This window comes from Panicum virgatum, chromosome 9K, assembly GCF_016808335.1.
Source record: "Panicum virgatum strain AP13 chromosome 9K, P.virgatum_v5, whole genome shotgun sequence".
NCBI lineage: Eukaryota > Viridiplantae > Streptophyta > Magnoliopsida > Poales > Poaceae > Panicum > Panicum virgatum.
This window is the reverse complement of record NC_053144.1, coordinates 48,060,574-48,129,816: the sequence shown is the minus strand read 5'-3', so window position 1 is coordinate 48,129,816 and position 69,243 is coordinate 48,060,574. Positions and strand designations below refer to the sequence as shown.

Genomic DNA, 69,243 nt, shown 5'->3' with positions numbered 1-69,243 from the left:
TATATATATATATATATATATATATATATATATATATATATATATATCAAGAAATAGTTATCTCCATCATCAATTATACATGCAGATGCAGTACTGGAGCTATATACCAGCTGCTCCGCGCGCCCATTGCCCTGATCTTGATCAGCTCGCGTGTCAGTGCGTCGTTGCTAGTCTCAATTTCTCCCCTTTCTTCTGTGCTTGCCTGTTGGTTCTCTTCACAGTCCAAGATCCAAAGAGCACGCATCCTTCCCTGCCGTCGAGGAGGATGTTGACGACGATGGCGAGGGCAGCTGCTGCAGCAGCGTCGACGCCGTCCTGGTGACTCTGTCACCGCCGCCTTCGCCGTCCTGCGGGCAGTCGAGGTTCACCCCGAACAGGCGGACGCGCTTCGACCTGCTTGTCGCCTCCACCGTGGATGCCGCGACGCTCACAGGCACCGACGTGAGCACCACGGCGGCCGGCACCTGCGGGCGCAGGAAGAGCACGTGCCGGCTGCTGGGCGCCGCCGGAGCGGAGGCGCCGTACCCATACGCGCCGTAGTCCTGCCACGGGCAGATGGGCACGGACGAGAGCGGCATGAAGCGCTGCGCCGACGCCAGCGGCGGCGGCAGGAACGCGAGGTCCTGGCGGCGGCGGCGGAAGTCGATGAAGAGGCGGCCGCGCGCGGGGCCCTGGCCGGCGCCGCGCGAGAAGAGGACGGTGTCCCCGGCGCCGAGGCGCTTCTCCTTGACGAAGCGGCTCCACCCCTTGGTCATCACGTAGCTCTGGCTGCTGTTCCAGTACGAGTACCGGAACCGCCACGCCTTCCCCGCCCGGTCCTCGAAGCTGAGCACCAGCCCCTTGCCGGCGCCCGCCGCGGCCGCGGCCGCCGCCGCCGACGCGTCCAGCGCGGGGAAGTAGCGCTCCGCGTGCTGCTTGGGGATGACCAGGCGGTTGAGCTTCCCCACGTCGCTGGGGGTCACCACCTTCTCGAACATGTGCTCCTTCTCCACCCACGCCGCGCCGCCGCTGCCGCGAGCCCTCTCGGAATCCTCGACCCCGCCGCCGTGCGCGGGCGTGAACTCCATGGTCGGGGCGCTCCCGCGCTCCGGTGCTGCTGTAGCTGCTGTTGACTTTGACTAGTATGCTACTCGGGCAGGGATCTGGAGCCTGGAGGTATGTAGCGGTACTATATGCTGCAACTATTCTTTAACAGGAAGCCAGAAGGGGTTTAGGGTTAGATTATCTCAATATTATATGGGGATACGGCTGATCCGTTGAACTAGCTAGGACAGCAGATGATTGGCTGCTAGAATTGGAGTGCTATTTCGAGAGGATCGGCGAGATCAAAGATAGTGAAGGTTGGGATCTAGCTCGGGAGCACTTGGAGGTTGCTGCTGCTGCCTGCTTGTTGATCTGGTGTACGCGGTTTGCAAGATTTTCAGCAAAGGCACTGTATCTGTATGTGCAGATCAGTAGGCATCATGTGTACATGAGATAGGGAGGGGAAAGGTTGGGAAGAGCAACGACGACACAGGCAGCGCCCCAGCATATGGTTTCTTAAGGAGGAAGATGAGGAGGCATCTAGCATTCTACTACTAGCTAGCTCGATGCCGGTGGGGAGAAGAAGGCGATCGAGAGCGAGAGGGATCGATCGCTCGATGTGGAGAGGGGTGGTGGGGTGGGGCCCGCGGGGGCGACGAATGATAGGGCTTGAGCTCATGTGAGCATGCATGTCGCTCTCAGGAAGCAGCCCACTGGGATCCTCTAGCTAGCGGAGGCGGAAGCTAGCTACTATAGCTCAGCTCCTCCGATCCACGGATGGACGGACGGGAACGAATGTGATCTCGGCCGCAGCCGGTCGTTCAGCAAATCAGCAATTGCGTGTTGACACTTGACGGGCATGATCAATAATGGGGATATGATGCAGCAGGGGCGTGGGGGAAATATCTCTACTCGTGGGGGATCGTCCATCGGCCGGGCCGTCGTGGCAGGATAATGGACAGTAGCTTTTTCTTCTTCTTTATTTTTTTTCAGTTTTTTCGGCGACGCTTTGATCGTACCAGTAGTCGATCGTGAGGTTGCGCAGCTGAGGAGTTCTGCCATGCCCTGCGCCCCCTCCCTGCTGGTGCTGCAAGCAAGGAGAAGCAATGACGAACTGCGGCAGGCTGCTGCTGCTGCACGCCGTGTGTCTAGCTTCCTTCTCTAGCAGCTGATGATGGGCTCCCGGCCGATTTGTAGCAGCTGGCTTGACACAAATGTGCAAAACTGTTGCATATCGGTGGTGTTCACCGGGAGGCGAGGACGACGACGAACGATGTCGCACGCACATGCATACTACGATTGGTTCTGATTGCGGCTGCCGTGCAATTAATGGATAAATAAAGTAACTTACTGTTATGACACATATCGTTCAGATTAAGATCGATGATACTACTACTACATACTGATCACAATGCATGATTAGACGATGATTTTCAATTCTGATGCTGTGGCGCTGTTGTTTATGCCAGTTTCATATTTTGCGACCATCTAGCTTGGTCAGTATACCTGATCGATCGACTATAGGTCTTTCTGGACTTGCGCGCGCGTCTACGTACATGTGCTGAGTACAAAAAAAAAACATGGCAGCCTTGATTAATTCTTCCCATGCATGGATTGAGAATCATAGTTGTATTTTATGGGTACACGCCTACGTATGCACACGAGCGATACTAGATTGAATACAGAGAAAAGGCCATTTGTATTCACCAAGATCGCCAATTTAGAGTACTCACTGTTTGTTTTAACAAGCCGTATTTTATTTGCTTTGTACGTCATGACTAGGATTTGACCAACAATTGATGCGATGATAACATATTCGTGCGCCCTCGCTCCAGTCAGTATCACCTGACGTTTAGGACGAAAGACTAGAAAATAGTTATATTTTTGTCCTAATTTCATGTCAACCAATAGTTACCGGAGGGAGTATTAAATAAGTTATTAGTCAAAGGGTTATCCTAACAAAATGAAACAAAGCCATATAGCCAATGGACCGGAGATGGACCAGAACAGTGTACTACAACTTTAATTAACTTGATTTTCTCCCAACTAGAGTTGAAGTGAGCTCGTCGGAAGACGGCTACACCGCGTTTTGCCAAAAAAAAAAGTTAAAAAAAGGTGGCCTTGGGAGAGATGGAACTTTATGTGAATGTTCCTTGGCCTTCTTTCTAGCAAAAAAAAGGAGGAAAGCAAAAGGTTAGATTCTTTTTTTTTTTTCGGGTAGATTCTTGACCGCCTAATAACCCCAAGTTGCATCATAGAATCACCTATACAGAGGAGGGGATGCATATATATGTATTGGGTCAAATAATACTGCTGAATTGCATGCCCTTCTGGGCACTTGCAAACCAAATGGATCTCTAGATGCATGCACTGAGCCACTGATAGAGAGATCCTCCATACAGCAGCTCGTGCTTCGATCTTCCATTCGGATTGGTCGAGCACTCGAGACACTTTGACCGGTTGCAGAGAGCTGTAGCATAGCAGGTGGAGCATGCATGGGCGCGTGATTTGCACAAGTGGGTCATAGCGGAGGTCCCAGGATTAAAGATGATCCTCGACGACACAGTTCTTTTTTTAATATATACACAAATTAATCATCTGGAACGTGTGGAGATAAGGGCCTTGTTTGGATCGGCAAGAATTCTAGCACGCACACATTCCGAAAAAAAAATCTCGCATGCATGAAGCACTAAATGAAGTCAATTTGCAAAACCTTTTAAGGGATGGGTGTAACTTTTCGTGACGAATCTAATGACGGTAATTAATCGATGATTAGCTACAGTGATGCTACAGTAACCATCATATAATCACGCGGTCAAAGACCTCATTAGATTCTTCAGGGTCACTAGCGCGGGGGTTCTGAAGCTGGTTTTGTAAGCTGACTTTGTTTGACACCGTAATTAGTGGTCAAAATTGTTACTATTTACTAGCGCTACAAAACCAAACAAGGCCAAGATCATGTGGCTTGCATTTTCATAACCCTAATCGGCCTGCCCTGCTTGGCCTCGCGCGCACAGTCCAAGAGCGGCAGATTCCGGGGTGGGGGGACCGGCCCGGCCGGAGTGCGCGTACGAGCATATGATATTATTGGCGCGCACACACACCGGCTGAAAAGCTCTGGTGATGAAATCAATTTGATGCGGACAAAATGTGCAGGTGAAGCCAACAGTGCTTAACTGTATCTCCATGCTATTTTCTGAAGTCCCAAGCTATCTTCAAATGATAAAATCTGAGGCTTCAAGTAAACGTCCTCACTTCAATCATCCGCATAGTCATGGATCCTGTACCGGTAGTCATATCGAACATGAATGAACATGTGTTTCGGCAGCAAGTACAGTCGTGTCTTAATAAGATCTCAAGGAGTAGACCTTTTTTTTGAGCTTCTTGATCGAGGCTGCTGATAGATCGAGGCCCACACATCCATGTGTCTTGTTTTGAGTACAATATGTATATAGATGAATACACTAGGTTATCAGTTCTAGATACCCAGTTCCTGCAATCATAATGCTCAAAGACGCGAACCATGCAGCGATCATTAGCACATACACACATGCAATCTATGGGCCGGTAACGAGAGGAGCAGGGTGAAATAAAGCAAGAGGGGACAGGGAAGACAGACAGCTAAACAAAGATTATTGTTGTGTGGGGGTTGGTTTTCACATGTAAAGCAAGGGGAAAAGGAAAAGGTACAGGAGAAGCATATGTATGTTCCTCTGTTATATTATTAAGGGAGTGTAAAAAGAAGCTACCACGTTCGTCAAGAGGGTCTAAAAATTCCCACATTAATCTAAAAAAGAGAAGGATTTGCACCGTTGGATTTTATGAAGATCTAACGGTTCAAACTAACTCAAGAGTCCATATCAAATATGATTAATAAATAGCTAAATTCGAATTAAAAAATTAAAAATTAAAAAAATTAGGATACGACAGAGTCCATGCTGAATAAGATTAGTAAATAGCTAAATTCGGAATTAAAAATAAAGAAATTAGAACTCAACAAAGAGTCCATGTTGAATACAATTACTAAATAGGTAAATTTGAAATTATTGAATTAAGAAAATTAGAATTAGCACTCGACAAAAAAAAATCATATTAGCCAAATAGCAAAATTAAAATTAAAATGATAAAAATTGGCATTGAATATGACTAATAAATAGATAAATGCAAGAACTAGAAACAAAAAAATTATGGTTGATGTGTAGAGTGATTAAGAAGCATATTAAAAAGGAAAATAGCTGAACAAATAGTATATGTCAAATGCAATAATAAAAACCAAATTTGAATTCTACGTCAAATAAAGTTTAATTTAATGAAGATCTAAATAGTATTAATGTATAGGATTTACACTATTGGATTTAATGAAGATCTATTGGTCTAAATTGGCCAGAAGAGTCCATGTCTAATTTAATAAATATAATATTCTAAACTACTCAAAAGTGTCTGTATCCAATTAAAGTTAAATACAGAGTCCGCATGACATAAAAATCACGTCTCCATCTATGTCTCACATTAACCCTCCTCAAATATTTTAAAAAAATACGACAGTAGCATAAGCGTGACAGCGCGATCATAGTTGTATTGTATCTATATTATAGAAAGAGATAATTGCTTTCAAAAATCTTCAGAACGCCCTGCACTACAGCGCGACCATAGTATTTTCCCGAGATTCCAAATCACAACTTTTTGAGTCTCAAGAACGTCCTGCAGTACATGCAACTGCATGAAGCAAACTGGATTCTACTCAAAACCATTGCCAAACTCAATCAGTCCATTTCTTCTGGAGCAAGTGAGCAATCAAACATCAAGATAGGTATGAAAAAGATAGTGACGATGCACATATTTTAGATATGCAATGTATTGCAAGACCGTCAGCACTTTATGATTGTCAGTGCAGGCCAATAAATACGCAAGCCAATCAATGTTAGAGAAACATCTGCTGAAGAACCAATGCTTTCTCCAAACAAAGATTATCATCATAAATGTTGCATTCCTGAACAACTTCAGTTATACAAACTAATCTGATGGTGGTCAACGAAGATACAAATAAATGTGACTATTTATTAGCCCAATCTAAATAGATGCATGGGGAAAAATCACGGACTTAATCGTGTGAGGAATCAAATAGTATAAATAATTCATAACATTATTATCCACATCTAATATTTTATAAGTACATGAAAAAATGCTAGGCACGGAACACAAATGTGATCTATACCTCTAAAGAAGTATAGAGAAAGGAAATAGAAAAGGATAAAGAAGCAGCAAAGTTGAACGGATAAGGAAAATAGAAAAAGGAGAGTAGAAAAGGAAGGTAGGAAAAACGAGAAAATGAGGGGAAAAGAAAAGGACATAGTGGAATTATTGGTTTAGTCTTTAATGAATATCATTAGTCACTATGGGATAATATAAAATTATAGCCAGGACACGTTGGACATTTGACATCTTTCATATATTCATGAAAAAATAGGAGAACCTGTTCTACCGAACAATTTTCAAAATGGCTCTATATCCATAAGAGAAGCCGCTCTCTGCTCCATCAGAAAAGCCACAACCAGAGTTATTTTAGCCATAGCAAGAGGCCTAGAACCCTGCTTATCTATCCCAAAGTCGATTGCCTACGATACAGAACAAATGATTCAAACAAATGTTGTCGCTGGTCCTCTTCGCTTAGAAAAACAAAAGGCATGAGGCACAATCTAAACTCAGCAACTAAATCGAACTAAACAGGGAACTTCTCCATTAGATGCATCGGACGTGAAACACACTAATTGATTTCAACTATACGGAGGAACAAAATGGAATACAAAGAAATCAGTAGAAATAGCTATAGAAAATGGAAGATAAAAAAGAAGAGTTAGAAACAACAACAAAGTTATATATGGAACTATCCATCACCGGGATGGCAAAACTCCAAAGTAGGCCAATTTATGCAGTCATATGGGCTAAAAACAAATAAAAAATTATACAATGACCAAACTGGGAAAAATAATAATAGATTCGATTGAATAAAAGATTTAAAACATATATGTATTCATATAGCACACACATATATAAATTTTGCATAACATTTATTTACTAAAGTCAGCATGAGGCCCCAACTTATTTTTTAGCATAACTTTTTTTTCTCATCCATGATCATTTTTATTTCGCTCCTATGATGAGTCAGATCTAGATCTGCTAGATGCTACTTAGGTGCTCTAACAACTACACTAGATATATTTTCGCTAAATAATAATCAAAATATTGCAAGATACAAATCGAACTTCAACATCTAAGTTACAGACTGTTAGAAAACATCACTAACACATACATACAAATATATTTCATAACTACTTATAAAAAACTTTGTATAAATACAAACATATACAATATGCATCCATATTCAAGGTGACCCAATATTAAAATTCAATCCTCAAATTTAGATTTTGCAGGTTAAAGTAATAAAATATGTAACTATAATATAGAACAAACCAACATAAAAAATTGATGGTTGGTATGAACTCCTATGCATAGAAAGCTGCAGGTAGTATTCAGCAAGAGCAGATGAGAGGTAAAAAAATTTGCGAACGGGTGCCTAGCCAGATTGGTTTGGTGGCCTGGCCTCACTAGTACTCCTTAGGTCATGGGTTCGACTCTCAGTGAAAGCGAATTTTAGGTTGAGGTGAAAAAATACCCTCGCCTGTCTACAAGCCAAAGCCCATGGAATATATCCCGGCCCGCTCTCACACAAGTAACGGTATGGGTTACCCCACCCCTAGATAAAGGTGGGGCAGAGGTTCGAAGGTTTCTCGACCTACGTGAAGTCTTTTTATTTTTATATTAATGCTCAGATTCTTACATTAATGCTCAGAGACAACATACCCCTTGCAAGTTGAGTTTTTTTAATGTAGATAATTAAAAAACTAAATAAAAAACTAGCTACCCGCGCTATTAGCGCGGGCCACTTGCTAGTTTATTGTAATGGAAGGTCGTTGCTGCATTTTTTTTAATCTCGCCACACAGCACGCAAGCACCTTTTGGACTTCTGCTGTCAGATACTCCGAACAAGAATTCCTTAATTTGCTTTCGCTTCTCGCGTCTCCCACATCAACCATCTTATTATTAGTGTGTATCTGTAGTCTCCTGTATAATATGCAAACAAAAAAAAATCATCCTAGCTACTTAAGAAAAAACATAAAACAAATGCTTGCATCGTATGAGAAGGTCCATTAACTAATTGATTCACATGCACACATTTATCATGAACCATGCACATGATCTTGTCCCTGACTGTGCTACAATCCTTTTTCCTGATATATGCATATCCTAAACATACGCTAGCTTCCAAATCAATTGTGTACTACATATATGTGCCGTACTGATGTGCGGCTCATTCATAGCATCCCAGGTCTGTCAAGAATAAACAGCCGTACATGCATGCGTAATTGTAGTAACGATCTGGAATGCCGAATTGAAGATGGTAATACTAATTAAAGCAGTACTAATCGAGTGAATGAGGGAGCATTCAAGCATATGCTAGGTTTACAATGCGATGCAAGCTTTTTGTACCAATCTAGCAGCTAGCTAGCTAGAGAGCTATATGCTATCTTAGCTACGAGTAGCTTCTTCTGTGTGCATGTCTCTGTTAGCATAAGTACATTGACACACTGTCATCTCTCCATCTCTCCATGATGGAGAGAGAGAAAGAGAGTGAGGAAGGAAGCAGGAGGATCGTCAAGAGGTCCCCGTGATGCGTGCCGTTGGAGGTAGGGCTCGCCATGGATCGGATGGAGAGCGCGCGGCGTACGTACGTGGTGGGGGAAGATCTAGCTGCTTAGGTAGCCATGCCAGCCAGCCACGCACAGCTAGGTTAGCTAGGGCACGCATTGAGTAATGGTCGTTGATCAAAGGTGAGTAGGGGACCCCTTGGTGAAGGCGACAGATCAGTACAGCACTACAGCATGAGAGAGTGAAGAAAGCAATATGGGAGAAGGCGTAGTACTACCAGTGCGATTGCACATGTATTATGGTGCTGTATGTGCATGCGTCCTCCACAGAGGCATCGATCGATAGTACTCCCTTCGTCTGTCAATGCAAGCATACATTGGTATCAGAAAGAATTAACATCCAGACTATTAATTTTTTATAAAGTATATATACTGTGAATTTGCACTAATAAGTAATAAATCATCTGTGTAGGCGACAAATCAACACGCACTATCATCTAAAATTAAACCACGTTGTCGAATGTAACTTTTACACAATTAATAATATGTGTGTGTGGGCGCGCACGCCCGGGGCATCCTTTGCTCTAGCTAGCCATCTATATAACCTATACAAATGCACCTCATTAAAAGTCATTAACTCTATTTCTTTCAATATGCAAGCTATCCACGTCATATAAGAATTCACTACATCAGACGCCACGTCACCATCCACTAAGATCTATTTATTTCTTACATTGATTTTCTGTGACTAATAGCATCCATGCATGCAACTTATTAGTATTTGCGAGTACCAGGCTACAAAATTTTACACGGAGGATCAATCATTTAAGAGCCGTTCTCAACAAAAATGAACATGTTTTCATATATAATGTCATTAGCAAAAGTATATTGCCATACAATCATTTTAGTATTTTTATTTTTAAATTTCAACTTAAAATTTTGTTTAAAAAATTTCTGCAGCAACGCGTGGGGTATCACATAGTTTTCTATATATTTGTGCTCTAAGCAATGTGGTTGAATGAGTTCGGGACCCCAAAATATGTATGTACATATGACTTCCACTCTCAAAACCTGACTTCCGGAGTACCCAATCTTGAACTGAATTGAAGCTTACTCGGCCGTGGCAGGGGGGAGGGGGGTCTATTTATCACTTTAAGTAATTTCCCCAAATCCTATTGCATAAGCCCATTGTTCATCTTCTCCACCCCACCCCGCATCCTCCACCCCCGCCCCTTTGTCCGCCACCCTGGCCGATGGCTCTTGTCGCCGCGTCGTCCGCCCACCAACCACTGCCGGCGCCCGCCCTCCCCTAACCTCTCTGTCGCCACGCCCCCGCCCGGGACCTAGCTCGGCCCCCACCGCCCACCACCCCGGCCGGCGGCGCTCCGCCGCGCTGCCTCGCCGCCCGCCCACACACCACCGCCCACTGCCAGTCGATTCCTCCCTGCCTTCCTCCCCCCCTCCACCTTCTCTTCTAGGTCCGGTCGCCATGGAGCCGCCCCACCCCAGCAACCTCGGATCCTAAGGCCAGCGCCATCCTCCACCACCCCGGCTGACGGGCCGGCGGCCACTCCTCCCGCCCCCAACCACCCCTTGCCGGCCACCCCTGCCTCTCCCCCCTCTCCTAGCTCACCGGCTGCTGCCCCTCCTCCCCTGGCTCGCCGGGGAAGATAAACAGTGCCGCGCCGGCCTTGTGCGACGAGACGACGGCCATCCGCGCGCGACATATAGATTTCCCGGGCAAGAAGTGCCTACATACTGTAGTATTTTGAGACAGGCTTTTTCCCGTCCCCGATCCCAAAGTTGAATTCAACAATTCTCGATACAGTACACCTCGGTAGCGGTGGTTAGCCTTTTCGATCGAAGTACCGATCGAGAATCAGTCAGTCGATGCGGCCTTGATCTCTCCTTGTGTGGTCAGCTGTAGCGCCTGGCGGTTGCAGCAGCTTTGTACCCGCTGGAGGGATCATGGATGGTCAGCCGCAGACACGCACGCAGCTGGCTCGATCAACGGAAAGAAATAAAATCCCAATGCAAGAACGTCGCAGCGCCTGCACCGTCGCCCACTCCGCCCTGCTGCTCACGCGCGCCTCCTCCCGCAGCCGGCCGGCCGGTTGGCACGATACACCTTGCACCTCCGCCGGCACCGGCGGAGACACACCAGCAGCTAGCTCGGGCCGCCGTGTCCGCGCGCGCGGTGTGCAGTGCCCTCCCCCACACGCCGCGGCGGCACGCGCGGCTGCCAGGACACGTAGCGCGCGCGCGCCTATCGCGTGGCGCCCGGCCGGCCGGCGGCCCACACGTACCCCTCGCGTGGGCGCCTGGGCGGTGGGCCCCGGATCTCGGCCTCTGTCGTCCCTGCCTCTTGTGCCTGCGGCGTGCCCGGCCGCGGCCGGCCCAGCAGCAGACGACGCCAGCGGGCGCAGGCAGCCCGTCATCATCGTCTTCGACGTACCAGCAGTCCAGCAGCGCGGGGGCACAATGCCGCCGGACTCTCTCGCGCGCGGCTGCGCCTCCTGCCGGCCCGCAGACCGCCGCAGCCAGCTCCCGGCCCTCTCCTGCTGCGGTGGGGATCGGATGCCGGCCGCGGCTGCCGCTCACCCGGGCCGCGAGGACGAAACATCCTGTAGGTGTACCTGTACGGCTGTACGGCTGACTGGTTGAGGAGCGCGCGGAGCCTTCCGGACCTTTCCGTGTACGTACGCCTCCTGTAGGTGCTGCTCTGTACGCCTGTACGTACGGGGGTACGTGGGCCCAGTGGCGGACCCAGTGGGTAGGCCATATAGGCCTAGGACTACCCAAAATTTGAGCAATCTTTTCTTTACTAGTTGATTTCCTTTACTATCCATAATTATTTGAAAACTCTTATAGTTATGTTACCTAATTGTATACTAAATTATACCATTTTGTATCTTGAAGTTTTAACTAGGCATACTCTAAATTCAAATCCTAGGTCCGCCACTGCGTGGGCCTGCGGCCGGTGCCATACTGCCATGGCATACGCGACGACGGCGTGCTCTGCCGCCGCCTGCCAGTGCCAGCTGGAGCGAGAGGCGTCCGTGTTTCTGAGCGTGCCCATCGGTCAGGTCCCCAGTCCCCTCTAGGGTCAACGTAGCCCCTGCCCGCGCTCCTCCGGTCCTTCCCGTCTGGACTGCCTGCCTGCCTGCGGCGAGTGATCTACGCCGTCGCCCGTCGGTTGTGCTTGCATTGTGCCGCCGTCATCCCATCCATCGCCAAGTTCTCGACCGGAAAAAAAAAAAATCGGCGTCCCGGCAGGCCGGCACCAAGGTTCCGTCCCGGAAGTGCCGGAAGCTATCTGATGGGTACGTGGGCACGTGAACGAGATCGGCATTCTGTTCGCTGCAACTAGTCAACAGTGTTTTTTCAGCCTGCAAACGGTGCGGCTCGGAGCGCACCTGAACGTGACCCTCCGCTCCTCCGATGTCCAAGGAGGTTCGGGGGTCGAACCGCCCCGTAAGTACAGCTGCCCCCGTCAAACCTGTGGGTAGCCGGGGGGCGACCCACTTGCAGAGCTGCACCGCTGCTCGTCGTTGGTTAGCTGCTGCCTAGCCACGTCAAATAAGCTTTTGACGTCATGATGATGCCCACCGCCCATATGATGCCTGCTGCTAGAGATACGTATAGCTCCGATTGTTGGGAAGGCCAACGAGAATTCAAGCAAGCGAGATGATTTGCTGCGCAGCGGCTATATTGCTCTAGTTGGTTCGATGTCGACAGAACAACCAGAGGTTCGGATCGAACCCAGGGTCGATGGGTCACGAATCTAATTGCACCTCTTTCATTCAGAGTCGATCCGCTCCGATCCACCACTTGATTTGAGGGTCGGAGCGAGTCCGCAGAAGGGTCGAACCAGACCCCTTGCAGACTGAGTGTTTTTCTCTTAGACTAAACCAGCATCAGCCATAGTCACCAGCCAACTAACAGTGTTTTTTTCTCATAACAAATCAACAACAGCCGCCAGCCACAGCTAGGCGAATAGAGTGCAGTGGTGTAGGTGCGACGGTGACGACGCGACATTATTCTGCACCGTCGTCGTTGTATCCCAGGCTCTTGAATGCAACGGTAGATCCTGACCTCTGTGGCGGACCGCAACAGGAATACAGGATCTTTCCCCCAGGTCGGAGTCGGGACCCTGACCGTGCCGCCTGGCTGCTTACATAAGTTGCGAGCCGCATTCATGTTTGCGGTGAATCGGCTCCGCTTTCGTGTAACTTACAAACTTTTTCTCTTCTTAATACAACGAATGACTTAGAAATTTTTTCTAACTTTCTCTCTTCTTAATTAATACAATGATGTGCAGCTCTCCTACATATTTAAAACAAAATATTACGATGAATCAGACTTGAGTATCTCTGCCTGCAAAGCTTATGTATATTAGTACCAGCGTACTGACTCTGCTCCGCTCCAGAGCGAGAATGCTCAGGAGCGATTCACATACCAGAGGTAGACGGCACAGTAAAAACTACAAAAAAAAAAAGAATCTGAATCATGTCAAGTAGCTGCAGAAGTGCGGATCAACAGAAGCGACAAGAACACCAATATTGATACAAGAAACCAATCGCAACATCCACATTTGTTGGAAGTAAATATATACAATAGGTTCATGACAACTCCAGTACATATAAGTATGAAGTATCACTTTTGGTTAACTTCTGGATACATCCACAAAGATAGGGCAGACAGTTGTTCTACATGATCACCAATTATGCAGATTATTGGGCATACAGAAAAGGTGGGAAAGGGAGGATATATAATACCATATTTACAAGCAGCACCACAGCGCCTCAAGACAGCATGGGCTAAAACAATAGCGTTTCAGTTTATGGCTTGTTTCTGCTGCCTATTTGCCTGGATGGAAGAAGTTCTCCTTCAGCACATGCTCCCATTCTGAGGGTGTACGGCCATACTGGTGACCTGGAGAGGAGATTAGGTGCGTCTCATGATACTCATCTGCGCAAACATGAGAGTTGCCTGCGGTTTCAAGCAACGCATGGTCTTCAACATGTACTGCGCCTTCAATGTTCCCTTCATCAGATGTAGCTTTGCACCCCTTGGGGGTAGATGCATCTGCGGAACCACCTGTCTCGTTGTTCTCCCGCTCCCTGGCACAGGTTCCATCACCAGAGGTGTCTATGTCACCAATTGAATCTTTTCCTTCCAAGCAATGCGCCAAATCGTCAGGCAGAATAAACTTCCAGCACTGCTCCGTGGATGCTTTAGTGTTGGTAATCCCTCCATTGGTCATGACACTAAGGTCAACCTCATTCAATCGGTCAATACATGCTTCTTCCTGCTCTTTGCTGCTGTCACCCATGGAGGTTATATTATCAGGTCGGGACTTCAAAATTCTCAGCCTAGCCATAACAGCATCATCAACCCCACCTTCTACGGTTGTGCTTTCATTGAATGGTTGCTTACTGCTCTCCTGATCCAAAAAGGTTACATTATTAGGACAGGACTCCAAAATTCTCAGCCTAGCCATAACAGCATCATCAACATTATCTGCTCTGTTTGTACTTGCATCTGGCTGGTGCTTGATGCTTTCCTGACTCGAAAGGGTTATACTGTCGGGATGGGACTTCAAAACTTTCAGCCTAGCCAAAACAGCATCTTCAACTGCATTTGATTTCTTGCTGGCTTCTTGCTGCTCCTCACAGTCAATCTCACCAAAGGAGCTAACATTATCTAAACGAGACTGCAAAACTTTAAACCAGGCAAACACATCAGCGTCAACACCATTGAAAATGCTCCTTTCTACTACAGGAGAATGCCTGTCACCAGAATCTTCTCCCTGGCCCTGCAAGGTATCTTCTCCCTGGCCCTCCAAGGCCACAGTGCATTTAAAGCTTTCTTTCCCATGGTTTTGTGGTTTACCGTTAGATATGCATGAGTTGGAGTCTTTACTGCCTCCCAATGAGTCAGGAACTGCATTGACAAAAGATTTAAATCCATTATGAGAGAGAGGGCACACACAGAATATCCTATAACCATTTGAATATCATTAATAATCACATTTTGGTACCTTTTAGTGTGCTGTTATGACCTTTCTCTGTCGCGAGCTTCATACGAGCATGTTGAAGCTCATATTTGAGTTTACATGCTGAAGCTTCTGCTTCAATCCACAAGTTTCTGTAGACTGAAGCCTGAGAAACATCAGTGTCGTCAGGCAACTTATTGTCCAGGTGATTAGTAAGAACCTGAAAGGAAAAGTTTAATGTAAAGTACGTACTAGAGAAGAAATGGTGGTACTAATTCAAATTAAGCAGCAGCATGATATTTCAAATAGTGGCTAAAGTTACCTGTGAAACAGTGGTCTTAAATTCTGAATCGGAATTCTCCTGTGCTGAGTGTGCATGCATTTCCATCCAAAAGTTGTTCCTTGCACTTGCACGATTAATATTTTTGAGTTCCATTTTACTCGAGTTGCACAAGCCATCATCATTTTTTTGTTCAACCTAGGAGAAGACAGAAATAGAAATGAGTCAAGGCTCGAAACAAACAGGGATATTTATCTATATTTAATGTCTGGGGACTGGAAAACACCATAATACGCCATTTCTTGATTCATATTATAAGTTTGTGCCACATTACATCTTGGAATACTATTACACAATGTATAAGAGACACCATATAAAAGCCTTTCAAGATCATACCTTGCTTCTTTTGGAACTGGCAGCTGCAAGATTTTGAATCACTGACTGCAGAAGCTCCTCTTCATCATCCAGCAAAGAAGAACCACCCTTGCATGTCGATAGAAGCACCACCGACATATTGTGCATTAGTTTCAGAAATATTGCCCGAGTGCTAGAGCTTGAGTCGCAGGACATATTCAGCATATTCCCCTCAACACCTGGATAACACTGAGAAGGGTCTTCACCTCTTTTCTGTGTGCTTTCTTCTCTCTCCACTGCTACAGAACTATGTTCATGTGGGCTTCCAGTTGTTAAACAATCATTATCAACTCTAGGATTAATAGCGGTAGGATTTAACACACTTTTACCCGTAACTTCATTAATCCTTGCTGGAAGGCTGCCATCATGTTCAACCAGAAGTTTGGGTTTGCTAGCAGGACAAGCACTTTCCGGTTGACTCAAAGATATCTTAGAATCTTCTCTAGAATCATAGCATTTCTGTGTTCTGGCATGTTCTTTGTAAGGCAGATAGCTAGCATGAGTAGCCATGTCATTATGAACCTTGACATCAACTGATGGTACTTCTTTATGATCTTCGGCGTTTTTACATCTTGCAGGCAACTTGAACGCCTTAAAAGGGTCATTCTCAAAACCTGATGCTTCCTGGTGTTCGGGGAAACGCCCTGGATACTCAGAACTCAACTCAGGAACCTTCTGGCTTTGATGTGAAGTGATGTAGCCTACTGTTCCTATCACAGTAGGAGGAGCATCATTCTTTTCCATGATACCAAATGAAGGCTGGTATGAAGCTGGTGTTCCCTTCCAACAAGGTGAATCAACACTGGTGTTATTAATATTAACCTCAAGCAACTCAGATGAAAGGTCACGAGGCTGAACAAATCCAACCTCAGGTGAAGAAAGCTTGGAATTGAAACTTGCCAAATCATGTTTCATTTCAGCAGATTCTTGTGTAGGCCTCCCATTCCCTAAATGCTCAGAACCAGCATGGTTCTCTCCAAGAGAACTGAGGGGATAGTTACCCACAGTTGCCACATCGTCAGAGTTGCTCCATTTCCCATGCTGTTTATCAGCAGTTTGATATCCAAGACCCTTTTGTTCATTCCACACACAATCAAAATAATCAAGATTGATTCTACAAGGATTCATATATGAAGAAAGGGAGAAGGAATTCCCCCCAATAGTGTCATTCATCAATGGAACTGCTGTTTTGGCCATTTCAGATGAATCAACATATTGTGTAGAAAAGATGTGAGGTTGTGCATCTGCTGAACATGACGAAAGCTGTGTCATGTATTTGTCATACGTAGAACCAAAATGATAATGCATTAAATCCTGATGCGGGGGATAACCTGTGTCCTCGGCACCTGAATGATCAAGCAATTTACTCACAAAGGCATTCTGTTGCTGATGAAATACTGATGATCCAAAATCATTACTGAGGGCCTCTGAACTTTCTGGGCAGGTTCCTGGCTGCTTCTCACTTATCAAGTTTGAGCTCTTTGATCTCAGGGAATGTGCGCCCACAAAGTTGCTGAAGTGGTTCCTTGAGTATATGCCATAGGGACTGCTATGTGAAGCCTCACCTATAATATGTTCAGCATTGCCAGAAATCATGAAACAATCAGAAAGGGTGTATGGCCACAAGTTTAGATCAAGTCACATAATTATGCATACCAATTAAATGATATACTCCCTGCAACTTGTATAATGCACATGTTTATACTGCTGCATAAATATAAAGCAATCCTACGTATCTAAAGAGGTGTTATTTTCTTACCATTTAAAAACGCGCAGCACAATTTTTATGTTGGAACTGCCGACTTTGCCCCTACTTTAAGTAGTGAGTGTATGGAAATTGTCATATACAGATGATAAATATCCAGTTGAAATGTTATTGACAAAGCCCAGCATCATCCTCCCCTAGCACCCAACCACACTCAACTGAAAACCAAAAGGCTAATCTAGCTGCGAAGCTTAAGTTATCCATCCCAAACTGTAAAATTGAAAAGGCACTAATCTAGATGGGAAGCTTCAGTAGTTCAGACACCTATGCCAAGCTGTAAAATAGGAAAGGCACTAATCGAACTGGGATGCTGCAGGTATCCATCCCAAAATGTAGAATTGGAAAGGCACTAATATAGCCTGGAAGCTTCAGTTATCCATCCCAAAATGTAGAATTGAAAAGATGCTTATATAGCCAGGAAGGCTCAGCTATCCATTCCAAACTGTAAAATTGAAGATGCACTAATATAGCTGGAAGCTTCAGTTATCCACTCGAAACTGAATTGAAGAGAGCTTCAGTTATCCATTCCAAACTGTATTGAAAAGCATGTACAGGACACTAATTGTTGTTTGATATCGATTACGCACCGCACAGATATACCGGTACAACGTTAGGGTCAAGCCACCGCAACGTCTCACCCTACCATCACATGGATTACACGCAACACATGAAACAAAAGGCAATACCCCGATGCGACTCCCAAACCATCGCATCGCGTCTAGCACCTACCGAAGTACCGATCACACGTGAACAAGCGTGGGCCCTTGACACCGGCACGGGGGGCAGGGGTCGTTCTGTTACCTTGGTAGCCCGGCGGTGTGGCGGCGGGGGCCATGTAGCTAGCGGGGGGCTCCATCCACGACGCGGCGGCCCAGTCCTCGCCCGCGGCGTAGACGGACGGGGCGGTGGGCAGATCGCGGCCGGGGCCCAGCGGATCGGCGGGCGGGAAGGGCGCGGCGGAGGGGGAGAGGGAGGAGGAGAAGGCCGCGCGCTGAGGCGGAGGAGGCGGCGGCGGGGAGCGCCGGTGTTCGCCGGAGTAGGGCAGCATCGCGCCTGGGCGGGCGGTGGCGGTGGCGGGTGCGGATGGGGAAAGTGGCACGGGGTTTGGGCAGGGAGGCGATGGACTGTGGCGTACGATGGTGGCGAGGCGTGCGTCTCCGGGTGGTGGAGGTGGAGACTGGTGTGGTCCGGGTCCGGCGAGCAGGGGAGGATCGAGTAGATGGGCCTGAAATGGGCCGTAGTTGGTGGAGTGGAGCCCAGCACAACGGGCGCATCCTTTGGGCCGTATATGTTTTTTTTTAACATAAGGCCTTGTAGTCGCACTGAACATCTTATTCCCAATACTTACTCTTACTTCTATCCGGCGTGGGGAGGGCGGCGTGTGAGCAGCCGAATGCTCCACGAGCCTTCCTGAGGTGACATGTGTCCCGGAGAGAATAGCTCGACGTGGACCGTCCGATCAGTCGCGGGAGGTCGATCCACGCCGTTCTTTGGTCTTTTGCAAATAGACCCTTCAGTTTTTTTATTCAAATCCGCCGTCCACATTTTTTTGCAAACACCCCCCGCCGCGTCACCCTGCTAGCTTTCCCATCCCCTGCCCCCCGCCCCCGCGCACCCTCCCCCGTCGTCCATCGCCCCTCCCCTAACCCTAATCCTAGCGTGCCTCGGCGCCGCCCCGCTGTCCTTTGCTCCCGCCGGTGGCCGCCGTCCTCTGCCCCTCGCCCTCCTCCCCCGCCATCGATCGCTGCCCTCGGTCGCCACCCCCTCCCGGGCTCCCAACTCTCGACCCCGCCGTTCGCTCCGTCTCGCCGCTCCCGCCGTCCTCTGCCCCTCGCCCTCCTCCCCCGCCACCGGTTGTTGTCCTTGGCCACCGCCCCCTCCCGGGCTCCCCACCTCTCGACCCCCGCCGTTAGCTCCGCCCCGCCGCCGGTGGGGGACCCGACCGGCTCCGCCCTTCGGCGCCGTCATCCGCCGAGTTCCCCGGCCCCTTCCCCCTCCCGCTCCATCCCGATCGCCGCTGGGATCCACCAGGCAGGGGATCCGACCGGTGGCTGATATGGCCGCTGGCTTGGAGGAGGAGGTGTGCAGGTGGCAGATCCAGGTGTCAAAGGTGGCGTCCGGTGGACCTGTGCTGGATTTTTTTCTTCATTTTTTGTCCCTGGAGTTGGTGGGTTCTTGCGGCGGCGGCGAGGCGAAGCAGGGGGCGCCAGCCTGGAGGCGGAGGTGCTGGGCGGTGAGTTTGGACCGCGAACTCCTCTGTGCTTGATGGAGCAGCAGCATGGGGCGAGCTGTGCAGTGGAGAAGAAGATGATTTCGATGGGGATTGAGCTGAGGGCAGTTTTTTCTTTTTTATTTTCTTTTTTATTTTTTTCCTTTTATTCTATCTTTATTTCGATGCAGTGGAACCCACGCAGTGTAGCGCGTGTATTGTCCTAGTTCTAACGGATTGGATCTGAAGGTGGCGCATATGCAAGGGTGTAGAAGAACACCTTATATTTCTTAGTGTGGTGAAGATCTGGTGATAAATTAAGATACTATTTGGTGATAGAAAAGATCAAATAGGCTGCGTGGCCAGTTTTACGGAAAAAAGAAAAAGTTTGGGATATCAGAAAGACGGTACATGGGATGCAGGCACCAGGATATGGGCGAAATTGCTTCGTCAGTAAGTCTGAATTCATTGCTAGCTTTATGCTGTTCTCTGCTGCTTCCGAATTACTATACTGCTACTATTCGTCCTCTAGATGTACAAAAAAAAAAATGTCAAGCACCGTGCTCGAATTATTTCTCCCAAAGTACCTCTTTTCCCCTGTCGCAGATCCACTTTTTATTGTCGGTTCAGATCGATCAGATTCGTGACGGGGACCAGGGATAGCACTGTACCTCGAAGTTCACCGTGGCTCTTTGAAACGGAGGATGCACCTTCCTTTTTTTCCAAAAGGGGGAATATATTAAATTAGCACAGTACATCCCCAAGTTTTGCATACAACACCCTGAAAAACAGAAAATTACACCTAGCAACCTCCAAACTCCAGGGCATCGATGCCGTCGTCCTCGGCTCCAATCGCCGTCGCCAGAGATAAGCGCCAAGGTCGAAGAAGATCCACCTCCCACCTCGCCAAGGGACTCCAAAACGCTTTGGTAAAGCCGCAAGATCCAGTGCCTGGCGCACCTCTAGACACATCGATTCCACTGAACAGCCTCGGCCATCACCTTGACTAGCTGGAAGAGGAAGAGCAGATCCGCCATCGCCGGCCGGAAGACCAGCGACCGGAAGAAGAGTCCGCCATCGCCGGGAGAACCAGCAATCCGGACAAGCAACCCCAAGGGGACACCACAATCTCCCACCCTTTCGGGAGGATGCACCTTCCTTAACTGTGCTTCTGACTCTGAAGTTAGAATCTCTTTCGTTTCTACAAATGTTACGGAAATCGGAAAAATGTAAAGATACGAAACCTGCCACCAGTAGTTAGTTCAAACACGCGAGCAGCTCAAAAGGATGTATGGCGCGTCGCAGTATATTTCTCCATCAGTAATGATGAATTTGGAAGGAAAGGATACTATTTAACACCCACAATTAAATTTGCAGAAAGCACAAACCTTTGTTTAAGAAAATACCAATCTCGTGAACCTTCTTAACCTTTTCTTTTTCTTGGTGACTCTTGTTAAGGGTGGTAAAGGATTCAAAATTTTGAACTAGAAAATCTAAAAGCCGGACCCTAAAAGGATTGGACTCTAATCTTATACAATTTTGAGCTAAAAAAATTAAAAGCCTTGAAAGGGCGGTGAAGAGGTCACTAGGGCCATGGTCCATTACCACCCTCATTGTTAACCATGTTGAGCCTACAGAGATGGCCAAAACATTCAAAAAATCTCTTCAACAACTATATAACATTTTGCTCCATATTCTTGCACGTGACACCGACACTGGAAGCCAAGCACTGACATGGACGTGCAGAAAAGGAAGAGCTGTGCAGATCCACATATATCCACTGTCCTGGCAAGGACACCATTTCCTAGTGTAACATTCTTCGACCAAGAGCCTATATGTAAAACCAGACCACACGTTCGGCTCCACCATTTCGTACCAAGCGCGAGAGCCACGCATATATGGCGGACGTGGTCTCCGACCTGGTGCTGTCCTTCTTCTGCTGCTGCTTCTACGCTCCCGGCGACCTCCGCGGCGCGCGCCACTACGGCGGCGGCCACGCCCACCCGGCCGGCCGCAACGCGCCGTGCTGCCACCGCGGCGCCGGCGGCCGGGGCAGGCGCGTGTCCCTGCAGGTGCGCGTTATTAGCTCACTCTGAATAATCATCTCGACCATTGTTATTTCTTCTGCAGCTCATGCGAAGCTCGATCCTGAAATCCAGACGGTGGAGCTCAAGGTCCGGATGTGCTGCGACGGCTGCGAGCGTGTGGTGAGACAAGCTCTCCAAAACCTCCGAGGTATGGCTCTCATCTCGCTTCTGCTCCCGAGCCGCTCTCTCTGCGGATCACCTGATGCTGATGGTCGTGTGACGATCGATGTGTGTCTGCCGGCCAGGAGTGGACAGTGTGCAGGTGAGCGTGCCGATGGAGAAGGTGACGGTGACAGGGTACGTGGACCGGGCGGAGGTGCTGCGCGAGGTGCGGCGGAGCGGGAGGAAGGCGGAGTTCTGGCCGAGCGGCGCCGCGCCGCTGTGGTTCACGTCCCCGCGGAGCTATTTCCGCGACGGCGGCGGCTCGTACCGCCGCGGCAGCTACAACTACCGCCGCCACGGGTACAGCGACGGCGGCCGGCACGGGCGCATGCGCGAGCCCGCCCGCGGCGCCGGGCCCGCCGGCGACATGTTCAACGACGACGACGTCAACGCCGCCTGCCGGATCATGTGATTGTGATGTGAGCCGTGAGCGGCGACGAGGATCTTGCCCGTTCATGGCTCTTCTTGTTTTGGGCATGGATTTTTTTTTGGAAAATGTTAAGTTTTTTTGGTCATGGGTCTCAGCCCAATGATGGATTTAGAACTCGTGGGCTTTTGGTTGTAATGGCCCATTAACCAGGAGCTCTGGGCTGAAATCTTTCTTCACTTTCCTTAATTTGAGCTAAGAAGTCAGAACTGAATGATATTCCATCGAATCTGAGTGATGCTACACGGATGGATCCACTTGTTCTTTATGGCCCCGTTACTCGCTCTCTTTTATTACAGTAGATATTGACGTTTATGGTAAACTAATTAATTTATTTCGGAACAAATTAGTTAGTATTAATCGTTATTACAATAAATGTTTTAAAAACATTATAACTTGATTAGATAAGTGAGATTATGATTCATTTCCTTAAATTTTGCATGAGATAAAATCCCAAACATGAACGTCCAAGCGCAGAGGGATTGTTTTTCCCCGTTCCTTCCATTGACATACACTGGTCGCCTCACTGGCTCACTCCTCACTAGCAAATTTTCGTCACCTCCCTAATAAATAAATAAAAAGAAAAGAAAATCGTCTACCAGACCACGACGCGTCCAAACGTGGTCAGGCCCAAGGCGACGAGCGCGGCCACCGCACGGCACACCTGTCGCCGGCCCGCGCCAGCGCAGCGGAAAGTTTAAACTAATCTCGCCGAGCTGGACGCGAGCTCCTCATTCCGCGCCCCGCTCCCTGCACCCGGTCCATGCGCCGCCCGCTCGCCTCCTTGCCTGCAGCGCCGTGGACCTGACCCACGGAGGCGCGGCCGGGCCCTGCACACGTGTCCTGGCCCCGCATCCCAGCGATCCGGTCACCGCCCCGGTGGGCGTCACCCGCCTCACCACGCGCGCACGCAACTCGAGGCCCGGGGGGGCCAGGGCTCGAACCTTCTCTCCTCCTCGCCCTCGCCTTCCTTCCTCCACGCGAACGAAACCGAAGCCCGAATCCAAATATCCTCCCCACACCCCGTCTCGAGGCGCCCCCGCGTCGCCGAGGCCCGATCCGCCTCCCTCCTCTCCGGAGACGCCGCCTCCTCCTGGTCGCGTCGGCCCCTTGCCCCCGCCTGTGGGTCGGTCGGTTGCCTTGCCGATGAGGGGGGTGCTGGCGGTGGAGGCCGCGGGCGCGGCGGCCTCGTCGGCCTCGGTGCTCAACGGCGCCGTCGACTGGTGGCGCGACGTCAACGAGTCGCCTCTGTGGCAGGACCGCATCTTCCACGCGCTCGCCGTGCTCTACGGCATCGTCTCCGCCGTCGCGCTGGTAAGCACACACCCCCACGCCCCCTCTTTCGCTACCTCGACCCCCCGTGCGGCCCGATCTATCAAAATTGCGCTATGAGATGGTGTTCCGCTCGATTGCCCGCGCTGGTTTGATCTGTGGGCGCTCAATCTTAAGGGAGCTGGGGGGATCGTGGGAGAAATTGGGAGAGGGGCGGCACTGAGAGGTCCGGAATTCTGAATTCGCGGTGCATGATTTTCCTGGCAGGTCCAATTGATCAGAATAGAGTGCAGGGTGCCTGAGTATGGCTGGACGACGCAGAAGGTGTTCCATTTCCTGAATTTCCTCGTGAACGGCGGTGAGCGAAGCATTTATGTTGTTTTGCTTTCATTGGCTTTTGTTGTTTCGATTTGGTGGCCTAATCGGTGTCAATGATCGCTCTCCCTGTTTGCAGTGCGGTCGGTCGTGTTTGTGCTGCGGTGCAATGTCCAACTCTTACAGCCTGAGGTTTGTTTCTGATTTCGTGATGATTCTATCTATTCTATACTGGTGTGATGAATTTGTTGGAGGAATGGAGTGATGGTTTGAAGCAATGCGGTGCCACAGATAATACAGCATGTGCTTCTCGATATGCCTGGGCTTGCGTTCTTCACGACGTATGCACTTCTGGTGCTGTTCTGGGCAGAGATTTATTATCAGGTAGCTTGCCCCTCAATTTTCTGTATGGTTTCACAATGTCATTGCGCCCGCCTCTTAATTTGTGATGTTGTCTTCTAGGCACGTGCGATGTCAACTGATGGGCTTAGGCCAACTTTCTATTGGATCAACGGTGTGGTCTATGCAATTCAGGTGACATACTAGACAGGACTTGTCATTGAACTCATAATTTAGGTTGAACTTTCAGAAAGGTTTTATTATGATGTGATGATTTTGTACGATATGGCAATGGGCAATTTATGGTGATGTACCCCTGAACATTGACCACATCAGAATATGTGAGAGCCTTATAGATGCGAGCTACGAAAGAACGTGGCAGTCACCAGGCTGGTCGAAGGACCCTGGTCATCTGTTCCAGGCCTGTATGCCATAGTGTTATTAGCCTTAACAAATCCTTTTAGGTGCCACCAATGATTAAAAATGTTCAGTATCTTAATTGTCTTTAGGGCACACATACTTGGTATCAAGATCTTTATCTAATAAAAGAATCCTTAGGATCTTAATTACATGCTGTAATTCTGTACTCTCTGATATCTTGATATGTACTGGAAAACGGTCACACTGGCTTATTGTATATGCTTTTTGATCCAAGACAAGCAAATCATTCTGTACTAATTTGGCGTCAATAAATTTCAGATAATTTTATGGTTGGTTTTGTGGTGGAAACCAGTTCGAGTTATGGTCATCATGTCAAAGATGTTCTTTGCAGGTAAGTATTGCTTCATTTCCCTCCCATGTCAAGCCATCCATATGGATCATTTATTCATATATAATATATATGGATCATTTATTCCTATATAATATAAAAACGAAAAATCATTAAATCTTGGTATTCATGGAGTGCAGTAGATGTTCATCTCATGTAGTCGTATTACATTGAGAGCTTATGGAAGTCATTATTGGTAGAATTCTTTTTAGCAAATTTCAGAACCCATCTTCATAAAACAATGTAATGACGGGAATAATTCTTCTATTCCTCCAACCCTAGATGGGTGGGTATATATGGATCCAATACATGGGCCTCTAGATGGGCCTTTATACATATGGGCTCAATATACTCCAACACCCCCCCGCAGTCTGAACTACCGGCGCAGCGGTGTTCAAGACTGGACAACAAGAAAGCTAACACCCCCCGCAGTCTGAACAACCGACGCAGCGGTGTTCAAGACTGGACAAGATGAGAGTACAAGTAGAGCACAAAAGGGCTAAAAACCCCCCCGCAGCCACAACTAGCCACCGGCTACGTTGAGGCTGGATCGAAACTCCGAGAATGTCGACGAGGGCAGCCCCTTCGTGAAGATGTCAGCAAACTGGGAGGTAGTCGGGACATGGACTACCCGAACATCGCCGATGGCGACTCTGTCGCGCACGAAGTGTAGGTCGATCTCCACGTGCTTCGTCCGCTGATGCTGGACGGGGTTGGTGGAGAGATACACGGCGCTGACGTTGTCGCAGTAGACGAGAGTGCTCTTGGCGAGCGGGCTGTGGAGCTCCGCCAAGAGCTGTCGCAGCCAGGACGCCTCCGCCACGCCGTTAGCGACAGCCCGGTACTCCGCCTCGGCACTGGAGCGGGAGACAACCGGCTGCCGCTTGGACGACCAGGAGACCAGGTTGCCGCCCAGGAAGACGGCGTAGCCGGAGGTGGAGCGACGAGTGTCCGGGCAGCCAGCCCAGTCAGCGTCGGTGTAGACCACCAGCTCAGCAGAGGACGAGCGGTGAAGTACCAGGCCGAGGTCCACAGTGCCACGGACGTACCGGAGGAGACGCTTCAGCGCAGCAAGGTGGGACTCCCGGGGATCATGCATGTGGAGACAGACCTGCTGAACAGCATAGGTGAGGTCCGGCCTGGTGAAGGTGAGGTACTGCAGAGCGCCGGCCAGACTCCGGTAGGCTGTAGGGTCTGCCACTGGATCACCCAGATCAGCAGATAGCTTCGCCTGAGTGTCGACTGGAGTGGAGCAGGGCTTGCAATCTGTCATCCCAGCCCGCTCCAGAATATCGAGGGCGTACTGCCACTGGTGCAGAAGGAGACCAGACGGGCAAGGCTCAACAGTGACGCCCAAGAAGTGGTGGAGCTGACCAAGATCCTTCATAGCGAGCTCCTGCTGCAGAGAGGAGATGACACTCTGAAGCAACTGCTGACTGGAAGTTGTGAGCACAATGTCATCGACATATAGCAGCAGATATGCCGTCTCATCTCCACGGCGGTAGATGAAGAGAGACGTGTCAGACTTCGCCTCGGTGAACCCTAGTGTCAGCAAGAATGTGGCGAACCGAGAGTACCAAGCCCGTGGAGCCTGCTTCAGTCCATAGACTTGTTGAGCCGGCAGACCATATCCGGACGACTCGAGTCCATAAATCCCACAGGCTGAGAGCAGTAAACAGTCTCTGACAAGGTGCCGTGAAGAAATGCATTCTTCACGTCCAGCTGGTGCACAGGCCAAGTGCGCGAGAGCGCAAGTGAGAGGACCGTGCACACCGTAGCGGGCTTCACAACCGGGCTGAAAGTCTCATCATAGTCCACACCGGGCCGCTGAGTGAACCCCCGGAGAACCCAGCGAGCCTTGTAGCGCTCCAGTGTGCCGTCAGCCCGACGCTTATGCGTCCAGATCCACTTGCCAGTCACCACATTGCAACCAGACGGACGCGGCACGAGGTCCCACGTCTGGTTGGCAAGAAGAGCCCCGTACTCCTCTTCCATCGCGCGACGCCAGTGAGGATCCGCCAAGGCGTCGCGGACAGAGGAGGGTACCGGAGAGACCCGCGGCTCTCCCTCGGTGGCGGAGAGAGTCGCGGCCTGGGACGCCATCCGCCGAGTCACCATGGGATGGATATGTCGAGGATCCCGATGGATGACCGGCGGGTGGTACACCTCCGGCTCTGCGCGAGGGGGAGCCGGAGGAGGCGGCGGCGGCGGCTCCGGTGTCGGCGTCGCAGGAGCCTCCGGAGCAGGAGCCGGAGCCGGTGTCGGCACGGAACGACGCCGGTACACCTGCACCGGCTCAGCGTACCGCTTCGGCGCCGGACGACGCCGGTACACCTGCACCGGCTGAGCGTACCGCTCAGGTGCCGGGGAAGGCACTGGGGCCGCGCGAGGCGCAGCAGAAGACACCGGGTCCGTGTGCGGCACAACCGGAGGTCCGGGGGCCGCGCGTGGCTCGACCGCGGGCCCCGGGGCCGCGCTCGGCGCAGCAGGGATCACCGGAAGCGGTGCCGGTGCGCCGTGAAAACCTGCAGGAAAAGGACAGACAGGTAACGGTGGCTGAACCACCGGGTCAGTCGGAAACAGAGACGCGAGCTCGGGATCAGGAGAAGGTGTGGAGGAGGTGGAGTAGGGGAAATCCGACTCGTCGAAGACGACGTGTCGGGAGATCAGAACGCGGCGAGAGGTGAGGTCAAAGCATCGGTACCCCTTGTGGTCAGGGGAGTACCCAAGGAACACACGAGTCGAGCGGGGCGCCAGCTTGTGAGAAGCGGTGGCGGAGGTGTTAGGGTAACACGCACACCCGAAGACCCGAAGGTGGTCGTAGCGAGGAGGGGTACCGAAAAGAGCGTGGTGTGGAGTGGGAGCATGAGAAGCAGTGGACGGAAGGCGGTTGAGCAGGTAGGTGGCGGTGTGGAGGCTCTCAGCCCAGAAGCGCGGGGGGAGAGAAGCCTGGATCAGAAGGGTGCGCACGACGTCGTTCGTCGTGCGAATCATCCGCTCAGCCTTGCCGTTCTGAGGAGAGGTATACGGACAAGACATACGCAGCTGAACACCCCGAGACAGGAAGAAAGACCGGGAGGTGGAGTTATCGAACTCCCGCCCGTTGTCATACTGGACGGCCTTAACGGTGAGGCCGAACTGAGTGGACACCCAGGCAAAGAAGTGGAGGAGGGTGGGGAAGGTCTCAGACTTAGCGCGCAAAGGGAAAGTCCAAGAGTAATGAGAGAAATCATCAACAATGACTAGATAATATCTATAGCCAGACATGCTGAGTACAGGAGATGTCCACAGGTCACAGTGAATGAGATCAAAAGCATGCGCAGCATGCGAAGAAGAAACATAAAACGGAAGTCTAACATGACGACCTAACTGGCACGCATGACAGAGGTGCTCAGCAGGAGTCCTAGTACATGGAACATCGGTACTACGGCGAAGCTGAGCCAAAACGTCGCGGCCGGGGTGACCAAGCCGGCGGTGCCAGGTGGTGGAAGAAGGCGTCACGGCAAAAGCAGAAGACGAAGAAGCCGAAGGCGAGGCAGCGGAAGCAGGAAGCCGAAGAGTGTAAAGGGGCCCCGGGCTGTCACATCGGAGAAGTGGACGCCGGGAAGCCGAATCCTTCACAGTAAGACCAGAAGAGTCAAATTCGATAGAACAGGAGTTGTCGGCAGTAAACTGACGAATAGAAAGAAGGTTGTGAACCATTTGAGGAGCAACAAGAACATGAGGAAGACGAGGAGCAGAACCCACGGCGGTGACAGGAAGGCAAGACCCATCACCAACCATGATAGAAGAAGGACAAGAGGGGTGTGGGGGTCGGACAGAAGAGAGGATACCAGCATCGGGAGTGGTGTCGAACGAGGCGCCCGAGTCGGCGATCCACTCGGTGCTGGTCGGCGGCGTCAGTCCCATGGTGCTGAAGGACTGCGCCAGAGCGGCATGGTCCCACCCCCCAGGCCAGGTCGGCTGCTGGCTGGGCTGAGCGGGCGGGGTCCAGGAAGGCGCGAAGAGTGGAGCAGCGCCAGTGAACATGGCCGCCGGCTGGAGCTGAGGACGAGGCCCCCCTCCCGGACCCTGGAACGGCCACATCGAGATGCGCCCTGACCATGGGTTGCTGAAGGATGGCCAGGGCGTACCTCCAGCAGCAGGGGTGGGAGCGGGAGCCGGAGCCGGTGTCGACGCGCCGCCCCGACGGCCCCCACCGGTACCGGTGTTGCCAGAGGCAGGGCCACCAGTGCCACCACCACCACCCCGTCGCCGGCGACGTCCACGGCCTCCCCCTCCTCCGTTCTGCCCAACGGGAGGAGTAACAGTGGAGGAGGTCGGTGGAGTAGCAACGAGCGCGGCGGGGGTGGGCGAGGACGATCCGGGCGCGAGACCCTTGGTGATCTCCTCGAGGGCGAGGTCGTCCCGGACCTGCAGGAAGGTGGGGAAGGGCCTCTGGTGGGCGATCCAGCTCTTCAGGTGGTCGTAGGTGCTGCTCAGTCCCCGTAGGACATTGAGCACCAAGACCCGATCGGACACTGGATCCCCGAGGTCGTGAAGAGCATCGGCCATGCTCTTCATCCGCCGGCAGTACTCACCGACGGAGAGGTCCCCCTGCACGAAGGTGCGGAAGGTGGCGTCGAGCTGGAGGGCGCGGTACTCGGCGTTGCCGAGGAACTGCCCCTCGAGCGCCACCCAGGCCTGCCGCGCGGTGCCGCCGTGTGTCCTGACGAGGTCCTGAAGATCCAGGGAGATGGTCCCGAAGATCCAGGACAGGGCGACGCTGTCGAGGCGCAGCCACGTCACGTCTCGCGCCTCGATCGGCGAGTCGACGAGGACGTGGTCGTCGAGGGCGTAGCGGCGAAGGGTGAGGAGGACCTGGTCCCGCCAGCGGCCGTAGGAGGAGGACGCGGGGTCGAGGATGACGGAGACCAGGGCCCTGATGTTCTGGACGCCGGCGGCCTGTAGGTGGAGCTGGGCGACCATGGGGTCGGTCGGGTCGTACCGGGCTCCAGATCCAGTGGGCGGGGCCTGGTGGGAGGACGAGGCGCCGTGCTCGGGGTCGACAGGCTGGCCGGAGGAGACGCGGAAGAAGCGCTCCGCCTCGGCGACCCGGAGAGCGAGAGCGTCGGCCGTGGCGCGCTCGCGCTCCCAGGCGAGGGCAGCCACGCGGACCCGCTCCTGGGCCGCCGAAGCCTCCGACTTGGCGGCGAGGAGGGCCGCAGCCAGAGCGGCGTCGGCCTGCTGCCCGCGTATGGCGGCGGCGGCGAGCGTCGCATCCGCGGGAGACATCCCGAGGCCCGACCACGTGGGATCGGGCGCGGCGTCAGTGGGCTGCTTCCCGGCGGCGACGGCGGCGCGGTGGGCCGCAGCGGCGGCTGCTGGATCGGCGCCCGCGGTCTGCAACAGCTGCGCTGCAGCCTGCAGGGCGGCCGGATCGGCACCCGCGGCTTGCAGCAGCTGCGCTGCGGCCCGCAGGGCAGCCTGATCGACGGTGGCGTGCTGCTGGGCCCCCGCAGCCCCGACGCCCGCGCCCGTAGCTGCGGCGGCAGCGGCGGCGTCGGGCTGCAGGGGGGCCAGGGCAGGCTGCAGGGGCCCAGTGCGGGCGGCGGCCCCTGTAGCTGTGGCTCCCGCGGCGCCTGGAGCAGAGCGTGGTCTGGAGCGGAGGTTCCCGCGGCGGCCTGGAGCAGAGGATCAGCCGGAGCAGAGGATCCCGCGGCTCCCGTGCCTGCGGCGCGTGCGGCGTTGCCCGCGCCAGCGGCTCCAGTGGCGGCGCCCGGGCCGGCGGCTCCCGCGGCGGCGTCCCCGACCGGCGCGCCCGCAAGGACGAGCGCAGCGGCCGGGGGTGTCCATGGACCGAGCGGCGGCGGCAGGAAACCCGGGCGGCGGCGGCCGGGCCCAGGCGCCCAGATCCGCGCGAGCGGGAGCAGAGGAGGGAGAGGGAGCAGAGGAAGTGAGGGGTGGGAAGGAGGAGGAGGCGGAGGCCGGCGGCGCCGGCGGCCGGCCGGCCATGAGCCGGCGGCGGCAGGCAGCAGAGAACCGGCGGCTGGAAACAGAGGGGAAAACCTTAACCTAGGCTATTGATACCATAATGACGGGAATAATTCCTCTATTCCTCCAACCCTAGATGGGTGGGTATATATGGATCCAATACATGGGCCTCTAGATGGGCCTTTATACATATGGGCTCAATATACTCCAACACAATGGTTTGCTGTATCTCTTATTTCCTTACTGGTGTGGGCTGACTTGAAGACCCCATGTAAAGCTGCATTAAACTTTGTCAATTTCTTGATCTTTTCAGCTGATGACGTGTTATATGCTTTTCAGGTGTATCATTATTTGCAGCTCTTGGGTTTCTTCTCTATGGGGGAAGGTAACATTCTTTTCTGGATGCACATTGCACTAATGAATGATATATTCATCAGTCATCACTGAAAATATGGAACCGTTCTTTACTCTTTTTACCGGGTGTTGTGTGCCTAGATTGGTAAACTCTAGTTCTGGACCACCTCTCCACTGAAAATTACAGAATCATGCTTTGTAACAACAATTTTACAAGCAACAACAGGATATGTAGCAGTTGTTTTGTGTGCTAGTAATATATTGCTCATTGCATACTGGCGTGCAGATCTTCCCTGTGACAATACCCTTGTTTTTGATATTTGTAGACGTGTTCTACCAAGGATGCATGTAGTACAGCTTAAACCTTCCTGACTGAGATGGCATCTGATGTTCTGTCATTTTTCCGCAGGTTATTCCTGATGTTGCAGCGTTTCCCTGTAGAATCAAAAGGAAGGCGTAAGAAATTGCAGGAGGTACACTTCGTTTCTGTTCGTCTGAAAACTTTTCGGGGATTTATATACATTATGTGCTAATACTGTATGCCTGTATACTGTAATGCAGGTTGGCTATGTGACTACAATCTGCTTTTCTTGCTTCTTGATCAGATGCGTCATGGTAAACGCTTGCATGTTCTTTGCACTAGTCTATGCTACCAATTTATTTTGGTACTTGGTAGGTAGGTGAGAGGAACCCACTAACTCCACATGTATATTGCAGATGTGCCTTAATGCATTTGATAAAGCTGCAGATCTTGATGTTCTGAACCATCCGATCCTGAACTTCTTCTATTACTTGGTATGAATGTTTACAGTTAAGCTATTTTCCTTGTGAAGTTCTGCTTGCATCAATCAGTCAGTTTACCAATTTTGCTATTGACCAAGTGGCATTTGGATATTAAGATATGGACATAACTTAGTCAACATCCATGCATGCAATTGTTATAGTTTATTATGTAGTATTCTGCAAATCAGTGACAGATACCATACAAAACCTAGACTTGTGCTAATGTAAATGGTCAGCTTACTTTGCTTAGTTTCACCTTTTAATGGTTTTTGCTTAGTGAAGAAATGTTGTGTGCCTTTCATGTTCAATCTTGAAAGAACAATAACTTAAAAGCATCCAGTGAGAACCCTGATTTACCATATATCTTTAATATTTCGCACCTTCCAGTCCAGTAACCTGAGTTCTTTCTAATTTACCGCCTGAATTCACCTACTGCATTGCAGCTGGTTGAGATCGTGCCTTCAGCTCTGGTGCTCTTCATTCTACGGAAACTGCCTCCAAAGCGAGGGATCACGCAGTACCACCCAATCCATTAGAGAGCTGGCCCTCTCATGGATAGTCTACACAGCATGGTAAATACAGGAAGGCAGAGTGAAAAAGCTACCACCCTTGCTCCCGAGCTTGCCCAGCTTTTTATACGAGGAAAGGCTTTTTAGAATCTCAGGTTGCTATTGTGTGTAAACATGCAAATCCCATCTTCAGATTTAGAAAATGTAACTTATATAACTTTGTTCATCTCAGTGCATATCATCTGTACACCACAGCAACTGTTTGCATGTTTACTTCGCAGTAACGGGTATGTGCATAGCTCCATTCACTACACCGAAGCAATGAAGCTGTGTGTGTAGAGGAGCGTGATACCTTTCGAAGTTTTTCCAGGCATGGCTATCGACGTATTCCGTATTCGTCTGCTCGCTAATAGCGGTGCGCATGGAAGAAATCGTCTAACCAAGCACAACGCCTGCTGACGCGCGGCTTCGTGCTGTCACGAACGACGGCGGCCGACCGGACCGGCCGACTGGACACGCAAGCAGTGACGCTTTCATGCAGGCAAGCAGTGCGGCCTCCAGGCTCCAGCGCTGCCCGTCCGCTGACGCAACCCAGCAAGCTGTAGCAACAGTTGGTTCCTGATGCAGTGATGCTTGAGCAGCCCCCAGAGCCCCACTCCATCCTTCCTAACCTTCCGTGGTTCCTCCCCCGGCTTGGCAGCGCCCAGAGCACGGCATCGCCGACGCCGACGGAGAGCGGGGCAGGCCACTCCCGCCGCTGATTCGTAGGCTGTACTCTGTAGTCGTGCAGAGAGTACATTGCAACAGCGTCCCCGATGGGCAAATACCAACGGGCAGGGCTGGTGCTGGCTGCAAACCGCAGAAAGGAGCTGCCCGGCAAACAGACAACAAAACAGGTGTCCACAAGTTGAGTCTCATGAATTTCTCCGTCAAAGCAGCTCGAGGGGTAAGATATTTATCCTGTCGAAAAACATTCACATTTTCTCTTATTGGTGCAATTCTAGACGCTACTGCTCATGCAGGTTTCGGCAAAAAGATCTACACACTACATGCTTATTATACACAGGTTTTCTGAATGTGAGGGTTACAAGATTATATAGCCTATACAGAGCAGAAAAAAAAAGGGTAACAAACATATCAACATTCAAAAATGTCTGCCTATCTGATTCTATAGTTATAGGTTTATTTCTATGTTGTCCTGCTGTTCTGGCGAAGTTTCTGCATCGCACAAGTCAGTTTCAGTTCCTCGCTGCTCAGGAACCAGGCAGTTGGTTTCAGTTCCTCGCTGCTCACGAACAGGCAGTTGTGAAGCAGTTCCAGAATTGCCATCCTGAGCCTGATGGTGCATGTGCATCTGATGTTCCTGTTTCACACAAGGCAGTTTCCATCCTCACTGCTCAGGAACAGGCAGCTCGAGGGATCCTTCAGAGCAGCCACCACGAGCCTGAGTTGGTGCAGCTGATGCTTCTGCTGCACACAAGTTTATTTCTGCCCCCTCCCTACTCGGGAACAATCAGTCTGCGAAATTGCTTCAGAACTGCCATCCTGGAGCTGATTTGCTGCATCCAATGCCGCTACTTCACACAAGTCTGTTTCCATCCCTCTTTGCTCAGGAATAGGAGGTTCATGAGATGCTTCAGAACTGCCGTTCAAAGCCTGAGATGGTATATCTGATGTTTCTGCTTCAGACAAGTCTATTTCCACCCCTTCCTGCTCAGAAACAGGAAGTTCACGAGAAAAGGCACCAGAACTGCTGTCCCACGTAGTACAATGAGATTGATCTGCCCTTTCAGGTGTTGATTTTGAGTCACCCTGGACCGGCAAACTTGATGCTTCAGCTTTGCACCCATCTGTCTTCACCCCTCCATGCTCTGGAGCATGCAGTTTGTAGGTGAGCTCTCCAGAGCCTCCATGATACTCCTGCCTAGGAAGTTGATCCGCACATTCAGGTCTCATTTTTCTGTTGTCCTGTTGTGGTGAATCTGATGATTCTGCTTCACACCAGTCCCTCTTTGTCCCTCGCTGCTCAGGAGCTAGCCGTTTGCATAGTCCAGTTTCAGAAGCAACATTTTGCACCCAACTGTGAGGCTTTTCTGCCCGACAGTAAACATACCATTCACGCCATCCTCCCCTACCTCCCCTCTGAAGACAGGAAGGTCTTCCTCTGTCTCGACTGCCAATTTGACCACGTGGTTCTTGTCGTTGAAAACTACTGAATTGCCTGTCAACTCCATATGAATGGAACCTTTGTTGGAAAGAACTGCCCTGGTACGGATAAGTTACCACATTCTGGGACTCTGGATAAACAGTCCTATTCTGATACTCCCTGTTGCAGTAGCTTCTTGGATGCTGCCATGCACCACGAACACTAATTTGGCCATGTGATTCTTCCATACGGGCTGATCTAGGAGCATGCCTTCCATTACTAGTTTGAAAACTACCCTGCACTGGCTCACAATACGGCCTGCCGTGGGGTTGGGGCCCAAGATGCTGCTTGGGCCATCCTCGATACCCTTCCAAAGAACTATGCTGGTCACTTGAAGTTCTGACTGAAAGTGGAAGCTCATTCCATCTTCTTGGTGCGTTGTTCTTGACAGACACATCACATGTTGATGACCAAGACAGCACTCCATTTCCAAGATTTGCGCGGTCATTCCTCTGACAAAGTGCACAAAGAATAATTGTAAAGCATTTGAGTCAACACTCGACAGAGCTTTGCAAGCAAAATGGTATTACGCTACAAATCTTATGAGGGAAAATTTCCTCCTTTTCTTTATGTAACTTGTAGGGCATACAAGGATTTGAAAAAGCCTTCAAAAGTAAACTTTGACCATTAATTTTCTTCAGACCACATTATCAATTGCTACAAAATCCGTCATATTATAGATACAAGAATATGAATCTAGAGATTCAAACTTTTAGATACTAAATATGTATATAATTTGAAAAATTGTTGCTCAAAAACTGTAGACTTTGACCCTTTTCAAATCCTAATACACCCGACATAAAGAAAAGGAGCAAATAGCATAAATGATAATGTTGCAGAACAATATGTGACTGGACGAGAAAATATTGGAAATGGCATCGTTAGCAAAGCATAGCCAGAAAATGCAAACAAGTGATGTCTTTCAAGTATATTATGATATATCATACTCATCTCTATACTCCTATTTCCCACTCCAGGATGTTTCAGGAATCTGTGTCAGGGCAGAGCGGCACTCTAACAAGATTAGCAGAAAGGATCTGACTGTGCAAGTTGGCAACCCTCATAATGTCTTTACACTTGAGCAACTACTCCTATCTGCATCCTCGAGTGAGTAGACTCAAAGAGGAGCAGGAAATTATCACAAACTGTTAGTATAGGGATGTACTAAGTAGTTGTAGAGTTCACTCTATGATTTTGTTAAAGAGGACAGGAAATTATCAAAAACTATCAAGGTAGTAAACACATGCCTAACAAACAGGGTATATGGAGCTCTTTCTCTCACCAAAAAAAAGAGAGGATTTAAAATTCCAGAATACCTGTTCTATTTGTTTCCATGGCTCAGGCTTAGTTACAAGCATGACTGCCTCTGCTAAGTCCTTATCCCGAAAAGCATCAAAGAAGCATCCACGTCTTTTTGAATCACGGACTAAATCAGCCCATATTGAATTGCTTGCCAGTAAAGTGGTTCCGTTTCCAAGGATCCAAAGGCAGTACCTGTACAGAAACATAGCAATGACTGAATTGAAATGGTAGTGGGAATGGTGTGTTAACATCACCAAACTAGTACAACGTACTTTGCTCTTGTCAAAGCCACATTAATTCTCCCAGCATCAGATAGGAAACCTACTTTCCCATCTTTATTGGACCGAACTGTTGAAATCAATATAATGTCCTCCTCACCACCTTGAAATCCATCTATAGATTTTACTGTAACAGATAGAAAGTCATGTTTCTCAAACTTTCTTCCAAGTCTATCTTGCAATGCGATTACTTGGGCCGTATAAGGAGATATTACACCAACACTCGTCCTCTGCTTTTTCTCAGAGCATTCTACAGTTGTTTTAGACAAAAAAAAAACACTAGTTAGCTTTATTCAAAATCCAGAGAATAGATAAACATAGTTCATAAAATATTTCTTTCAGAATATTGTTTTAACCGAAACAGAGACATGCACACCTGATAAAAATAAAAAGAATGAAAAACATGATGATCTTGGTAGTAAGCAATGAAGAATGGTAACCATACACCTAGGCTAGGATGCATGTGCGGGTGTGTGCTAATTGAACAGATGCAGAGACTAAAAATTATAAATGCATGTTACATTCGTAAAACGGCTGCATGCAAATCCGATATTTTTTTACTCTAGTAAATGAAGAGGTAATCTCCTATTCTTATCATGTATACTAACACAATAAATATGTAAATTTTTCTCAAAAAATTAAATATGCAAACATAAGGCCAAAGTACATAGGTCAACCACTTCTTTCCATTAGCAACAGGATAAAGGCCCACCTGTACAAAACATTGATATTAGTGGAACGATAAAATTTTCGATATTACAGGTCAGACATGACACTATCAATGACCTATTCCATGTTAAAAGGTTATCAAATAGCCTAGTGTCCAAGATCTATTAAACATACAGAACACTTTGTCAAACATTAATAGTACTAAGTAGGTTTCTTATGGCGTCAACCTGAATGTTAGTTCTTCCAGCATGTTATGTGAAAGTTGAAGCCTTGAAACGTACCTTTTGCAAGTCTTTCGACTATATTGGCAGCTGCAGCAACCTCAGCCATATTCTTGGAACTCTGACCAAGGCTATCAAGCATCTCCATGTCATTGTCAATATGAATGAACGAATAAGCTCCAAAAATAGGACCAGGGAGATAACTCTTGACATAGGTTTCCTGCTTTACAATGGGACCATCTGAAATCCGATGATCATAAAAGTTGGCGTTTGGAAATTTGCTGATGCAGGGGTGCATTCTATATTGTACTTCCAGCAAGTGCTTGCTGTAACCCATTGCACACAGTCTCTGATAGAGGCTTCGTCCAAAGTCAGCATCTTTAGCAATCTAGCACGTCATAGCGAGGCTGTATGAGCAACTATAGAAATCTAAATATGATTACTGGTAAGAAAACATGCGGATGATAAAAAGAGAACATGATGTTCAAAATGATCTCATAACAAATTTGTACCTTGCTCTTTACCAATGATGATAGCTGGTTTTCATCCCCAATTAGTAAAGCATGTTCTATCCCTTGGAGCAATAGAGGAACCAGTGATTCACATTCTTTTAGCTGAGCTGCCTCGTCAATAACTAAGATGCTTATAGGCTTCACGCTTTGCAGTCTGAACAACTCATATGAACTAGAAGCAGTGCAAAATATAAGCTTAGCATGTTTCAAACATAAGTCCCGGATTGAAGGCTCACTGTCTTCACAAGGAAGCCGCATCTTCGAAAGAGCCATAAGAGTTTTTATGCAAAGGGTTTTAATGTCCAAAGGGCTATCTGAAGAAATATCACATTCATGAAGATCATCAGCTGCGTCATCTATTAGGTCATCATGACTACTAGAAGAATCAGGAAGATCATCAGCAGGCTTGAAGATTGTAAAAAGAGTCTCATCAGAGACATCATCTGCGCTCAGCAACTGCTGCAATTTATCAACCAAACTTTTGGCGAACATCATCCTATCAAAGTTCTTGCCTAGGGAACCCCTTGGTAGATGGTAATAGAATGTATCGATGCATCCTGCCAATTCCCTGGCTAAAGCACTAAATCTACTTGTAAAATACTTCTTAAAGGTAAGGTTGCATGCATTGCTGCTTCCTTGTATATCAACAGATATTCTGTACCGAGAAATGCAATTTATTAGGAATGTTATGACAGAATCCACACAATGCTTCCACCCATTTTTTCGGTTGAAGCAGCTCAACAACTTCTGGACACGATCATCCAAATATATTTTTGTCAAGAACTTGCCAACTTGCAAACGGTCCTTGTTACCAAATAAAATGATGTCGCCTAATGAATAATGTTGTCTCGCAGAGAAGTCCCCAATCAGCTCAAGAAGACGAGAAGCTACTTGCAGGACAGCCATGTTAGTTGGAGCGCATGCAAGAGTTCTTTGTTCCTTCGTCAGAAGCATTTGTAGCATCACTGCAACTGTTGTAGTTTTACCTGTGCCTGGTGGGCCCCAAACTAACCCTACAGAAGATCTGTGACTGCATTCACTTGCCAAAATGCAACTTGCTACTGCATCAAGCTGTGAGTCATTCAGCTTAAAGTTGCATAGATCGCCCTTGATTTCATCAAGTGAATTATTGCTGCAGTATTTACAACGTCCAGGAGCCTGCAGCACCATTTTGAAAACTTCAGAGCCAATGAACAAAAGACAACAACATAGGAGTTCAATAAACAAATATGTAAACAAAGCAGACAGTTAATGACACACAACTGTAGGATTGTCTGAACAAGGCATGCAGCACATTAATTCGGTGCCATATGAAGTTGAAACTAATTAATAAAAAAGTTGGCAATGTCAATGAAGGCCCTGATGTTCAAACTGATGTTTTGTAATATAACAATAGGGGATACATATTGTGGTAACATAAGTATACAACATAGCCTTTTTTCCCAAGCAAGTTGGGGTAGGCTAGAGATGAAACCCGAAAGAAATAAGTTCAAAGTTCAGGCACATTGATAGCTAGTCTCCAAGCGCTCCTATCCAAAGCTATCTCTTTAGAGATATTCCAATACTTAAGGTCTCTCTTAACCGACTCATCCCACGTCAGTTTAGGTCTACCTCTACCCCTCTTTACATTATCGACCCGCTCAAGAACCCCATTACGCACCGGCGCCTCAGGAGGCCTTCGTTGGACATGTCCAAACCATCTCAGCCGATGCTGGATAAGCTTCTCCTCAATTGGTGCCACCCCGACCCTATCCCGAATAACTTCGTTCCGGACTCTATCCCTCCTTGTCTGCCCGCAAAACCACCGCAATATCCGCATCTCTGCTACACTCAGTTGCTGGACATGTCGTCTTTTTGTAGGCCAACATTCAGCACCGTAGGGAGGATCAATTCCAATCCACAATTGCAATATACAGTTAATTAGACCAATTGCCCGGAAGTAAAAAAGATGGGGTTTGATTTCATTAGTCATTTCAAATAATTTGAGGTAGTGTGTGACATTCTTGGAATCATTTATGAAGCTCCTGAAGGCACATATCATTAACATCGGGATATTAATTAAATGAAAAGAATAAATGCAAGTTTGTGCGCAGCAGTGAAACCAAGATTCTAAAGTATAGTTCAAAAACATGCAAGTATCTAAAGTATAGATAGATATTTGTTCCATTACGTAAACAATGCAAACTAGAAATTCTTATCAACTTCATTCACATCTCATAAAAGATATATAACAGAAAAAGCAATATACGTGATGATCGAAAGCATACCATCCTTTTGCCATTCAGATACAACTATGCAACCTAACATGTACACTGCAAACTAGTCAAGGGACCTAACATTGTAACAGAAAAACTCACATAATTGTTTCTGCCCAACATGCTATGGATGATTTTTGAATCCATTGTCAAACCTCTTCGAAGCACAACCCAAACACGGTCATATGTTACCATATTAGTTAGGAACATTGCACAGAAGGACCATCGCCTTGATGACTTGTGTGTCTCTGTCTCATTTTGTCCATGTTGTCCACTGCACTTTTTGGCTCGTTCTTTCCGGACAATGTCATGGGCAGACGAGTATCTAGATTTTGAAGCTACTGCTTCTTGATCTAGCATATCCCAAGACTCATCCGAACCTTCAGAATACGACTTATCATATTTATTAACACCCATTTGTCGCCGTTCATCTCCTTGTGCCCCAGTCTCCATCATCCGTGATGCCTTAACTGTCATCTTATTTCCCTTAACCTTGCTGACCCACACGATGACACATGATTTGGACTGTCTGAGAATATCAGATTGATTTGCCGGTCTTGTTTCTGAAATCAACAGCACATCTGCAGTTTTCGGCTTATAGTTATCGATCCCACAACCATGAGATGTTCCCCTCCATCTGCCAAGACTGATCTCGAATGATCCCTTCTTCCCGTTCCTCATTGAATTAACATAGAGCAGATCTGCATATGGTGCATTAGAGATGTCCTCCATGCTTGAACACATATCATCCCTGACCTCTTCTAAAAGTGGCCCGAAGAACGATGTCATGTAATGCTCCATGGTGCTAAATGTCTCTGGTATCTTCAACACCTGTAAAAATATTCCACTTCCATGAATCCACAGATTTTTTTTTCTTAGTGGTTTGCAAGAAACCAGTCCATAAAACTTATAAGGCAGTTTGAGTGCATTCGGTAAATTAAGTCCATAAATCTGCTAAAGAACATAAGAACATTCTATTCGTAATGCAACAGAAACATTTTGACTCCAATAGATAAATACCATAGGCAGATAAGGTGAATGAAATGTAAACATTCAGATAGCAGGGTAGTTATAGCCTATGCCAGTGGCACTGTCTAAACCCAACCAGGAGACCTAAAAGTTCTCACAGACCTAGGTGCAATTCGAACAACAGAATGCATAATGCATAATCCATGAATCATTCACTGGTGGCGCTAAAAAGAAAAATGAATTCTAAACCAAATTCTCCACCTAGGCAAAATGGGGGCAGCCAAAACGGCACCACCTATACCTAAAATAGCCCAGGAGAAGGGGAGGAATCCCCCATTGACGCGCAAAACCCCAAATGCAGTTCATCAGATCCGCACAGATCATCCGCCACGCACGCACGCCAGGTGCCCAGCACCGAGCGGACGAGCGCGTATAAGCAAGCAAGGGGCTCCTCACCTTGTCACGGAGCAGGTCCTTGTCGAGGATTTCGTCCACGGACCACGAGAGCACCACCTCGGAGAGGCTCTTGTTCCGCCACCGCCACAGCGCGTCCCCGGGGCCGTCCTTCCCCGACGGGGGCGCAGCCTGGCGCCGTTCCTCCTCCTCCTCCTCCTCGCCGGGATCCTCGTCGCCGTCGCTGGTGCCGCGCGGGCGCCGCATTTCGCCCTCGCCCGGCGACGAGCACGCGAGAGTACGAGACAACGGGCCGGTGCTTCACGAATCACGAATTCACGATTGGTGGGGGGAAGAGATTTGGGGACGGTTTGGTGAGGTTAGAGCACTCCAACAGGTTGATCTTTCTCTTTTTTTCTTTTTTCATTTTTTTTAATATAGGAGATTGATGTTGAAAAAACCTATTTCAACAGATTGATTTTCTATCTCCCTTTTCCTTTTATTTTTTCTCAATCCCCAATAATTTCTCTCCAATCCCTAATAAAAACAGAAGACATCACATCTCTCTTTCCATATAGAAAGGGGGAAATCAATCTGCTAGAGCACTTCTTCTATATATGTTGAAATTAAGAAAGAAGATTTTCTTATATGGTGAGAAAGAGGATAGGGAAAGATCAATCTATTAGAGTTTCTCTTAGTGCCAGTAATTTAAGGACGAGTTAAGCGCATTCAGTAATTTAAGGGAGCCGGTAGCCTAGGTGTCTCTATGTTTATGACTTTGATCCCGTTTGGATCCAAGTGACAATAGGTGCAATTGCTAAACTTTAGTACTAGCCCATCTAATATATGGTGGACTAAAATTTAGTTAAAACTTAAAAACTTTATTAGTATAGATATAAGTGCTAATAAATGCTAAAGTTTAGCACTTAACTTTAGCACATCTAAATAGATCTGCTCCCTCCGTCTCATAAAGATAGTTTGTTTAGAAAATTTCAGATATAGTACTAATAGTGGAATTTGACCATGCTACCCCTAATTAACCACAGTAGATGTGACTGAAAACTGCGTTGTTTATTTGGTTCCCTAGATTCTCAATAAATGCAAAGCATTGGAATAAGAAAAGTAACATCCACTTGAACATTTGATTGGCTCTATGCTTTCTCAATGCAATTATTTCTTAGTATTTGATATTATTTTAGATGGACTTTACTGCAATTTAAACGAACAGTCTTTGTGGGATAAAATTTGAAGATTAAACGAACAGTTTTTATGGGACGGAGGGAGTATATGTCAGTCGCTCTATCTTCATGTTTAGTTCGTTTGGCGTAAATGTTTTGAAAGAGAATCTTGCTATTTCGGAGTACTAAATAAAATCTATTTACAAAACTTTTTGTACGGATGGGTTATAAATCGCGAGATGAATCTAATAAGTCCAATTAATTTATAATTAGCGAATGGTTACTATAGCATTACTGTTATAAATTATGGATTAAGTATGCTCATTAGATTCATCTCGCGATTTACAACTCATCTGCATAATAAGTTTTGTAAACAAATTTTATTTAATACTACATGCAAGTATCCAAACATTCGATGTGATGGATTTTAGGCTAAATTTTTTAATCTAAACACGGCCTAATCGTAATATATTCAGCATTTGTTGGGGCATTAAAGAGGCGTTGTATTTGCAGCAACCGAGGTTATGCAAAATTTAGCATCACCTAAGAATATTTGGTACGGTTTATTCTGATTTGATTTCTCCTGCTTCCTGCAAATTAAATTATTGTAACGTGAAACCGTTTTATAAGTAGCTGTTTTATAAGTTTAGGTTAAAATAAACTAGAAATTAAGTTAAGCTAGCTCTTTTAACTTTGTCGGTTTTAACTTCACTAGTAAAGCTATTTTGGGAGAAACACTCATGAACAATCCCTAAGTCTGCTGAACGTATCTGTCTAAAATTCATCTCCAACATAATGGAGATTTCGAGAGGTGTGTGCGGTAGGGTGACAATTTGAGAGTTTGACATGATTCATCACTTTTGTTTCTCTCTGCATGTGTTATTGAGAAATGGTATAATGTCCTCTCACGATTAAGTAAATATGAGCATCAAAGTTTCAATCGTAATTTCTATCATGATGATTATGAAATACAATTGGTCCTTCGTCCATCCTATGAGGTATATTTTATTTATAAACGCTAAATTAGAGTATAGGTCTTGCTTGGGTGCAAAATATTTTTAGAATTTTAGAAAATGCTATAATTTTGTGAAAATTTTCAGTTTGGAGAAGAGGTAGGTTATTTTGATGCTACAAATTTGGTAGTTCAATCAATCTACAGTCTTTTGGAGCTTTTAAAACTCCACCTATACTCAGTAGCGGAACCAGAATTTCAGTTTAAGGTAGTCCTAACTAGTATATGTGTCAATATGGTCTTTATTTTGTGCTAAAGTTTTATTAAATTATTAATTAGTGAAAGAGAAAATCTTAAAATTTAAGGTAGTCCAAGGTATATAGTGCTACTTAGCTAGTTCCACTGCACATACCTCTTTTTTCTAAACTGTACTTCAAAAACTACATTTCTTGATACTACGATTTCTTAAAACAATACCCAATTAGGCACCAAGTGTTTACCAACTAGTCAAATTAATATCTGTTTAGTTCTCAAATAGTTGTATTACAAATTTAAATTCCAAAGTATCCGTGTGCTAATCTACAACAGTAGCTATACTGCAGGATTACTAAACAAAATTTCAATTATAACTATTGTGCAACTGCTACGGACTAAAGTTCATAATCTACTCTTGATGACTTTTTCGTTTCATAATGCACCTGACTTTTCGTTTCATAATGCAATGATTGTAATAATCAAACAGACCAAAAATAGAGCTCGGCATAACGTCATTTGCACCTGCTATAAAGAGTTCATTTTAGGGCACTTAGCTATGAAGAGGTTGACTAGAGCTATACAGAGAACAGCCGCATTTGCTTCTCGTTCTTTCCTCTTGCAAAATGCCTTGAAAAAGAAAATCTCTTGCCAAACTGGTACAGCTTACAGACATTGGACCTTTGAGTGCTCATGGACAGCACGTGTATTCACGTGGAGTAACATTTGATTACAAAAAAACATATAGTGGGCTTGTTTCAGGGTGTGTTTGGCAGGGCTCCGGCTCCTTCAAAAACAGCTCCGGCTCTGGCTCTTTAGATGGAGCAGCTTCTCTCGTGGAGCTGAAGCCGTTTTAGAGAAACGTTTGGCACAACAGCTTCATGTAGATGTTAAAATACAATGAAAGTGTAAAATGACCACAATACCCTTCTTTTTTAATTTTCCACTCTTCTTATTTATTTCCTTTCTTTCTATTTCTTTTTTCCTTTTCTTTCCATTCTCTCTCTCCTTATCCACTACCGTCTGCCTCATCCATCCCCATCGCGCGGAGAAGCTTCTGCCACCGGCTGTCGCCCGCCCTCCTGCGCAGCTCGCAGCCGGCCCCGCCCGCCATCTCCTTGCTCCCTTGCTCCAACCACCGCCGCTCTCTACTCCCACCGCGCCCACACCTGCCGCTGCTTGGGCTCCCGCGGGGCCAGCCGCCGCCACCTGCCACACCCGCATCCGATGGCTCCCGCAGGGCCGGCCGCCGCCCACCGCCACCGACCGCGCCCGCCGCCGCTCGAGCTCCGGCCGCCGCCTTCTGCTTCTTCTCCAGCTCCTGCTGCGCGGCGATGCGGTCGAACTCGTCGCTGAGCTTCCTCGCGCGCTTCCTCTTGGACGCGGTGGCGATGGTGGCGAGGGACTCGTCGTCCTCCTCCTCCTCCGACTGGTCGGACCTGTCGGAGTCCTCGTCGTCGTCGACGACCTCCCGCTTCAGGATCCGCTCTTGCACCACGGCCTCCTCCTCGTCGGAGTCACCGTCGCTGGCTCCGTCGTCCGAGCGCGGCGAGCGACGCGGCGACCCCTCGATGCGGCCCTGGAGGCGGAGGCGCTTGACGCCGAGGCCGCCCATGGACCAGTGCGCCTCCTGCGCCCAGGCGAGGAGCGGCTCGGTGACGGACGGCAGCGGGTCGACGCGGTCGCCCGGGAAGAAGCGCAGCCGCGGGAGGCTGCTGCCGTAGAACCGGCCCCCGCCGCTTGCCACGGCCCACGCCGGCCATCCGCTTGGGCTCCTGAGACGGGAAAAGGGGGAGTGGCAAAATCGCTGTAAATAATTGGAAGTTGATGGGCACGTGGAGGGTGTGGACGTGGGCCTCGAATGAAGTCGCGAGAAGCCTTGTTTCACTGGCTCCGTCGCTCGTATGAAAGCCGTTTGCAGCTCCAGCTGCAGCTTCATACTTGAAGCACCAACATTTTCAACCCTTTGGCAGGGCTCCGGCTAGAGCTGGGTTTGGAGCCGGCCGTGAAGCCCTGCCAAAGACGCCCTCAGTCTGGGAGGGCTCTCCCCGGCTCCGGCTTCACACTGTAGATCACTGTTCATCACTGTAGCGCGAAGCCGGAAGAGCCAGTGAAACCTGGCTTCAGCAGCTTCACCCGTTCCTCAGGCAAAGCCGGCGCGTTTCGGCTCCGTGCTACAGTGCCGCACAGTGCCGCACAGTGCCGCAGCACTGTAGCACGGAGCCGGAGCCGCCGTCCAGAGCCCTCCCAAAGGGGCCCAATAACGCTGATACTATCTAATGAATTGGCTTTAAAACTAAGGCATCAGAGCAATGCAATATCATAATTCATACACAGTACTACGATAAAACTTCGCCGAGCCTTCACTGTTACAGCTTGGAGTTCCAAGCGGAAGCACCGGGCAACCGGCGCACCGCACAGACGATGCGCCCGCACCGCTGCTGCCGGCTAAACCCAACCGCCGGAGAGACCTTTTCCCCGTCCTGAGTTCCTGACGGCCTCGGGACAAGATACACTTACGCCGCCTCCGGTTGCACTTGCACTTGCACAGTTGCACCTGCAGTCGCAGGAGAGCGCGGGCGGACTGGTTGACAACGAAGACCTCCTGAGGCGCCGGTGCGTAATGGGGTTCTTGAGCGGGTCGATAATGTAAAGAGGGATAGAGGTAGACCTAAACTGACGTGGAATGAGTCGGTTAAAAAAGACCTTAAGGATTGGAATATCTCTAAAGAGATAGCTTTGGATAGAAGCGCTTGGAGACTAGCTATCAATGTGCCTGAACCTTGAACTTATTTCTTTCAGGTTTTATCTCTAGCCTACCCTAACTTGTTTGGGAAAAAAGGCTATGTTGTTGTTGTTGCTGCTGCCCAGCATGCACATGGTCACACGAATTTCTTACATCAAAATCCTGTAAGTGGATTTAGACCAAGCAGGGTAAACCAGAATTAGAGATCAAACACCAGAAATTGTGAAGCAGACATGAAAAATACACTACTGTTCATCTTCCATCTTGGTGAGTCTTGGAAACATTAGAACTACCTCTAGGCTCTTAAGTGCCTTTCGTCGACTTATTGCTTTCCCTTTTCTCGATTTAGTATAAAACGAACAGTATATGTAGTGTCATACCCCCATCTGTAGCAAATTCGGAAGGGGCTTGATCTACTCAAGACCAAACTGTACCACATTATCAGACATAACTTAGGGCACCATATGATGTAAGGGGCAAATAAACCATGGATCAACGATCCAAACAGAAAGTAAACAATGCTCGCTAAAGAAACATGGCAGATTTCAGTGCTTGCTTGAAGCAGCATAACTATGACATTATCTGATTACCACATTTTTTTATCATATTACCACCTGTTTTTATATGCTAAATATAGGACAAATAATATCTTCAGAAACATATTGATTACCTATACTAACTGAAAGGCTGAGCAAAGTGAGTCAAACAATTCAATGGAAATACTGTGTTAGATTGCTAACAGAATTATATAATACAGAAATAGCTTGTAAAAAAAGCAAAATACAAATTAAGTACCTTGTTGATGAACCCCTGCAACAAGGACGAGCGCACATTGGGATTTTTCTGCAGTACTTTCTCAAGCAATGAAGGAAGGATGAAGTGTGGAGCATCTGCTTCAATTAGTTATAGATTCCAGTAACACTAGTTTGCAGCTTACAAAATGAGAACACTAAATATTGGAATAAAGCAGAAAAGAGAAAGCAAGGTTCCCAATACAATGTAATGAGTTCCAAATGTCTGCAGCTCATTGTAAGACATTTTTTGATCCATTGAAAACCTAGTTTTGTCTAGGAGGCATTTAAGGATCTCATCTGAAGCTAATTATTCATAAGGTATGCACTGAAGACCAGAGGCTAACTGAAGAAAAAAATAACTACATCTTCATTCTTCTGAACAGTAGTGACACATTATAATAGCAGTAACTAATTCTTATTTCTTGTAGAACAGGAGGACTATAGTGGCACATTGCTGTAGCATTAAGCATTTCTAGAACCATCAGTTGCACTCTTGGCATAACCTTTACATACAGTATGGTCACTGCAACACTCTGTTCAACGACCATTCAGCATGCAGCATAGTCATAGGCTTAGAGACCGGAACAGCACAAATCTTAGAACTAGCAATGAAAGGTATTTGACTATATTAAGATGGAATAGTACAGCTACCATCCAGTTGATCTCAAATTTGACATGTACAGATAGATCATTTATCAAAATTGGTTTAACTCAATGGTTCCAGGCTGGGAGCATCATTGCGAGATTCAGAGAAGCTTTTGAATTTACCACAGCGAAGACAGAAAACACATCCTATTGTCAAATTGGAAACTATTTCTTAGTATCCCACAATCTACATGTCAGAATCACCGTCTTAGTTATTTCTCAACAAAAAGTATACAGTACAACCAGCTCGGTTTGCCATTCAGCAAATAACAGTGTGGTTCTAAGATGTTCCTATTTTACAATCTACGGTTGAGCAATCCAAGGGTGACTTCTGGCAAGCAACCCAAACATTGAAGGAATCAAAGAACCTTCCTAGTTCACAACAATTTAGTTACCCGTGTACTGTTACGGACCAAAAGAACAGGGGGTGGGGACAAACCTGGTCAAGAACCCCCACCCACTCAAATCCTTTGTTGTGACTCAATCACCAATGCATTGAGCATGATATGCAACACGGCGTCATACACCTCGCCATCATAATGCATTCCATCGGCCGTGCATTGCTGCCCACACCCCTGTGTGAGCTTCCCCACATCAAGCAGTAGGAATGGGCCGCCATCACCACGAACGAGGCCCCTCTGATCGACCTCGAGGTCATAGGCGCGCAGCATGGTGCCGTTCATGTGTGCCCTCTTGGCGTCTGTGTTGAGCATGTGGTTCACTAGGTGTGGCAGGCCGAGCCAGAACATATGCGGTGGTGGTACTGGTAGCGGCGAGCGCAGCGACTTTGCGGCACCGGCTACGGACGCCAGTGCATCGCCGTAGCTCGCGGCGTCCGTGACGTGAAGCATGTGCCAGAGCCCAGATCCGAGGACTAGCACATCGGGGACGCGCGGCGCGAGGCGCAGATCCTCGCGGAGCAGCCGCGTGAGGTTGCTCTCGAAGGGCGCCCAGACGAAGTCCACGGAGATGCCCCGAGCCGGCACCGCGGCGCGGTAGTCGCTGTGGCGGCGGAATAGCTCCGGTTCGGCCGCCGCCGCCGCGGCCGGGTCGAGCAGGAGGCGCAGCAGCGCGAGCACGAGCAGCCGCGCCTGCGAGTCCCCGGCCACCATCACCCAGGACCCGTTGAGCAGCAGCGACGCGTCGTCGCGCGACAGCCGCGCGAACCCGCAGGCGGACGCCAGCGAGGGCGGCCACGACCACGTCCGCGCGGCCCCACCTCCCAAGCCTTTGGCGGCGGCGGAGGCGGCGTCAGACCACGACACGCGGTGCAGGAACGGGACGCAGGAGGACCCGGAGGAGTCGGCTGCGGAGGACGCGGCGCCGGGGCCGGGGAGGAAGAAGGAGGCGGCGAGGAGGTGGGGCACAGAGGGGAGGTAGGGGGAGAGGTGGACCCCGACGGCGAGCGAGACGAAGAGCGCGCCGGAGAAGAAGAGCACCTTGTTCCGGCTGAGGTGCCACCCCGCCAGCCCCATGGGCACGAACAGCACGACGCACGCCGCGACCACGCCCGCCTGCGCCGCGGCCGACACCATCGACCGGCCGGACCGGGCGGCGGCCTGCGCTTCACCCCCGTGAGCGCGCGCGCGAGCGAGCGGCGAGGCGCCACCAGATCTGGACCGCCGTGGGGCGGGATCGCGGGCCGCACGGGATTGCGCGGGCAGGCAGGCGGGCGGCGTGGAGCGGAAGCGAGGGAGGTTAGAGGGGCGTCGCGTCGCGTCGCTTGGTGGGTTGGTGGGTGGGGGTGGTGGGGTTGGGGACGGAGATCGGGGCGGGTCGGCGGGATGGGAACAGCGGAACGGCAGAGCGGGTGGGGAGGGGACGGGAGGGCGCGCCGGCGCCTCGCCGCTTGGGGGCGTGGGCGTGGGCGTCGGTGACGACGGGGGCGTGGGGCGCCCGGCGTGGATGAGGGATTGGATTGGGTCGGTTGCTCCGTCCGGCCTTTGTTGGCACCTGGAAGAAAGGTTAGTAAACTGCTCCTTCAGATTTGGGCTTTGAGATTATCATTTCCATTTATGCAGTGTGTTCCAGCTCTAAACTACTCCTTCAGATTTGGGCTTTGAGATTATCATTTCCATTTATACTGTGTGTTCCTGCTCTAAACTACTCCAGATTTGGGCTTTGAGATTATCATTTCCATTTATGCAGTGTGTTGCTGTGGCTGGTTGTTGATACTGATTTGCTGCGAGAGACTGTAAAAGAAAAATACTGCTGCTTCTTGTTACAGCGAATTCAAGTGTGATTCAACCTCACCGCTGCAGCTGTACTAGATGAGAGGCGTAAAAAAAAACTTCGCCACTCGCCAGGCTCTAGTCTCGAGAGAAAAAAAATCTCAATCGGATCTCGAAGCTGGTGTGAAGCACGCACCGAAAATGGAATCGCGGGTTTCAGATATTCCGTTTTTTCGTTGGCTTCAAATTTGGCTTTCGGCCTGCACTTCACTGCTTCCCGGGGATCTCAGCGCGATCGTCCCTCACCAACGCCGGCCACATTTTGAACTGAACAAATTGCCGTAGTGCTCACGCGTCTCCTGACATCACGACGGAAGCAAATCGGTCTCAGGGGAACCACTCGCTCTACCAAATCTTCCGCCCGATTCCGTTGACCACTAGTCCTGTACCCATTTTGACCTCCCTCCGATTGGAGATTGCTATCCAAGCTAGATTGGGACATAAAACAGCAAACCGTGTCAGTCGAAGCTAAAATTCATCAACGGAGTTTGCAAATTTCCCAAAAACATCACCCGACAAGCCTGAACAAGAGCGAAGCCATGGCCAATTCGGGAAGGATGGACGAAGAACTCTAATCATGCCTCAGAACATCGATTCATTCAATTGATAGGCTTCCAATTCACCATTACAACCATAAACACCTACTATTAAGTCAACACCACAACGCAGCTAGGCACAGGACAGAACGCAGCACATCAACTCCTCTAACCCATCAGGAACCCTAGCTAGGTGCCTGCACGCGACCCACAGGGCGCGGGCGGGGGGCGGCCAGGCTCAGCCGCCGAAGCCGTAGAGGGTGCGGCCCTGGCGCTTGAGCGCGTAGACGACGTCCATGGCGGTGACGGTCTTGCGGCGGGCGTGCTCCGTGTAGGTGACGGCGTCGCGGATGACGTTCTCGAGGAAGATCTTGAGCACGCCGCGGGTCTCCTCGTAGATCAGCCCGGAGATGCGCTTCACGCCGCCCCTCCTCGCCAGCCGCCGGATCGCCGGCTTCGTGATGCCCTGGATGTTGTCGCGGAGCACCTTCCTGTGCCGCTTGGCGCCGCCCTTGCCCAGGCCCTTGCCTCCCTTGCCGCGGCCCGACATAGCTTCTGCTGCGACGACGACCTGGAGCTTGCCGGAGGCGCGGAGGATTCGAAGGATTTGGGAGGAGGAAGATTTGGGGATTTTGGGCGAGATGGGATTGGGAGTGATGGGGGCGGGATTTTATAGGAGGCGGGGAAAGGGGAGCGATCCGTGGGATGGTGGTGGGCAGGACGCCGATTGGGTGAGTGGCCGGGCGCGGATCGTTGACGTGGCTGCGCGGACGGGGAGATGCGGGTCGATCCGTGGGAGGTGGTGCCGCACCGTTGGATGGAAAGAACAGGCGCTGATTGGTATGGAAGGAGAACCACGGATTGATGACGTGGCGAGCTGTAGCTACTTGCTTGTCGAGTGGGCCTGCTTCGGCCCTTTGCGACTCGCGAGCATAGCGTAAAAAGGCCCGCTTCCAAAACACACCCAGGCCGTACCGTGTTCGGCCTAGTGGGACAATATTTTCAATGTTACCGGGTAGGTACTTTGTTACCAATTTTAATTATATTTAAATTTGTGCATCTAAAATTCTAACAAAAAATATGAATGAAATGAATAGAGCATACAAGCATCTACTGTTATGCAAAATTGGAGATACAACTGAAATTTGTGCCTTGAAAAAAAAAGAGAAATCAGCCTATGAATAGTAGCGGGTTGTGGATCTGAGATGAACAGTTGAACCCGTAACTATTTAAGTGCAAGATTCTCTTTTTTGTTTCTTCTTGCACAAATTTTTGTTCAACCTCAAACTTTGCATGATGCTAGATGATTACATGCTCTATCCATTCATATTTTTGTTGGAATTTTATATGCACAAATTGAGGTGTAATAAAAGTTGGTAACACGATAACACCCTAATAGTGCCACACCGGAGATGTTCCCGATCCAGTGGCTAGTCTCACAAAGGTTACAAACTTGACTCGCCTAATCTATGACTATCCAAGAATTAATTATTGGTGCTACTATTCTCTATTTTCTAAAAATATAGTTGTGTTCAAGTTTGTCCAAAATCAAATATTTTATTCTTCAACCAACAATATGTTTAGAAATATTTTCCTACAAATAGGTAAAATATTATGCCGGTTGGTTTCACAAATAATTTGCTAACATTATTTTTGTATCAGCGGTCTTTATAATCTTTTGGCTATTTTTAGAGCATCTACAGCATTTTGGCAAATCGAGTTGTCATCTTTGATTTTTGGCAAAAACGTTAAAAATACTCCTCCAACAGTTTGGCAAAAGACTGGGCAATTTTTGGCAACTTGGGAAAAACCAGCCTCCAGCGCGTAAATATACGCGTGCGGCGCGCGGTTGGCATCGTGGTTTCTAGTCAGGTGGGAGGGTGAAAAAAGAAATAAATAACAGAGAAGGGTTCCTGATTTAAGTTTTCAAGAGGTGGAAGGGCATAAATATAATTTTGTTTCTCTCTTAGGGTTCCTGATGTAAGTTAGATCTGGATTTGGCAAGTGAATTATACCAAACTGTTGGAGATAAGCTCTTTTTTTACTTGGCATATCTTTTTAGAAGTTGGCAAAACACAAAATATACCAAGTAAAATATGACAAACTCTTGGAGATGCTCTTAGTCAAAGCTTTAGCTACGTTGCAGAGGCTTTGGAGTGAAGAGTATTCCTTTCCAAGCTTGATTGGTCAGCGTCGGCGCTGTGCATTTTGGATTTTACTATGGGAGTTGCCCTCGACAACATGCGGGCCTCCGGCTAGTTAATTCAGCTTTACCATCTCGCGACAGAGCAGGTTCGCCATCGCATCAGGCAAGTTGCGTTAAAAGAAGCGGTGATTAGCCTAGCAAGATTGCAAGATACTGCTTAGAATGGTGTAGTTTTGGCAACACGAGGGCGGCACAAACAAGGTACATCCTCGTTTGCATCCCAGGATCGACAAGTCTTAATTTTCAAAAAAAAAAGACAAGTCCTTGCAATCGACGGCCATACATATCGACTAAATTTGAGCCGGGTTTAAATACCTTTTAATTAGCCCACGGTTTTATGCTGCGCTTTTGCTTTTCAACCGAAGTGCATGTCATCACAGGTTAAATAGGACGTCGATGCGACGCTCACACAACGCCAAGGGCTAGGGGCAGAATAGGAAAATCTTATACTCGAGCCTCCGGGGCCGTGCTATAGACGGAGCAGGCCAACTCGCACTTCGCTGTCACGGTGACCTCTCGTGCGAATTTAGCAACCTTGTTGGAGCCATCTGCAGAACGGCGGAGGCAACTCTTGAGTTCACTGGAAACTTCAGAGCAAGGAAGAAAGGTAAGAGGTGACTAACGCTGACGCTTCACCTACTCCCCGGGGCTTGGCCGTCCGTCCCCGTTTCAGACTTCAGACAAACAAACAAAACTCTGGATGATAGGAGCCGGTCCTGTCTCCGGGGCAGCCGCCGTGAGCCCGTGAGCACGCGCGGCCGGAGGCAGCTGGGCTGCCACTGTCAGGTGCCGGAATGCTGAGTTTCCGGATGACCGCACGCAAGGAAAGTCACGATCGATTTTTTTTTGGAGGGCCCACCCACGTGACTCCGTCCGCCCATCCACACCATGAGTCCAGATCCCCCCTCTCCTCTTCACTTTCTCTTCCCCTCTCCCCCTTCTAGATCCTCGCAGACCCATCCCCGGTTCTCTCTCTTCCTTTTTCTCCTGGATCTCGGCTTCGGCCGTGGGAGCTCCGCTCCCCCATGGCGACCACGCCTCTCCCATCCCCTTCCCCTCCCCGCAGTCGCCGCGAGAGCCGCCACCCTTCACGCCGCCGCTGCAGGACGAGTCGGCGCCACTGCTGGGCCGCGCCGCCGCCGCAGGACGGGCCGCCGGCGCCGCCCCTGCAGCTCCCGCCCACCCTCACGCGGCGGATCTTGGGCTGCGGCGAAGTGACGAGGGAGAGAGAGCACGCGTGCGGCGGCTGAGTTGGAAGAGCCCGCGCTGGTGCGAGCAGGGGAGCGCGCGTGTCACGGGCGAGCAGGAGGAGCACGCGGGGCGGCGGGCGAGCAGGAGGAGCGCATGTGGCGGAGAGCAGGGGAGCGCACCGGGGGGGAGCCGAAGGACCACGGCACGCCGACGAGGAGGAGCGAGGCTGCAAGGGGGAGTGGCCGATTGTAACAGCCCACGGACCGGGTGGGCCGGGCCAAATTCGCGAGCTACTGTAGCATGCTACTGTAGCGTCGGGAATTAGTCCCATACTGGAAGCAGAAGTGAACCCAGACCAATTTAAATACCAGGCCCAGGGAAGCTAAATAACTCCGGTTGCAACCTTTTGCGCGAAGCGAGGACGAAAGCGCAAGAGAGTTATTTAGCAGGTGTGATTTACTCAACGTGCAGAGTAGATCTTAGCCGTTATCCCAGGGCAGGTTGCTACAGCTGGCATCAGAGCTCTAAATTGCACTGGGGTGATTACTGGTGTGCTTATTTACGTTAAGTAACTCCTACCTTGCAACGGTTTCGGGTTTTTCGAAAAGTTGACGCTAGATGCGCTAAGGAATATGATAGATAGTTTGTATGCCCTAATTATGTTATATAAGTTAGGTGGCAACTAAGTATCTATTTTATTCCAGCACTTCCAGCTTTACTTTTTGTTAAACCTATTTCGGTAACGACACACCTACGCTAAGGTAAGCAAGGTAAGTATTCTTGGTAGTCCTTTAGAATAGCCCACGTGTTTCATACGTGCGCGGGTCCCGTATGATGAGCATACGAGGAGGTGATAAGGCTCAATTCAAACGAGCCTGTCGCTATCTGCCGCCTGATATGGAGTGCGGATTTCATGCCGTGTGATTGTGATCACGGCCATTCCATAAGGCAATGTTACGAGATGTAAACCTGTCATGCGGTTGGCCATGACCGTGACCCTTGGGACACGTCTACCCTTGGATGTCCCGTAAGGCGAGTGTACGGGAAGTGAATACATTGTTATGACGTATGCAGCGCTGCCCATTCAGCGTCGAACGTTTGGGTGCCATCTCTATAGTGGATGGTAATGTATGTGTGAATATGTGGGAAACTGCATATGTGTTACTCGTGTGGCGTAGGACACATGGGGGCCGTTCGTGTGTGCTGGCACGAAGGGTCCAGAAATGGATATTTATATCTGTCTCTGTGTTCTTCTGCAGGAAACTAACCACGTTAAGCGCGTTATAAAATCTTTGATCGTAGGAACGACTAGTCTATATATAGGGAGAGAACGTAATTGTGCCACCGATTGTTCTCGTATACCATATTTTGGTACTTGTTTGGGTGAGAAACGCTAGAATGTGCATGCATCTTGCATCTTGCATACCCAAGTTGTTGATTGTCTTGTTACTTCGGTTGCGCTTCACAAAAATTTATTTGGATCACCATGTTTTACTATGTGTTCTTAAAAATTTATTTGTGTTGCGTTGCCAGTTTAAACCTGTTTTTGTTGAAAACTGTGGCTTACGTTAGCGCTATGTGTTCTTACAGATGGCTAGCTTCACGCACGTGATCGTGGACGCTGAGGGTTGGGCGCACTCCAATGCCTTCCACACCGGCCACTTTTCTCGTCTACTGTGGCAGATGCTCAGGGCGTTTGACTACAATGAGCCCCCACAGTACTCAGGACACGAGTCTAGCTTGCTGGGCACCGAGCGCTGTCAGATGATAGTGAAGATTCCTGCTTGCCCCGCTCGCTTGGAATGGGACGTGGCCAAGAGAGGAGATCCTGGTGGTATTTAGGTTGGTCTGGTACTCGACGGGGACGTCGAGTCCTAAGGGGGGATGATTGTAACAGCCCACGGACCGGGTGGGCCGGGCCAAATTCGCGAGCTACTGTAGCATGCTACTGTAGCGTCGGGAATTAGTCCCATACTGGAAGCAGAAGTGAACCCAGACCAATTTAAATACTAGGCCCAGGGAATCTGTAACACTCCAGGTGTTTAATTAGCTAATCCAGGGTTATTAACATCAAATCATGCAGCATTAAATGAAATTTTTACACATGAAATGATGAGTCCTTTGAATCAAGGTTTTTTAAAGGTTTAAACTATATTCTTTTCAAATTTTAAACAAATATTCTTAGAAACATAATTTCTAAAACATTGCTCAAACGAACTTTTGCCAAAACCAAAGTTATAGGTTTTCGAAGGACGAACAACTTTCGTGTTCAAAGAATTTTGAGTTGCTACACAAAAATGGAAGAAAAAGTTAATTTTCGAAGCGTATACGATATTTTCAAATGTACTCAAGTTTCAAATTTTATTTTTCAAACGAAGCTTCAAATGAATTTTTGCCTAAAACGAAAGTTGTAGATCTCTAAATTTTAAGCAAATTTGGTATTCAAAAGTTTTTCATTTGAGGCCGTGTAGAAGGAGAAAATTTGAGTTTTCAAACTGGAGTTTTAAACTTCGTTTTATTTACTAAATTACCCTCACTCCATCTCCCTTCTCTGCTCACGCCGTTCATCGCCGTTCGCCGCTGGACGTCGAGGCCGCCGGCCACATGCCGCGCCCCAGCCCTCTCCGCGCCCCTGGTGCCTCCCTAAAGCTTCTCGACATCGCCACGCGGCGCCATCCCGTGCGCGCACGCCGAGGACCGCCATCGAAGCGCCACGGCGACGCCGTATCGCTCCGGCCGACCGCGTCACGCCCTCCCCCCTCGCCTTGACTCGCCTGGACCATTTCCGCGAGCTCCGAGCTGTCCTCACCCTCTCCTCCTTCCTTCCTGAGCGCGAGCCCCACGCCCCGCGAGCCCCTGTTGCCGGGAACGGCCGCCGCCGCCGCCATCAGCGCCGCCGCCCCCTAGCTCACCGTGGAGCTCACCCCTCCACCCTTTCCTGCGCCAAACGGACCCCGTAGCAAGCTCCCTTGACCTCCGCTGGTGCTCCCCGACCCGCTCGCCGCCGCCCCGGGCCACCAGACCGCCGCCGCCGCCAACCGCCGCCGCCGCCGCTCCTGCTTCGCGGAGCCGCCGCCTCCGGCCGTCCCGCGCCCAACCTAGGCCACCCCGAGGTTGCTCTCGCCGCCCTCATGCTCCTCCCCCTATTCCCCCTCGCCGCCGGCCGCCGCAGGCGCCGGGATCCGGCTAACCGCCGCCTCCCCTGTTCTGATGTCCGGCCAGGGGCCTATCCGCGAGAAGAAAATGTCTTCCAGGGGTCTTTGTGCAAAAAGAAATTCTTTTTCCTTTTTGTTTTCCGAGCCAGCAAACTTGCAAAATCAATATAAATTCATAGAAAAATCAGAAAAATGCAAATACAAATGTTCTGGAATCCTTGCAACAAGATCTACAACTTTCATTACATGCACATGTTTATTTTCTGTCTGTATTTTAATCTAGGAAAAAGATTAGGTTTCATAGACTATAATTATTCTAGGAGTTCTACTCATTATCTGTGTCTGATTTTTGGTTGGTAGCTAATCCATGCCATGTTTAGTGTTGTGTAAAAATTTGAGCACCAGTTGACCTTTGTAACTAGATGAAACCCTAGTCTTGGCTAGATCTAGTAAAATATTTTGTTTTTTATTTCTGGATGTTCTGACTTAGATATATGTATGAAACTTTTTCTGTGTACTTAAAATACTAGATGAACACTACTGTCCAAATTTAATTAATTATAGATTTGTGTAACTATTTCTTTGTTTTAATGCTTGTGAAGTAGACTTTAATTATGATAAATAGTTTATGTTGATAATAAATCATGAAAATATTTCTGAGTGTTCTCTTTGCATAGTTTAGCTTATCCATGGAGTTTGAGTCACAGTTCATGAATAGAACAGGATCTAAAATTTAATCTTGATAAGCTAATGTATGTTTTGTTTATTCTCTCCTATTTAATTCTGAGCATAATAAATCCTAAAAAATTCACAGTAGCTAATTCATTCCTTTTTAAACCTACTGTTAAAGTTTGAAATTGTTTTATATGCTGGTCTAACCTGTATAATTCAATCCTATTCTAGGAGCTGTCTGATTACATGATTTGTTCTGGTTAATTGGCTACAAGATTTAGGATGAATTTTGCAGGATAACTAGTTCTGTTTACCTTCTGTTTGAAGTAATTTTTTACTGAATTTACTACTGTATGTGTGCTGAGTTACTGATTTATTAACTAACCATGATTTAATTGCTATATGAAACTAATCCCACTTGTTTAGGAAGTTAGTATAGCTTTCTTGTGCTGGTGATCTTGATGTCTTGTGTAGTTAGATATGTTGAGTTACTACTCTATAAACGATTGCCCAGTAAAATATGAATGGACGTGTTTCACTCTTTAACTTCGGGTTTTGTTTGAATTACAACTTTATAGTAAAGCAAGTTATAAGTTGTTATCATCATACACTCATGCATGTGCATTTCATATAGACACGACTACTCTCGCCGACGGTACGTACGAGCTGGTGCCTGAAGCGGAAGAAGGTCCCGGAGGAGCTCAAGTGAACTTCGCCGACGCCGTTGAGAATCCGATCCCGACTCCAGCAGCCTCTAACTAACACTGACCTAGTGTTATTCTCAGGCAAGCCCCGGAGCATGTCCTACTATTTTAAATTTATGCAATTTATTATTGTTTCTATCTACTTGCGCATTTAAGTTTACAGGAGTTGCTTGGAACCTTAGTTGCATTATCTGAGGTACCTATGCTTGAACACTAGTATGTGTAAGTCGCTAGTTGGCTAGGCTAATGGTTCGGTAGAAGTCGAGTGATTTCCTGTCACTCGCGAGAATTATAGGAGTTGAATGTTTACTACATACTGCAACTATAAGGCTCACGGGCGGGGTTGTGGTACTTGTGATACCCCGTCTGTTTAGTAAAAGATGTTAAGGCCGTAGTGTGTGGTAGTGGTGGTTAAGCGTTTGAACGTACTAACCACATGCCGAGAAATATGGTAATCGGTAAGCTTAAGTACCTGATTGGCCCGGCGAGTGGACTTCTCCCTCACCTTCTTTGAACGTCGTTTCTCATGCGCGCACATGCGGGTGCAGAGTCGTCGTACTCTGTAGTCGAGGACGGTGACCCTGATCCACAACCCGGAAAGAAAGGGGAAAAGTCGTGTGGGTGACTTGGTTCCCATACGTGTGTGTTAGGTCTGCCTGGCCAGGTTAACAAATTCGATTCGAATCGTCCGCTTCTCACGGTTTGGGACTGCTTAACCCTTTTGCCACATGGAGTAAGAAGTGGAACATGATGATGATGAGGAATATGGATGATTGATGAAAGATAATTGTTTCCACCATTTATGCTATTGGATAGATGCTCACCTAGAATGGTTAATTGAACTAGAACCTGAAAGCTAAAATATGAAATTAAGGATCTACTCTTTACTGCTTTTCGGCAAACAAACCCTCAAGCCAAAAGCCTTGCATGTCTAGATAAAGGGCTAAATATACCCTTAGTCGGGTAAGCCTTGCTGAGTATTAGTATACTCAGCCTTGCTTGTGACTTTGTTTTTCAGGTGGTGCATCTGAGGGTGTGATTGATGTCATATACGGGCTTCATCATGACGACTTCTATCGTCGCTAGACCATCGTGTATTTTTCTGCTGCACTTGAACTTTGTTGCCTTTTTATAAATTCAAACTTGGTTTGTAATAATAATTCAATTTCATACTCTGTGCTGTAAAATTTGTGGAACGTTGCATTCCCTGGACTGCTTTGTCGATCCTGTTCAAGTGGTTTAATCGGGATTTTACCCGACAGCACTGCCGGATTACTCCGTTTAAGTGCGTGTTAACCCTGATTGTTGTTTTGATGATGGTTAGCGCACTTAAGTCGGATTAATTTAGGCGGGGTTGCCACAGCTGGTATCAGAGCTGCAAAGCATACTTCCGAGAGTGTGACAAACCTTAAAAACCCGTTTTCTTAAAGACTTGACCACAAAAATCGTGTTTGCAAATGCGTTGGTCCGTTAAGGATTGTGCCTAGATCGTAAAGCCCTAGGGAAAATTATGGGAGTTTTGCCAGGTGGCTATCTATTTATGGTTTATTTATTTCTGACTTCCAGTACTTTATATTTATGTCAAACCTTACTTTTGTGCACAAGCAACCCTTAAATTCTGTAACGACGCACCCACGCTAAGGTAAGAAGGTAAGGATCCTCAGTCAGCTGAGAGAGTCTGACCTTCCCGTCGGTGATGCGAGCTGAACGCTGCCCTCAAGCAGTGACTTACTTGAGGTGCTGCCAATATACCAACTATCAGTTGACTATATTGGAAGTAAAGTATACTCAGTCAGCTGAGGGAGTCTGACCTTCCCGTCGGTGATGCGAACCGAACGCTGTGCTCAAGCAGTGGCCTACTTGAGCTGCTACCAATATACCGACCTCGGTCGATTATATTGGGAGTAAAGGAACTTGTGAATACGCCACTGAGTAGCGTATGTTAACGTTGGCCATACGGCGGAAAATTGTATGGCTGCCGTTTCTATAGTGAATGGCAATGTATGGGTGAATATGTGGGCAACTGCATATGCGTTACCCATGTGGCGTAGGACACATGGGGGCCGTTCGTGAGTGCTGGCACGAAGGGTCCAGTCGTGAATAATCATATATACATGCTATGCATCTTTTGCAGGTACACTAACCGCGATTACGTTAAGTTAAGAACGGTTAGAATTCGGTTAGACATATATAGGGAGAGACGTAATTTTGTGCTATGCTACCGGCACTAACCCCGCAAGTCCAAAGCTATTTGGCAGATGTTTTGTTTTGTGAGGATGTATAGGACGTGCATGCATCATGATCATAAACTGAAACTAAACCAAAAATTGAGTACGGATAGTTGGAAATTCTAGGGTTACACAAGAGCACTGTCCTTTTGATCGCCTAAGTCTACCCAGAAATCTGCCTTTCTGTTGTATCTGGGAAAAACAAAATTTATTGGCCTAGTATGTGACCTGATCTATAGTTGATCCTGTGGAAAGTTTTGTTCAAAAACGTGTTCTCTAGCAGCTATTAAATTTCCCTAGTTAATGAAAGAATTACAAAATGCAGATGGTACAAGGGACACACAATGCTCCTGCAGGGTTGGGAACTGCTAGTGATAGCGGACGGCCACTACTGTCCAACCTGGCTGATCTCGTGGCTGCCCAGACCGAACTACTCCAGCAACTTGCTCAGAGACAGCAAGAGATTTATCAACTCCTACAGCAGCAACACCAGCTAGGGGATGGGTATAATGTTCCCCAACCTCTGGTTGCAGAATATCAAGAGCTCAATGAAGAAATAAAGGAAACGAGGGATGTTTACTTAGACTCCCTAACGCCACCATCACGACCTCCGATGAAACTTAAGGCTCACGAAGCAAAGAGTCGGACTCTCAAGCATGGCCCAAGCGACATAGACTTGACTGGATGGGAAATTACCTGCACAGAATTCGTCCCACGTGGAAGAGGGCAGACTAGCAATACTATCAATGCCAATACAGTCTTACGAGCAAGAACTCGCTCGCCTGTCTGGGAAATGATGAACCCTGGTAGATGCACTACACCCACGAAAGATTCAGTAGGTGTTCCAGTCATTGCACCTTTAGTTATCAAACCGCCCGGTGGTTCAGGCAAAATAAAACGTTGCTTCAATTGTGGGAATCCTAACCACTTCGCTCGAGACTGCTCCCAGCCTAGACAACCAAAACAGGGTCGAGATTCTGTACAGAACAACAAAAATAAGGGCAAGAGACAGGCTAGTTTACAAGGAAGGGTTAGAAGCACTCCACTTGCCGATCTTCCTGAAGGTGCACCGGATATTACGGGTATATCCTCTATTTCCAAACCGTCTAGCCCATACTTTGCATATCAAAGGGAAATCTCATTACCCTCCTTGCTCGTATAACTCTCCTTGAAAACTAAAAAGAGCAGCAATCAAGAATACTAGAATAACACGTAGGATCATTACTTGCATGGTTGTTGCATGGCCATTACTTAAACATGTGCATCATGGGGCTCAATTACAATTAACATCATATGCATCTGGGAAAGGTTTTACGTTTATCACCTAGCCCTCTGTCTGTCCTTCTAGCCATGCACATTATTAGGTTGCTATATTTTTACCTTGTCGTGGTGTCTGTCACTGACCAATGGTGCCGCGACGGGACCTAGGGCCTCGTGTGTGCTGCAGCCATACGTTTGTGCCACTAGGAGCGCGCTGGTATCTTGGTACGTGTAAGAAATACCCCGACAATCCAATTTTTCGCGACCTAAATATTGTGTTGCCTTGGGATTCTGATTCGGCCAACAAAAACCGTGAGTTATTGGTATATCCTTCTGGGTCAGTAACCTGCATTGCAACATGTGCACCATATGCCCATATGCACATCAAACATATAACCATGTGCATTATCATTATTCAACGGGCATCATGACAAATGCATCACGCCATATGCATCATTTATCAATGCATGGGTCATCTCATCCGTGAATTGCATCATCGCAGATATACATCTCATTTGGTGCATTAGCTAAATGCAACAACACATCTGCACCATAAGTCGTTACATTACATCATTAGTCTCGTGGCACGAATGCATTTCCATAATACATCATGGAATTGAACAAGTGTGCATCTTTCAAATACCAGCTTCTTCAAATAAAAGCAATCTTGAGCAAGAATATATTGAGAAAACTTTGTTGTGCCAAAGATTAAGATCTCAAGCCTAGAAAAGAAAGCCCTCCTGTTGTAGTAAAAATTGATCCTACCACTTTCCATGCTATGTATGTGCCGGTGTAACTATTCATTTGAGTACCTCACATTGATGATTCCCACCGAGATCGTTGAACAAACGGAAATGTTAGTAGAACCGGACCTCACTTGTGCCAATTTTAAGGTACCCTTTCATCGGAATCTCGGGTCGAGATTCTTTTTAAGGGGGGTAGGTTGTAACACCCCAGGTGTTTAATTAGCTAATCCAGGGTTATTAACATCAAATCATGCAGCATTAAATGAAATTTTTGCACATGAAATGATGAGTCCTTTGAATCAAGGTTTTTTAAAGGTTTAAACTATATTCTTTTCAAATTATAAACAAATATTCTTAGAAACATAATTTCTAAAACATTGCTCAAACGAACTTTTGCCAAAACCAAAGTTATAGGTTTTCGAAGGACGAACAACTTTCGTGTTCAAAGATTTTTGAGTTGCTACACAAAAATGGAAGAAAAAGTTAATTTTCAAAGCGTATACGATATTTTCAAATGTACTCAAGTTTCAAATTTTATTTTTCAAACGAAGCTTCAAATGAATTTTTGCATAAAACGAAAGTTGTAGATCTCTAAATTTTAAGCAAATTTGGTATTCAAAAGTTTTTCATTTGAGGCCGTGTAGAAGGAGAAAATTTGAGTTTTCAAACTGGAGTTTTAAACTTCGTTTTATTTACTAAATTACCCTCACTCCATCTCCCTTCTCTGCTCACGCCGTTCATCGCCGTTCGCCGCTGGACGTCGAGGCCGCCGGCCATGCGCCGCGCCCCAGCCCTCTCCGCGCCCCTGGTGCCTCCCTGAAGCTTCTCGACATCGCCACGCGGCGCCATCCCGTGCGCGCACGCCGAGGACCGCCATCGAAGCGCCACGGCGACGCCGTATCGCTCCGGCCGACCGTGTCACGCCCTCCCCCCTCGCCTTGACTCGCCTGGACCATTTCCGCGAGCTCCGAGCCGTCCTCACCCTCCCCTCCTTCCTTCCTGAGCGCGAGCCCCTGTTGCCGGGAACGGCCGCCGCCGCCGCCATCAGCGCCGCCGCCCCCTAGCTCGCCGTGGAGCTCACCCCTCCACCCTTTCCCGCGCCAAACGGACCCCGTAGCAAGCTCCCTTGACCTCCGCTGGTGCTCCCCGACCCGCTCGCCGCCGCCCCGGGCCACCGGACCGCCGCCGCCGCCGCCAACCGCCGCCGCCGCCGCTCCTGCTCCGCGGAGCCGCCGCCTCCGGCCGTCCCGCGCCCAACCGAGGCCACCCCGAGGTTGCTCTCGCCGCCCTCATGGTCCTCCCCCTATTCCCCCTCGCCGCCGGCCGCCGCAGGCGCCGGGATCCGGCTAACCGCCGCCTCCCCTGTTCTGATGTCCGGCCAGGGGCCTATCCGCGAGAAGAAAATGTCTTCCAGGGGTCTTTGTGCAAAAAGAAATTCTTTTTCCTTTTTGTTTTCCAAGCCAGCAAACTTGCAAAATCAATATAAATTCATAGAAAAATCAGAAAAATGCAAATCCAAATGTTCTGGAATCCTTGCAACAAGATCTACAACTTTCATTACATGCACATGTTTATTTTCTGTCTGTATTTTAATCTAGGAAAATGATTATGTTTCATAGACTATAATTATTCTAGGAGTTCTACTCATTATCTGTGTCTGATTTTTGGTTGGTAGCTAATCCATGCCATGTTTAGTGTTGTGTAAAAATTTGAGCACCAGTTGACCTTTGTAACTAGATGAAACCCTAGTCTTGGCTAGATCTAGTAAAATATTTTGCTTTTTATTTCTTGATGTTCTGACTTAGATATATGTATGAAAATTTTTCTGTGTACTTAAAATACTAGATGAACACTACTGTCCAAATTTAATTAATTATAGATTTGTGTAGCTATTTCTTTGTTTTAATGCTTGTTTAGTAGACTTTAATTATTATAAATAGTTTATGTTGATAATAAATCATGAAAATATTTCTGAGTGTTCTCTTTGCATAGTTTAGCTTATCCATGGAGTTTGAGTCCCAGTTCATGAATATAATAGGATCTAAAATTTAATCTTTATAAGCTAATGTATGTTTTGTTTATTCTCTCCTATTTAATTCTGAGCATAATAAATCCTGAAAAATTCACAGTAGCTAATTTATTCCTTTTTAAACCTACTGTTAAAGTTTGAAATTGTTTTATACTCTGGTCTAACCTGTATAATTCAATCCTGTTCTAGGAGCTGTCTGATTACATGATTTGTTCTGGTTAATTGGCTACAAAATTTAGGATGAATTTTGCAGGATAATTAGTTCTGTTTACCTTCTGTTTGAAGTAATTTTTTACTGAATTTACTACTGTATGTGTGCTGAGTTACTGATTTATTAACTAACCATGATTTAATTGCTATATGAAACTAATCCCACTTGTTTAGGAAGTTAGTATAGCTTTCTTGTGCTGATGATCTTGATGTCTTGTGTAGTTAGATATGTTGAGTTACTACTCTATAAACGATTGCCCAGTAAAATATGAATGGACGTGTTTCACTCTTTAACTTCGGGTTTTGTTTGAATTACAACTTTATAGTAAAGCAAGTTATAAGTTGTTATCATCATACACTCATGCATGTGCATTTCATATAGACACGACTACTCTCGCCGACGGTACGTACGAGCTGGTGCCTGAAGCGGAAGAAGGTCCCGGAGGAGCTCAAGTGAACTTCGCCGACGCCGTTGAGAATCCGATCCCGACTCCAGCAGTCTCTAACTAACACTGACCTAGTGTTATTCTCAGGCAAGCCCCGGAGCATGTCCTACTATTTTAAATTTATGCAATTTATTATTGTTTCTATCTACTTGCGCATTTAAGTTTACAGGAGTTGCTTGGAACCTTAGTTGCATTATCTGAGGTACCTATGCTTGAACACTAGTATGTGTAAGTCGCTAGTTGGCTAGGCTAATGGTTCGGTAGAAGTCGAGTGATTTCCTGTCACTCGCGAGAATTATAGGAGTTGAATGTTTACTACATACTGCAACTATAAGGCTCACGGGCGGGGTTGTGGTACTTGTGATACCCCGTCTGTTTAGTAAAAGATGTTAAGGCCGTAGTGTGTGGTAGTGGTGGTTAAGCGTTTGAACGTACTAACCACATGCCGAGAAATATGGTAATCGGTAAGCTTAAGTACCTGATTGGCCCGGCGAGTGGACTTCTCCCTCACCTTCTTTGAACGTTGTTTCTCATGCGCGCACATGCGGGTGCAGAGTCGTCGTACTCTGTAGTCGAGGACGGTGACCCTGATCCACAACCCGGAAAGAAAGGGGAAAAATCGTGTGGGTGACTTGGTTCCCATACGTGTGTGTTAGGTCTGCCTGGCCAGGTTAACAAATTCGATTCGAATCGTCCGCTTCTCACGGTTTGGGACTGCTTAACCCTTTTGCCACATGGAGTAAGAAGTGGAACATGATGATGATGAGGAATATGGATGATTGATGAAAGATAATTGTTTCCACCATTTATGCTATTGGATAGATGTTCACCTAGAATGGTTAATTGAACTAGAACCTGAAAGCTAAAATATGAAATTAAGGATCTACTCTTTACTGCTTTTCGGCAAACAAACCCTCAAACCAAAAGCCTTGCATGTCTAGATAAAGGGCTAAATATACCCTTAGTCGGGTAAGCCTTGCTGAGTATTAGTATACTCAGCCTTGCTTGTGGCTTTGTTTTTCAGGTGATGCATCTGAGGGTGTGATTGATGTCATGTACGGGCTTCATCATGACGACTTCTATCGTTGCTAGACTATCGTGTATTTTTCTGCTGCACTTGAACTTTGTTGCCTTTTTATAAATTCAAACTTGATTTGTAATAATAATTCAATTTCATACTCTGTGCTGTAAAATTTGTGGAACGTTGCATTCCCTGGACTGCTTTGTCGATCCTGTTTAAGTGGTTTAATCGGGATTTTACCCGACAGCACTGCCGGATTACTCCGTTTTAAGTACGTGTTAACCCTGATTGTTTTATTTTGATGATGGTTAGCGCACTTAAGCCGGATTAATTTAAGCGGGGTTGCCACAGAAGCTAAATAACTCCGGCTGCAACCTTTTGCGCGAAGCGAGGACGAAAGCGCAAGAGAGTTATTTAGAAGGTGTGATTTACTCAACGTGCAGAGTAGATCTTAGCCGTTATCCCAGGGCAGGTCGTTACACCGATCTGGCCCGATGGGGAAGAAAGAAGTAAAAGAAAAAAAATAGAAAAATAAAAAATGTATTTTTTTCTTTTTTTATTTGTTTGATACAAAAAAAATAACAAAAATTTTTTTATTCGAGTTTTTTATTTTTGGATGTAAAAGTATTCCTTTTCAAAAAAATTTCAATTGATTTTGTAAATTTTTCTCTTTCAATTTTTTTCTGACTCCAAAATTTTTCTGCCAAGAAAATTTTTCCACCCTCCAAAATTTTTCTTTGTTTTTTTTCTGACTTTTTCGCCCTTCAAAATTTTTTTGTGATTTTTTATCAGAAAACGACAAAAATTTGCCTAAAACGGAAAAAAACATAACAGTCGGGAGATCGACCGTAGGGATCCTCTCCCTACGGTTAACCGTAAACTAGCGGTGCCCGCCAGGCGCAGGGTTTATGTTACCGACTGGTCCGGTCAAACCGGCGTGGTCTAGTACCGGTATACCAGATCGGTTTGGCCGGAAACCGGTTGAAGTCAAATTTGAATTTAAAAATCTATGTGCAAACGGTTCGTACCGGTATACCGGCCGGTTAGACCGGTTTACCGGCCGGTTTGGCCGGTTTACTATTGATATAATGATATTTTCCGACGGTTAAAAGTGGTTCCCCGGTGTGAAATAAAAAGAAATTTCGGCATGAGCTATGCACATATTAATGTAAATGACCACACCAAAATAACAATTTATAATCATGCATATAAATACAATAGTAATAAGCGTGCATACAAATACCGAGTCATACACTTATACACATCAAATAAAAATTCAACATAGGAATGGGAAGACCCCCATTTGGGATGGGGTTTGTATTCGGCGGTGTTCATCAAAGCTATACCTCACACTCTAAGCAGCTCAGACTTGTAGTATTGCCAAGTTTGGCCCGTCCACGACGATGTTGTCTGCCATTCCTGAACTAACATAGTGTAAAAATAGGGGTCTTCCCATTTGTACACCCATCTCGTCGGTGGCTGCATGCCGATGTCAGGAATGGGGTAGTGAAAAGAGTGCCTGGAATTGCTGTAGGAGGAAGAAGAGTACTGTGGAGTGTCGTAGTCCGTCGGTTCACCTGTTCTCCTCTGCGATTGCGGTGCTCCATGGTCGGTGTCCTGAGTAGCATGTGTGAACTGAGTCTCCCCTACAATCAACCATATATCATAATTAGTAGTCAATACTCATAGTCAGAAATATGTGTGCATTTGTATGTGCAATGTATACCTGTGAAACGAACACCACGAGCACCACCACTACCACCAGCAGCACCACCACCACTACCACCAGCATCAGCATCAGCATCAGCACCGTCACTATCATCACCATCATCGGCCGAGCTGCTATCATTGGACTCCTGATACGGAGGACTACGCTCACATTCGCCATCATCAGTCTCGGTGTCGTTGCTCACTGGTTTTGCTGTTCCTTTGCCTTTTCGACGCTTCGGGTCACCCTTCGTAAGCCCCTTCTGCAACTTTCTCTTCCCTAGGTGAGTGTCACCCATATTTTTACGTGCCCAATCGCTGATGGAATCATCCCCCGTAGCCTCATGTAGATCTGACACGTTTATTTGATCTCTGACAAGATGGGACGGAAGAGGGATGTCGCCGTCATCATCATCCTCATCCAGAACTGGAGCCTGGTTAGATCTACCATATTCCATCCATTTCCGCACCGGATTATTCTCATCATAGAAAGAAAGATGGGTCAGCAATGGACCACCTCTGCCCCGCACCCAGTCAAATGTTGTTTCAATCTAGTCGCACCACCACCTCCTTTCTGCGTACGATAATAGTTGCATTGCCATCCGGGATAAAGATTTTCACCGTGTTCCCATACAACATCTTTACCTGTCATTGTCTATCTGCATACATGGACAACAAAAACATATCAATCACATAAATAAAATCCTAAATCCTACACCTAAATCTTACCTAAATCCTAATTTCTACACCTAAATCTTACCTAAAACATATCAGCCATACACCTAACTCTAACCTAAATTCTAAAACAAATCATCTAATATTCTAAATCATACACCTAACCAATCATTTTATTAAAAAATTCCACTTCATACCTTATCTCAATACCGCACCGGCTTACCGGCCGGCTAGCCGCTCGCACCGGCCGGCTAGCCGTCTCTGCACGCCGGTCAGCGACCAGATCCGAGGCCTGGCCGGCTAGCCGGACTAACCGGGCGGCTAGCCGGGCACGGCGGGCGGCTTCCCGGCTGCGGGCGCTGGTCGCCTCATGGGGGGCGGCGGACAGGGAGCGGGTGGGAGGCGGACGGCTTCTGGGAGTCGCGCGAGGGGGGGACCTCTGTTCAGAACCCTATCTATGCATGCAGAG

At 48.0% G+C, this 69,243-nt stretch overlaps 8 protein-coding genes across 9 annotated transcripts in view; 2 read left to right on the top strand and 6 right to left on the bottom strand.

Annotated features, from left to right (window-relative positions):
* Positions 1-1,804, bottom strand: part of LOC120651843 (putative B3 domain-containing protein Os10g0537100) — a 1,959-nt gene extending 155 nt beyond the window's left edge. Inside the window, exon 1 of the mRNA XM_039929480.1 lies at positions 1-1,804. This exon is cut by the window's left edge and continues 155 nt beyond it. Coding sequence (XP_039785414.1) covers positions 216-1,067 — 852 coding nt within the window. The 5' untranslated portion in view covers positions 1,068-1,804 and the 3' untranslated portion in view covers positions 1-215.
* An 11,487-nt stretch (positions 1,805-13,291) lies between these two features.
* On the bottom strand, positions 13,292-18,378 carry LOC120651842. Of its 2 annotated transcripts, XM_039929479.1 has the most exons (6): positions 17,988-18,321; positions 16,753-16,986; positions 15,404-16,665; positions 15,050-15,205; positions 14,773-14,947; positions 13,292-14,675 (listed from the first exon to the last, which is right to left on the bottom strand). In XM_039929479.1, the coding sequence occupies exons 1-6, from the start codon at positions 18,232-18,234 to the stop codon at positions 13,591-13,593; spliced, it is 3,159 nt and encodes a 1,052-aa protein (XP_039785413.1). In that variant the 5' UTR covers positions 18,235-18,321; the 3' UTR covers positions 13,292-13,590. The 2 variants fall into 2 exon arrangements, with proteins under 2 accessions (XP_039785413.1, XP_039785412.1); XM_039929478.1 differs by having other exon boundaries at positions 15,404-16,986; positions 17,988-18,378.
* Positions 18,379-21,224: 2,846 nt separating this feature from the next.
* Positions 21,225-22,339, top strand: LOC120648743 (heavy metal-associated isoprenylated plant protein 30-like). Its single transcript, XM_039925417.1, has 3 exons — positions 21,225-21,467; positions 21,555-21,630; positions 21,728-22,339. Exons 1-3 carry the CDS (start codon positions 21,294-21,296, stop codon positions 22,054-22,056), a joined length of 579 nt encoding a protein of 192 aa, XP_039781351.1. The 5' UTR covers positions 21,225-21,293; the 3' UTR covers positions 22,057-22,339.
* A 638-nt stretch (positions 22,340-22,977) lies between these two features.
* LOC120651841 (tobamovirus multiplication protein 3-like) lies at positions 22,978-32,663 on the top strand. The gene is made up of 11 exons (XM_039929477.1): positions 22,978-23,385; positions 23,611-23,701; positions 23,798-23,850; positions 23,950-24,042; positions 24,121-24,192; positions 24,697-24,769; positions 31,079-31,124; positions 31,503-31,566; positions 31,655-31,708; positions 31,811-31,888; positions 32,320-32,663. Exons 1-11 carry the CDS (start codon positions 23,218-23,220, stop codon positions 32,410-32,412), a joined length of 885 nt encoding a protein of 294 aa, XP_039785411.1. The 5' UTR covers positions 22,978-23,217; the 3' UTR covers positions 32,413-32,663.
* Positions 32,664-33,339: 676 nt separating this feature from the next.
* LOC120651838 lies at positions 33,340-41,535 on the bottom strand. Its single transcript, XM_039929475.1, has 7 exons — positions 41,254-41,535; positions 39,931-40,659; positions 37,574-38,731; positions 37,122-37,449; positions 36,166-36,421; positions 35,908-36,085; positions 33,340-35,043 (listed from the first exon to the last, which is right to left on the bottom strand). The coding sequence occupies exons 1-7, from the start codon at positions 41,455-41,457 to the stop codon at positions 33,868-33,870; spliced, it is 4,029 nt and encodes a 1,342-aa protein (XP_039785409.1). The 5' UTR covers positions 41,458-41,535; the 3' UTR covers positions 33,340-33,867.
* A 2,635-nt stretch (positions 41,536-44,170) lies between these two features.
* On the bottom strand, positions 44,171-46,295 carry LOC120651839. Its single transcript, XM_039929476.1, has one exon. It carries the CDS (start codon positions 45,509-45,511, stop codon positions 44,582-44,584), a length of 930 nt encoding a protein of 309 aa, XP_039785410.1. The 5' UTR covers positions 45,512-46,295; the 3' UTR covers positions 44,171-44,581.
* A 1,650-nt stretch (positions 46,296-47,945) lies between these two features.
* LOC120651836 lies at positions 47,946-49,522 on the bottom strand. Its single transcript, XM_039929473.1, has one exon. It carries the CDS (start codon positions 49,290-49,292, stop codon positions 48,219-48,221), a length of 1,074 nt encoding a protein of 357 aa, XP_039785407.1. The 5' UTR covers positions 49,293-49,522; the 3' UTR covers positions 47,946-48,218.
* A 1,033-nt stretch (positions 49,523-50,555) lies between these two features.
* LOC120651837 (histone H4) lies at positions 50,556-51,183 on the bottom strand. Its single transcript, XM_039929474.1, has one exon. The coding sequence runs from the start codon at positions 51,072-51,074 to the stop codon at positions 50,763-50,765; it is 312 nt and encodes a 103-aa protein (XP_039785408.1). The 5' UTR covers positions 51,075-51,183; the 3' UTR covers positions 50,556-50,762.
* Positions 51,184-69,243: the final 18,060 nt, after the last annotated feature.

Bases quoted from the DNA above. Each gene is read 5' to 3' on its own strand.
- LOC120651842 (XM_039929478.1), bottom strand. From the start codon at position 18,234: ATGCTGCCCTACTCCGGCGAACACCGGCGCTCCCCGCCGCCGCCTCCT. The intron at 14,948-15,049 runs GTAACTTTAGCC...TTTTCCTTTCAG, and splicing joins TTAAGACCACTGTTTCACAG to GTTCTTACTAATCACCTGGA. The intron at 14,676-14,772 runs GTACCAAAATGT...TTGTCAATGCAG, and splicing joins TCATAACAGCACACTAAAAG to TTCCTGACTCATTGGGAGGC.
- LOC120651841 (XM_039929477.1), top strand. From the start codon at position 23,218: ATGAGGGGGGTGCTGGCGGTGGAGGCCGCGGGCGCGGCGGCCTCGTCG. The intron at 23,702-23,797 runs GTGAGCGAAGCA...CCCTGTTTGCAG, and splicing joins GAATTTCCTCGTGAACGGCG to TGCGGTCGGTCGTGTTTGTG. The intron at 31,567-31,654 runs GTACACTTCGTT...ACTGTAATGCAG, and splicing joins GGCGTAAGAAATTGCAGGAG to GTTGGCTATGTGACTACAAT.
- LOC120651836 (XM_039929473.1), bottom strand. From the start codon at position 49,292: ATGGTGTCGGCCGCGGCGCAGGCGGGCGTGGTCGCGGCGTGCGTCGTG.
- LOC120651838 (XM_039929475.1), bottom strand. From the start codon at position 41,457: ATGCGGCGCCCGCGCGGCACCAGCGACGGCGACGAGGATCCCGGCGAG. The intron at 40,660-41,253 runs GTGAGGAGCCCC...ATATTTTTACAG, and splicing joins AGGACCTGCTCCGTGACAAG to GTGTTGAAGATACCAGAGAC. The intron at 38,732-39,930 runs GTGAGTTTTTCT...ATGGTGCTGCAG, and splicing joins TGTTGGGCAGAAACAATTAT to GCTCCTGGACGTTGTAAATA.
- LOC120651837 (XM_039929474.1), bottom strand. From the start codon at position 51,074: ATGTCGGGCCGCGGCAAGGGAGGCAAGGGCCTGGGCAAGGGCGGCGCC.
- LOC120648743 (XM_039925417.1), top strand. From the start codon at position 21,294: ATGGCGGACGTGGTCTCCGACCTGGTGCTGTCCTTCTTCTGCTGCTGC. The intron at 21,468-21,554 runs GTGCGCGTTATT...CCTGAAATCCAG, and splicing joins GCAGGCGCGTGTCCCTGCAG to ACGGTGGAGCTCAAGGTCCG. The intron at 21,631-21,727 runs GTATGGCTCTCA...TCTGCCGGCCAG, and splicing joins AGCTCTCCAAAACCTCCGAG to GAGTGGACAGTGTGCAGGTG.
- LOC120651839 (XM_039929476.1), bottom strand. From the start codon at position 45,511: ATGAAGCTGCAGCTGGAGCTGCAAACGGCTTTCATACGAGCGACGGAG.